Source organism: Hylobates moloch, unplaced genomic scaffold (genome assembly GCF_009828535.3).
Source record: "Hylobates moloch isolate HMO894 unplaced genomic scaffold, HMol_V3 SCAFFOLD_19, whole genome shotgun sequence".
Classification (NCBI taxonomy): Eukaryota; Metazoa; Chordata; class Mammalia; order Primates; family Hylobatidae; genus Hylobates; species Hylobates moloch.
Genome location: NW_026652294.1, coordinates 4,480,639 through 4,541,586, shown reverse-complemented (window position 1 = coordinate 4,541,586; position 60,948 = coordinate 4,480,639). Strand labels below are relative to the sequence as shown.

The 60,948-nt window shown below is 52.4% G+C and overlaps 1 protein-coding gene across 1 annotated transcript; it reads left to right on the top strand.

Annotated features, from left to right (window-relative positions):
- Nucleotides 1–365: 365 nt before the first annotated feature.
- On the top strand, nt 366–31,440 carry PPM1F (protein phosphatase, Mg2+/Mn2+ dependent 1F). The gene is given in 8 exon segments (XM_032139417.2): nt 366–446; nt 7,047–7,312; nt 13,498–13,658; nt 19,037–19,239; nt 19,682–19,870; nt 21,949–22,092; nt 27,563–27,656; nt 29,432–31,440. Coding segments are annotated over 7 exon segments (1,377 nt in total). The 5' UTR covers nt 366–446; nt 7,047–7,106; the 3' UTR covers nt 29,812–31,440.
- Nucleotides 31,441–60,948: the final 29,508 nt, after the last annotated feature.

The window sequence follows — 60,948 nt, the reverse complement described above, 5'->3', positions numbered from 1 at the left end:
TGGAAACAAATAACTCATAATGAGCCCGGGACTGTGCCTCCTTCCCCGACGGATGAGCCTGCCTAGGCAGTCTGGGTTTGCATCCCTGCTCTGTCACGTACCAGCTGCTGACGGCACAAGTTGCTTAATTTCTGGGCGCTGTGACCTAGGGATTGCTTTCTCCATCCAGCCTTCCACCCAAAGCTGCAGAAGAGAAGCAAGAGGCTGCTGACTGGGGCGGCTCCGGAGCCCAGGTGGAGCCGCAGTTCGCCTACCACTAAAGGGCCGCAGTCACGGTCCGCATAGCCGCCAGGGGGCAGCAGAGGTCCGGCCCGCGAGCCTGGAGGCCCGACTGCGCCTGCGCGGCGCCCGCGGCGGCCAGGGACGGGAAGTGGGCGGGGCCGACCGGCAGCAGCTTGCGGGACGCGGAGCCGCGAGGAGACAGCTGAGGCCCGCGGAGACCTGGGGTGAGGAGGCCGGGGGGGACGGGGTTAAAGGGCTGACGGGGCTGGGACGAGGGTTAGGCGAGCGCCCAAGGTGCACAGGGGTGAAATGGGACCGAGGAACCGGAGGGGTGGAATCAGAGGGCTGGGGAGGCAAGGAGGCCGAGACGAGACTCACATGGGTGCACCCAAAGGGTGCGGGGGTGCAATGCGGGGGGCCGAGGAGCAAGAGGGGCCGCTGCGGACATGAGGAACCCAAGGCTGGGAGTTGGGGGGCTGGGGAGCCAAGGGGACAGAACTGGGGGGCCGGCGGGGGTGTGGCCGAGCTGAGGGCCTCGTAGGAACCGAGGGCTATGAGGCAGAATGGGGTGCTGAGGGGGACGCGCCCCATTTTCCGAGATTTGGCCTCTCCCCACCCCCCAGGAGCCTCTGGGCCGGCACGTTGCCCCATATCCCCCCAGTCCCTGCACCTTCAGGGGCCCAGTCTGCCTGATGGCCCCCGGCTCCGCGGCCTCCTAAGCGTCTGTGAAGCGAGCGTCAGCTGCACAAGTGCTCGGGCTGCAGCTGCTTCAGCCACAGGTCTGTGAGCCAGAGCCTCAGGCGCAGAGGCCGGGCACACTGCCGCTGAGTTCGGTCAGGCAAGCCCCTGAACCTGTCTGTGCAACAGGAAGAACTGGCTCCGGCTGCAGGGATTTCAGCATAGGGCTTGACACACAGTGAGGCCCACTGCAAGGTGGCGGGGTCCTTCGAAGCCTTCCACTCTGCGGGACAGAGTCACACATGTCGTGGTGGCATTCCCCGGGACAAGTTCCCTGGGCCCAGCTGAGCTCTCACCACGGGGGATAGAAAGTGGGGCCGGCCAGCACTCTGAGGCCATCTCCAGTCTCTTCTGTTGTCAAATTTCACTCTTTTCCTCCTGCACGCGAGGTGGAAGTGCCAAAGGCACCGGGCATCCGGAGACCTTGATTGAGTTCGCTTTGCCCTTTCCACCTGTGGGAGACCTTAAATGGGTGCTTGCCCTCCTAGAACCTATTTCTTCATCTGCAGTGTAGCCTGACAGTATGTACTTCTCAGCGTAGTTGTGAGAGGTAAACAAAACGAATGCATTTCTGAAAGCCATGAACTTCTACACGAGTTCATTTGTGGAATTCCTTTAAGATACCGCCTGAAGGCCGGGCGCGGTGGCTCATACCTGTAATCCCAGCACTTTGGGAGGCCAAGGCAGGCATATCACCTGAGGCCAAGAGTTACAGATCAGCATGGCAAAACCCCATCTCTACTAAAAATACAAAAATTAGCCACGCGTGGTGGCAGGTGCCTGTAATCCTAGCTACTCAGGAGGCTGAGGCAGGAGAATTGCTTGAACCTGGGAGGCAAAGGTTGCAGTGAGCTGAGATCCCACTATTGCACTCCAGCCTGGGCAACAAGAGCGAAACTCCCTCTCAAAAAAAAAAAAAAAGGATACCACCTGAAGCCAACCGACCTTTAAGACCTGGCGCTGCTGCCCACTGCACCCTTCAGAGTGGTGTAGCTTCCTCAGCCCACGCCACCCGCCAGTCACTCTTCCCTCTGCCATCACTTACCACCTGCTGTACACAAAAGGGCCATTGTGGGCTCCCTGACTGCAGGGAGCTTACAGTCTATCAGGAAAGTCAGGCCTGTAGAAAGAAGTGGTGGTTGCACAGCAGTGTGACTGTGCTTAATGCCATGGAACTGTACACTTAGAAATGGTTAAAAGGATACATAGTATGTATATTTTACAACAATAAAAAAATTTATATATGTAGGAAAAAATCTAGGATTTACATCTAACTATTATCAGTAGTTATGAATAAAGAAATAAGAATCTCCTTTGGTAGAAAAAAAAGGTTGGCCAGGTGTGGTGTCTCATACCTGTAATTACAGCACGTTGGGAGGCTGAGGCGGGCAGATCACCTGAGGTCAGGAGTTCGAGACCAGCCTGGCCAACATGGTGAAACCCCATCTCTACTAAAAATACAAGAAAATTAGCCAGGCGTGGTTGTGGGTGCCTGTAATCCCAGCTACTAGGGAGGCTTAGGCAGGAGTATCACTTGAACCTGAGAGGCGGAGGTTGCAGTGAGCCGAGATTGCGCCACTGCACTCCAGCCTGGGTGATAGAGCAAGACTCTGTCTCAAAAAACAACAACAACAAAACAGTTAACATGAATGATGCTTTTGTTACACTATAGTGATGCAGTTTCCTTTTCTAAGGATTGCTGGTTTTTTTCCATTACCCTGGTTCTGCAGTTAAGCAAGACTCAAGTATTATTTCTATGTCCCCTAAAAAACTGCGGTTGTTAAACCCTGCATTTGTTAAGCTTAGGAGTCGAAACTAATGCACTAGAGGAAAATAAATATTTTAATTTAAAAAGAAAACTTTTTACAAGTCAGATGTGGGCAAAAGTGCCATAGAGACATGAAAGAGAGCATGCTGGATCCAAAGATGGGGAGATTTCAGCAAAGCCTGGAAGGATCCGACAGATCTCGGGAGGCAAAATGGAAGGAGGACACCACAAAACAAGGAGGGGAGGGGCTGCCCTAGGGTTGGGGGTACACAGAAATGGAAGGAGCCATGAGAGAGCCAAAGCCCAGAGTTGGTGTCCATGAGGGACAGGTCAGGGATAGAAGGAGTCAGAATGACTTCCCAGGTGTCATCACAGGGCCCACAGTTAGGTTCCCTAGCATGAACCCCACCCTGGGACTCTGGGCAAGTTCCTTAGCTCTTCTGCTACAGCCTGCCGTGTGAAGTGGGGATAACCACAAGAGGATGTTGGGAGGCTAAAAGCCATCCCAGGAAGAGTGCTCAGAGCAGAGGCAGATGGCAGCTGGCAGCACCGTCGGCCACACCCCTGCAGCTACCCCCAATGACTTCGCTTTGCCCTTTCCCACCTGTGTGGGACCTTAAAGGTTCTAGGAGGGTGAGCACCCATTTGGTGTGCAGAGGGGCCCTGATCCAGGAGGAACCAGCTACCAGTCACATTTGGTCAGACTGGTCCAGGCAGGCGGCGCTGGGCTGCAGGAGTCCAATGTCCCTCCCATGCCCACCCCAGGCTCTTGGTGATTTGCACAGGCTCATGCACACGTCCCTCTTATTCGGAGTTTTTCACTGGTGTGCCCTGCTCAGGAAAGCCCAGCACCAGGCTCCACCACCTCTGGTGCTCTCCCAGTCCTGCCTCCTCCCTGCGGCTTGCCACTGGCCTCCATGCCATTCCTGATGCTATCTCCTCCAGTTGATCCCTCAAAGAACCACAGCACTGTCCCCTGCCCCTCCAGGCACTCCCAGGGCTGCCTCTGGTTTCCCTTGGGTGAGGAATTTTTCCTTCCTGCCAGGTGCGCCATGGTGTACGTCAGATTCAGGAGCTTATTGCGAAAAGGAAGGAAATGATTCCTGTCCCTTTCGACTTCTGGGTTCCAGGGAGGGAAAGTTGTGTCCTGGTTTCTCTCCTCACCTCTTGCCTTAGGTTGGTGATGCAGAAACAAGGGTGCTTGGTCCCCAGCAAGTAAGATGGCCCTGGGCACCCTGCCTTTCTAACAAGAGCAGGCAGTTGGCACAGGTCCTGAGAGTAAGCCAGCCTGTCCCCTGTACAGATGCAGACAGAGCTTCACACACAGACATCATCACACCCCCCAGACCTCACTTAGTACACATGGCACAGACACCATTGAGGTGGCCACGGTGAATCAGGGTCTGCAGTGCAGACAGGAGGTGCCACCCTTCCTGAGGGAACAGGCCGATTGTGGGGAGGGGCTCCCAGCACAGGAAAGAGTACCTCAAGGTCAGGAGGGAAGAAGGAGGCACCTGCATCCCAAAATGTCCAGCAGACGTCACCAGCAAGTGGGGTGGAAGTGAAGGGTCTTGAATTCTGCCCTTGACAGTGGGGCTTTACACTGTGGGCAGGGGTTTCTCCAGGGGGGGCCCTCTGTGTGCTCTAGGGGGGAGCATGCTATCCTCTCACTTGGATCCTAATCATAAATTCACATCAGCACATTTTGTGGTGAGATGGTAGAGCCTCCAGATCACTTGGAATTGCAAGGGAGTGGGCGGGGGCCCCAGGCACTGGCAGTTGCTGGGGGCAGCTCTGCATGGTTCACATTCTCCCAGAAGCTCCAGGGGGCCAGGGCAGTCCCAGGCAGAAGAGGGGCCCTTGGCTGCTTTCACTGCTTGAGGGCAGCCAAGCTTGCTGGGAAATTCACGCCATCTTCGAATGCCTTACAGCTCTGCTGGGGCATGGCTGGCAGGCCGTGCCGCCTCCTCATTGACCTACTAGGGCTCCCAGCCTCTGCTCATTTCTCCAGCTCACAGTCTTCCCTTTGTGGTTTGAATGTCAGTGTCCCTCCTGCTCTCAGAGTGATTTTTCCTTATTTGTTTTATGTTCTTTTTTTTTTCTTTTTTGGTAGAGATGGGGGGTGGGGGGTGGCGGTCTCACTGCCCAGGCTGGTCTTGAACTCCCGGCCTCAAGCACTCCTCCTGCCTCACCCTCCCAAAGCGCTGAGATATAGACCTGAGCCACAGCACCTCGCCAGTTGTTTTATGTTCTTTATGCTTTTACCTGCTTGCCTTCTGTAGCCTGGGCTGCATTAAATTTACTCCTACTTGTGAGTAAATGTGAACCATAGCAATGAATTTAGTCTATCCCCAGAACCTTCAGTAGCAAGCACCCCTATCCCTACATTATTTGTACGTGTCTACTTAAAATAAATTACCTTTCGATTTTGCCTCTAAAAGAAGAGAAGGGTTTTGTGTTTTGTTAATTTACCACCCTTCACCCCTTGCATTCCAAATCCCTCATTGATCAGACATTTAACTTGGTGCTGGGACCTTTCCCTCTGCCCACCCCCATTCTCTTTTGTGTTTTTTATCTTTAGACTTCCAGAAGGCTTGTTCCAAGTTAGCAATTCCTGATAAGGACAGCCCTTTTGTGGGCTGTGAGCTCCCTGCATCTCTTACTTCCCACTCTCTTCATCCTGCACCTCAGGCCCCTGCCGCAGCCGCCCTTTTAGCAAAGTTTGTAGGCAGAGTCTGTGGCTATTCTAAGACTGATGATTCTAGAAGATTCTCCTTGCCTCCTTCATTCAGTTTTCAGAACCTGGAAGTCCTCAGGAAGGTGATGGGCTGTGAAACTGTTCCCCAAATTCTCCACCCTAGAACTTGGGGTGTTCCTCAGAGTCTCATGTCCGTTTGTCACCATAGAAGAACGCAGTTTTTCTCCCCGGCTTAGTAACTGTGTAGGATTTCTTTTTTATTTTTTTCTGGATCCAGTCTCATCCACTACTGCGTGGGACTCACTGGAGAAAGTTTCCCAGCCTGAGTGGTAGACAAAGCCCAAGGTGGAGTCCCCGCTGTGGGAGGGTCTGGAGGGGTCAGGCACCCGAGAGGAAGGGGGCAGGAGAGGGAAGGGTCCATGCTGAGCGGGTGCTGGCAGGGAGGCCCAGGTGTGGGGCCTGGAGGTGAATCCCCGGGGCGATGCAAAGAACAAGGAAGGGGGGCGCTGGAGAGCTGCTTGGGTATAGGCGAGGCAGGCAGGCTGGGGAGGCGACTGTGGAGATTCTGAGTTAGGAGAGAAGAGGAGCCAGAGCCACCCTGGGAGGAGGCTGTGAGGCACCATGTGCCTCTTTCCAGTGAGAGAGGAGCAGGTGAGGGAGTGAAGGCACAGGCTTCCCGATCCCTCTTTGGCCCTGTCTTCCTTCCTGACACCTCAGGCGAGGGAGTAACCCTCTCCAAACCTTGGGATTCTCATCTGTGAAATGGGGGCTTGTCCTGGCTCCTGGGGTGTTAGAGGCAACTCACAGGACTGGTCAGCTCTGGGCATTCCTAAGGACTTAGGGAGGAAGAGCCCACATGCCCCACAGTGGGGTCAGCGCCTGGAACTGTCCACAGTGCCCCTCTTCCAGCCAGGGCTTAGCAGGCCTGAGCTGTTCTAGACTCACAATTCCCTCCTCCTATTAGAGAGCACTGAATAGGCCCGATGGTGTCCCAGAGCACCTCCTGTCTGTCCCAGATTAACCCTCTGCTTCTCTCCTGGCCACCCCTTGGGTGGCCCCAGCAGCCTCTGAGGATCCCTTCCTGCTCCCACTCTGGCCTGTCTCCAAAACAGCCCTGGGCCAGCCTCCTGCATCTTGGCCCTTCTCTTTCCTCCCCTGAACGCCGCTAGAGCCCCAGCAGGTGGCCCTCCTGCCATCTGGTCACCACGTCCAGGCTCACAGATCTGGTGGCTTCACTCCCTCACCTCAGAGCCCTCCTGGCTGCTCGGGACCCATGATCAGGTTGAACCCCCTCACCTGCCTCAGTGCCTGGCCTCAGCATCCCTGTCCTGCTCGTCTCTGGCCACGCTGGCCACCCTCTGCCAGGAACAGTCTTCCTCCTCTGTCACTTCTTGACAACGTCCACCCAGCTGCTGTTCCTGGCACCATCTCCTGAGACCGGATCTCTGGATGCCCACAAGTCCCCACCTGGACTCAGGACAGTGGCCAGGGTTGTCCCTCCACTTACTAGTGGCCCTGAACCATGAGGCCATGCACCTGCCACATGGTGCTTGCAGGCGGGCACCTGCATTGCTGGTGCCGTGGCCCCCTGATTCTGCTGACTCTGACATTTCTCCCCAGGGTGAAGCCTGGAGACCCTCTTGTCCTGGCCCAGCTGCAGGCCCCCGGGATGCTCTGGGCATGTCCTCTGGAGCCCCACAGAAGAGCAGCCAAATGGCCAGTGGAGCTGAGGAGACCCCGGGCTTCCTGGACACGCTGCTGCAAGACTTCCCAGCCCCGCTGAACCCAGAGGACCCTCTGCCATGGAAGGCCCCGGGGATGGTGCTCAGCCAGGAGGAGGTGGAGGGCGAGCTGGCTGAGCTGGCCATGGGCTTTCTGGGTAGCAGGTAGGCCTGTGCACCCCCAAAGGGGACGGGGAGTAAGGGCACGGCACCAGGGCCGACCAGGGATGTGGCTGCTGTTCCCCCACATGTCCAGCCCCACACGGGGATCTGCAGCCCCAGATCCCTATGCAGTACCGTGTGGAACTCCCATGGCTGCTGTGGCAAAGCACCACACACTGGGCACTCAATGCAGCCGAAGCTCATTCTTTCACAGGGCCGGAGGCCAGAGTCCAAGATCAAGGTGGTGGCTGCGCCATGCTGTCTCAAAGGCTGCAGGGAAGAGTCTGCTCCAGGCCTTTCTGTTAGTGCCTGGCCTTGACTTCCTGGAGGTCCTTGGCTTGTAGACTCATTCCTCCTAGGTGGCCTTGCTGCACGCGGCATCTCCCCATGTGTGTGTCTGTGCCTTCACACCTCCCCATCCTGCCTGCTGTGTGTCTGTGGCTCCTCCTCTTGTAAGGACATGGGCATTTTGGACCAGGGGCTGCCCTCCTACAGTGTGACCTCATCTTTATTTATTTTTATTTTTGTGGAGAACAGGGTCTCACTATGTTGCCCAGGCTGGTCTCGAATTTCTGGGCTCCATGGATCCTCACGTTTTTGCCTCCCTAAATGCCAGGGTTACAGGCATGAGCCACTCCAGCCAATGTGACCTCATATGAACATAACTAATTACATTTGCAAAGACTTTAACTCCAAATAAGATCATATTCTGAGCCACAGGGGGCTGGGGCTTCAACATACCTTTTAGGGAACACAATGTAGTGCATAGCAGCTGATGAGCAGTACGTCCTGTTTCCGATCCGTGTGATGGACGAGGAGGCAGAGGTGGGTAGATGAAGAGGCTGATGTGAGGCCTTACAGTCAAGGAGGGGCGAGGCCACATGGCACCCCGGCCACCACGATCTGAGAGGTAGCTGGCACTGTCCCCCTTCCACAGGTGAGGAAGCTGAGGCACAGAGAGGTAGCACAACTAGCTTAGCAGATTTCAGGGAAGATAGAGAGTTGGGTGTCCACCAGCAGACAGTGCGTAGCTGTCTCCTAGGCTGACCTCAGAGGTCCCTTCCTCGGAAGACCCTTGCCCTCCCCTTCTTCATTTATTCATTCATTCTGGAAGTATTTGTCCCATGAAAGATGGTGAAGGACAAGGTCTCTTCTCGAACCCTCTCTGCTCAGATAGGGTCTTGGAGTCAGGCTGTCTGTGTGGCACAGGGGACAGCTCATGGAGGTGAGCGGGCTGGTGGGCCACGTGCTGTTTCTGTGAACCTAGTCCCTTGCTGAGGGGATGTGCCCATGGTCCCCAGTCCCAGTATCACCCAAATCCAGCATCACCTAAATCACCTGAAATATTACCTGAAGCCATGACAGGCCCTCAGCCATAGCTCCCTCTGACAGAGCCTCCATCCTCAGTGGCTACCTCAGTATCCCCCAACTGTGCACTTCCTTTGCCCCTTGCAGCAAATCAACTCTGTTCCTGACACCCACCAAGGACCTATTTCCTTGACTCCAGGCCCCAGCAGAGTCAGTGACTTGTGCTCTCCCTGTGCGGCATGGGCACAAATGTTGCTAAGTGTCAGCCACATGCAAGGGCCATACCACCCAGCATCCCCCACAGCTGCCTAGAGCTCAGGAGGAAATGTCCAGTGACCACGCTCCATGAGGTCATGGCATGTGCAAAGGGTGTTATTGGCTTGTTTTGAGGAAATATTTTAGAGATGTGGCACAAAGTGAATCAGCCCCCAGTGGTGGAGCAGAGTGGGCCCAGCAGGGGTGCTGCGCACGGGAGGTGAGGGAAGGCCTCACTTTCTGCCTTCTTGAGAGGAGCAGGTGGCACTCTGCAGGGAGCAGGGGAGTCCAGACCAGGGAGTTCTGCAGCCACTGGGTCTTCGTGGAGGTGGCATGGGGCCATCGCTGCCTTGAGGCGAAAAGCCAGGCCCAGGACAGAAGAGTTGGTGCACTTTGGCCCAAGCGTGAGGTGACCGGGCAAAGCCAAGCGCTGCCAGCCCCAAGCTGGGGATCAGATGGAAAAGCCATCCCGGGAAACAACAGAGCCCAAGGGTTTGCTGGGTCTGCATGGGGCACAGGTGCCGAAGACGGACAGGCCACAGCACCAGGGTGACGACATCAGCCTTCAGTTCCTGGGCAGGGGGAGAAGGGCGCAGAGCAGGGCCCCAGGGAAGGATCCAAGATGGGAGGGCCTGGAGGGCTGAGAAGTGAGTAGACAGTGCAGGTGACCTGCCAGGAGGGCCCCAAACCAAAGTTGGGGTCAGTGCTGGGGGCGCAGGGGAGGGCAATGGGTTTTGGTTTTGATGCGGGAGCAGCCAGACTTGTTGAGCGGCTGCTGTGTGGGCCACGTAGTGATGGGTGCGAGCAGGAGGGGCGCAGAGCTCCCGAGCCTCCTCAGCCCCCAGGAACCCACCTTACATGGTGGACTAAAATGGAGTATTTGAAGGTGTTGTGTGTTCCAGCCATCTTATTGGATTTATTTTTTAAGTTAGTTTTGTTCTTTTCTAGCATCATCTTTCACACGCAGGTGTGGAGGTGCATAGGTGTAGTCAGCACTTGGGGTCTGAGTCTCATACGTTGTCTACACTGAGCCTGGCTGTCCACACACACACGCACTCACATGTGCTCATACACAGTCACCAGTTCCACCTCCGAGCTCTGCTTCCCGTGTCCCAGCCTGAGGAGGGGCTCTTGGGCATGAAGGGCTTTGAGCATCTTGGTCCCTGAGCTCTTTCACAGACCATAAAAGGCATCCCTCTGGAGGCCATCCAGGAGTCAGAACATCCGGTCCACAGGGGGCTATTTACGCCTTGTCTCCCCTCTTGTTTGTAGCCTCCTGTCACATATTTGAGTCCCTGAGCAGTGCATACCATACACTAATGATTTGAGTGTGGTTTTCATCTCTGCCACTAGACTATAAACCCCTTATAACAGCCCCTGCCCCAAGGTCGGTGAGACGTGTTTCTCAGGCACCTGGGCCTTGCACACACCTTGGCTTGTCCCTGGAGCATCTTCTAGCCTTGTGTAGGAGCCTGCTCTGCAGGGACCAGAATCAGGGTGGATCTGCATGGTGCAGTGACTCAGGGCTGAGGGCCTCTAGGGTGTGTCCCAGGCCAGACCCTGGGATGAGGCGGGAGCTGTGTCCAGGAAGGGGACGATGGTGGCCCTTGGCCAGGCATTGTCTGGGTCCCCACAACCGGAAACTGCCTCGCTGCCCCAGCAGCAGTGGGGGGTGGGCAGGAAGCTGAGGCCTGGCCTCACTGGGACCAAGGGAAACAGGCATCCCTCCTCCCTGCTCTGCAAAAGGAAAACCCAGCAGTTGGCAAGAAACCCCCAAATGGCAGAGGAACTAATTTCTCATGTCTTGGCTGCCTGTTTTTCAAAGGCAGTTCCAGAGGCTTCTACCATGAGTCACACTTTCATTTAAAAAGATCAGGAATCCGCTGAGCATGGTGGCTCACGCCTGGAATCCCAGCTACTTGGGAGGCTGAGGCAGGAGAATCACTTGAACCCAAGAGGTGGAGGTTGTGGTGAGCTGAGATCACGCCATTGCACTCCAGCCTGGGCAACTAGAGCGAAACTCCATCTCAGAAAAAAAAAAAAAAACATTAGGAATCCATCCCAGTAGATTCCTCAGACCATCAGTAGATACCTTGGGTGCCCAGCCCTCATGGAACAAGACCTGTCAGCCTGTGCTATTGGAAGGTGCTCGCCTTCCAGTTAAAGCCGGGAGTGTCGGCCCAGTGCAGAATCACCTCGCCACCCCAGGCATTCTCCCCTGACCCCCACTCTCAGGGACAGGCACACAGGGGTGAATGTGTGTCACCCAGCTTCCAGGGCCCCTGCTGGGTGAGAAGGCAGATTCCAGGGGTCAAAATGCATGTTAAGAGGCCATAGGGCCACTGAGGGAGCAACCCCTTCTGCCCAGAAGAGCCAGGGATGGCTCAGAATTTTAGACACTCCTCCCCACTGCCCTCCTTCTCAGCCACAGATGGCTTCAGTGTTTCTTTCCCTGATCTGTCCTGTGGCTCTCTTCTGCCTTGCCTACCTGCTAAAGACGCTAACCCTCCTGTTGGTTTGCTTTCAGCCTGCTGTGACCTCCCTTTCTACCCACTATGCCTCCTTGACTGCTCAGCTCTGTTCTGTGACGTTGAAAGCAGTGACCCAGTCTCACTTCTTAAAACATTTCCTTCGTGGCACCCAGAAGGCCACCCCTGGGGTCATCCCCACTTTGCTAGCCATGCTCTGGCCCTGTGGGACTCAGCCCCCTATCCTCATTCATTCCGCAGCTCCATCTCCTGCCCAGACCATGTTCTTGCAGGCCCTCAGGCCTCTTGGCCTCCATGGAACACAAGTCGCTGTGGAAACAGAGCCCACTGCCCATCCCCTGCCTGACCCTGTTCCATCCCCATCAGGGTAATTAACTGTACCACGAGCCTTCTAGTTGCTCAGAACAGAAACTTCGACACTGTCCCTGCTCCTCCATTTATACTGCCCGACTGTCTGCTCCTGTTTGTCACCATGGCCCTGCCCAGCCCAGGTCTTGGACTCTCCTCTAGACAGTCATCCCCTCCTTGCCAGCCCACCCTCCACACCAGGGTCAGAGAGGCCTCAAAGCCCCATCTGATCATGCCATGTCCCTCTTCAAGCAGACCAAAGGCGGCCAGGTGCGGTGGCTCACGCCATTATCCCAGGGCTTTGGGAGGCTGAGATGGGAGGATCACTTGAGGGCAGGAGTTCAAGACCAGCCTGGACAACATAGTGAAACCCCACCTCTACAAAAAATTTACAAAATAGCTGGACATGGTGATGTCTGTAGCCCTAACTACTGCCTGTAGCCCTAACTACTCTGGAGTCTGAGGTGAGAGGATCTCTTGAGCCCAGGGGTTTGAGGCTGCAGCGAGCCATGATTGCACAGCTGCACTCCAGCCTGGGAGACAGATCAAGACCCTGTCTCTAAAAATAAAACACAGACCAATGGCAGTGCTTCCCTGTTAGCATAAAGCTTGGCCTGCCCTGTTCCCACTGCCCCTCACCCCGGCAGCCCCTATGGCCCCATCTGCCCAGGAACCTCATGGACCACACACAGCCACTTCCTCTGCTGAGCGTGCCCGTGGGTCCCACACCCCAGGATCAGCTTCCTGGAGCTGCTGTACAAATGACCACAGACCCAGTAGCTTAAACAACAGAAGTGTGCCTCATGGTGCTGGAGGCTGTCATCTGAGATCAGGATGTTGACAGAACTGGTTCCTTCTGGTGGTTTGTGGGCAACCCTTGGCATTCCCTGGCTTGTAGGCTCATCCCCCAGGTCTCTGCCTCATGTTCCCATGGCATTCTCCCTGTGTGTGTGTGTCTGTGTCCAAATTCCTCCCCCAGCCTTTTTTTTTTTTTTTTTTTTGAGACGGCATCTCGCTCTGTCGCCCAGTCTGGAGTGCAGTGGCACAATCTTGGCTCACTGAAACCTCCACCTCCTGGGTTCAAGCAATTCTTCTGCCTCAGCTTCCTAAGTAGCTGGAACTACAGGCATGTGCCACCACACCCGGCTAATTTTTGTATTTTTAGTAGAGATGAGGTTTTACCATGTTGGCCAGGCTGGTCTCAAACTCCTGACCTCATGATCTACCCACCTCAGCCTCCCAAAGTACTGGGATTACAGATGTGAGCCACCGGCCCAAATTCCCCCTTTTTTATAGAGACATCAGTCACTGGAGTAGGGGCGGGCCTGCTCCAGCATGACGTCATCTTAACTAATTCCACCTGTAATGACCCTGTTTCCAAATGAGCTCCATTCTGAGGTACTGGGGCTTAGGGCCTCAGTGTATGAATTTGGGGGGGACACAATTCAACCCAGAACACTCCCCACCCCCCGCGGTCCCCAGCTGGCATGGGTGATTCCTCTGCCCTCCTGTGGCCAGGAGCCGTCATCAGCATGGATGTCAGGCAGTTTACTTGCCCATCAACAGCCCCCTCCCCACTAGCCCCAGGCCCAGGTATGGTCCAGCTCCCCACCAGATGGTTGCGCGTCTGCCTCTGCTGTCGTGTGACCTTCCTGTCCCAGCTCCCTGAGGACAGGGGCCACCCTGCTGGCCATGACCCCTCAGCATGTGGGCTGACGGTCGGGGAAGGGGTGCTAGGTGTGGTCTCCTGCTGGGGGCTGCCCCTCACTTCCCCCTCCTCATCCCTAGGAAGGCCCCGCCACCACTTGCCGCTGTTCTGGCCCATGAAGCAGTTTCACAGCTACTACAGACAGACCTTTCCAAATTCAGGAAGTTGCCCAGTGAGGAGGAAGAGGAGGAGGAGGAGGAGCCCCAGCGAGGTGGAGGGTGGCGGTCACAGCCCTCCACAGGTCACATGGTTCCCAGTCAGCCCACGAGGCAGGGGTGGGTGGTGCAGATACCCTCCTGTGTCCTGTCTGACTAAAGTTCCAGAACAGCCCAGGAAATTAAAGATGCTTATCCCGTTTCACAGAGGATCTCACAGGTGATCGATCTCTGGTCATGCAGCCAGGTTCAGGTGCCCTCAGTGTTGTAACTCAGTTAACATGCGCCCAGGCAGGCGAAGTCAGGGTCGGCCAGGTGGCATACCAGCAGGTCTCGGGGCAGCAGCATGGTCCCCTCAACGCTTGGGCCCCCTGCCTCAGCTCCCCCAAGTCAGGATTCTGTTGGGTGGAGACGCTCTATGGTGTCCGTGAGCCCCATGGTTAGATGCTGGTGGAAGCTTGTCTGTCAGCCTGCTCCTGGGACAGCCATAAGCATAGTTTGGCCAGGGGAACCCATAAATGGAGAGGGCTGCAGAGCCATTGCACAGAGGATATAATCATTAAAAAGCAGGGCTTTTATTTCATGTGACTTTCTTTCATTCTCCTAGTAATTTCATTTTATTATATTTCGCCAAAGTGTTGGTTGATGTTGGAGCAGAAATACAGGGAGTAAGAATCGCAGGCTGCAGCAGGGGTGCCACAAGGGGGTAGCAACGTCCCACCCAGCTGAAAACTTGTCCCTGGACAGGCCATCAGGCAGCAGAGTCGCAGTGGATTTTCCCTTCCTTGCCATTTCCTGTCTTCCATTTCCTTTCCCTTCCTTTGCCATTTCCTTTCCTTTCCCTGTTGTTCTAAATTCGGCATTACTAGTGCATGCGTGCATCCGGGGAAAAGGAACAAGGTGGGAGAAGAGAGAGAAAGCGAATACCCGAGGCCGCCAAGCATCAGTCGGTGCCCGCGCTCTGCTCCTCGCTCTCATCCCCTGCCCTCCGCCCTGGCTCCCTGCCCGCATTCCCTGGGAGCGCAGCCTTGCCTTAGCCTGGGAGACAGCTGTCCACAGTGACAGGCGGCCATTGTTCTCCGCCGAGCCAGCAGGCTTCCGGCTGGCCTGTGGCAGCTGCTGCTTCTCCTCTGCGGCCCACCAAGGGGGCGCCGCCACCGCCCAGCCCCGCCCCACCTGATGGGTCTCTGTCCGTCCACGCGGGAGACAGCGCCACCTGCCGGTGAGAAGGAGCGTTGCCGCGCCGGCACCAGCCCAGTCCTACGCCCGCGGCTCCTGCAGGCCTGGGAAGGAGGGAGGGTGCAGCCAGAAGGAAGTCTCGCCTGCCCCTGCTTCTCTGTCAGAGCGCCTCGCATGCAGTCCTGCCTAGCGGCCTTGATCATGCTCTCCCTGTCACAGAAGTAGAATGTAGTCAAGTTTTTGGACTCCAAGCCATTCTTACAAAATTGTATCAGAGTGGGGATCGTATTGTAAGAATTGCCACTGAAGGGCAGCGAGTGGCTGAAACCTCTGTGTGGCTGCCAGTCAGCCCCTCCCCGGTGACTGGATCAGAGAAGAATCCAGAAGCGATTCCCGACGTTGCAGGGCTGCAGCCCTTGGCATGGGGAGTCCGTGGGCCGGGCAGCACTGCCTCAGCCGCTGGCCTTTGCCTGAGCAGAGTCTAGGCTAAGCGGCTGTTGGAAATACAGTAGCACCCGGGGCGAGACCGTGAGCCGCAGCGGCAGCCGGGGTCTCCCCCAGCCCGAGCTCAGGCCTGGTAAGCACCAGGAGCCCAGTTTCCAGAGGGTGAGGAGGAGCCCATGGCATTTAGGGGCAGTTTTCTGGGCACAATGGCCCGCAGACGAGAGGAAGAGGAGGCAGCGCTGCAAGGACTGGCAGGACGAGGGGGGTTTCCTGCGGTTTGCAGGGGATCCACTGGCCAAACTTGTATGGAGCTGCCTTCCCTGAGCTGGGCCTGCCCGAATGAGTTCTCAGGCCCCTCCTGCACCCACAGCGTTGCCAGTCCCCAGTTCTTGCCAAATGCTTGAATAGGCCCCTGTGTTGGCTATGGCAGCAGCAGCTGGCTCTGGGTGCCCCCACCCCTGCCTTGACGCATGGATTCCCAAGGACCTGTCTTTCTGTGACCTCCTGCGTGCATAAGCCCTGATGTTCATGGTTCTTCCTCGGTGGCCCCCTCTGGCCTCAGCCCTTCTCCTTTTCTTCCACAGCCTCCGCCTTTAGGCAGGAGCTCTTTCCTTCTCTCAGTTCCCCATGTTCTTTGGGTGTGGCCTGTGACACTCAACCCCTGCCCTCGGCTGACTGGCCCTGATTCACCATGCTTGCCACATGCACCTGGGCTGGCAGGAGTTCCAGGAGAGTTTGTGCATTGAAGTGACATGAATCCCTGAAGCCAGAGCCCCCATGGTTTCCTTTGGGCCTGTTACTGGTTGATCTTTTCTTGAGAAGCCAAGCTTAGGTAGGATTTGGGTATTTTTCCTTTTCAAATGAGTATTGTGGCTTATGTTATTTGTTGCTACCTAACAAATTGCCCCAAATGTAGTCACTTAAAACAACAGACATTTATTCTCCCAGTTTCTGTGGGTCTGGAATCTGGGAGCAGCTTAGCTGGTTCTGGTCCAGGGTCTCTCACCGGGTTGTGGTCACATGGTTGCTGGCTGGGCTGGAGGGCCTGCTTCCAAGGTGGTTCCGACACACGGCCATTGGCAAGAGGCCCTGGTCCCGTCCCATGTGGACTCTCCATGGCGCTGCTTGAGCATCCTCACAGCTCAGATTGAGCGATGAGAGGGAGGGAGGAAGAGAGTGAGAACACAAGGTGGGAGGCGCAGGGCCTCTTTGTTTCGTAGCCCCTGAAGCACACGCAGTCACTGCCACTCTCTTCATCAGAAGCAGCCAAGTCCCACACTCAGCGGTGGGAAGTGAGCTCCACCTCGCGAAAGGGAAAGTCAAAGAATTTGTGGACATGCTTTAAAGCCACTGTCACACGAGACTAACACTTGTAATGAAAAATTGGGGAAGTATTAAGAAAGTGGCCGGGCGCGGTGGCTCACGCTTGTAATCCCAGCACTTTGGGAGGCCGAGGCGGGCGGATCACGAGGTCAGAAGATCGAGACCACGGTGAAACCCCGTCTCTACTAAAAATACAAAAAAAATTAGCCAGGCGTGGTGGCGGGTGCCTGTAGTCCCAGCTACTCGGAGAGGCTGAGGCAGGAGAATGGCGTGAACCCGGGAGGCGGAGCTTGCAGTGAGCCGAGACTGCGCCACTGCACTCCAGCCTGGGTGACAGAGCGAGACTCCCTCTCAAAAAAAAAAAAAAGCGTACTTCAGGAAAAAGCTGTCCATGGAACTGCCATGTGCAGGCACACCCTGACACCTTGGTTGTGTGCTGTTCCTGCCTTTTTCTTCTGGCCCTGGTGGTTTTTCATGGACTTGTAGTTAAACTGCATGTGTAATTTTCCTCCGTTTTTCACTTAGTATCATGACATAAGCATTTTACATGCTTATAAACTCTATAAAAATCCATTTTTTAGTTTTCTGTTTTAAGAGACCAGGTCTCCCTCTGTCACCCAGACTGGAATTCAGTGGTGTAATCAGAGATTACTGTAACCTCGACCTCCTTGGCTCAAGGGATCCTCCTGCCCCAGCCTCTCAAATAGCTGGGATTACATATACCACCACACGCAGCTAATTTTTTTTTGGTTTGGTGTTGTTTGTTTGAGACAGAGTCTCGCTCTGTTGTCCAGGCTGGAGTGTAGTGGCGCAATCTTGGCTCACTGCAACCTCTGCCTCCTGGATTCAAGCACTTTTCCTGCCTCAGCCTCCCGAGTAGCTGGGACTACATGTGCATGCCAACACGCCCAGCTAATTTTTGTACTTTTAGTAGAGATGGGGTTTCACTTTGTTGGTCAGGGTGGTCTCAAACTCTGGACCTCAAGTGAGCTGCCTGCCTTTACCTCCCAAAGTGCTGGGACTACAGGCATGAGCCATCACGCCTAGCCTGTTTGTTTTTAAGAGACAAGGTCTCTTTATGTTATCCAGGCTGGTCCTGAACTCCTGACCTCAAGCAGTCCTCCCACCTCAGCCTCTCAAAGTGCTGGGATTACAGGCATGAGCCACTATGCCTGGGCTAGTTTTTTTTAATTAAGCTTTTTGTTTTGAGATAATCCTAGCTGCACATGCAGTTGTAATAAATAATACAAAGAGTTCCCTGTACACTTTACCCAGTTTCCTCCAATGGTAACATTTTGCAAAACTATAATAAAACGTCACCACCAGGATCCTAACATGGTCAAAATACAGAGCAGTTCCATCACCAGGATCCCTCCTGTCACCCTTTTAAGGCCACCCTTACACCCCCACCCCTAAGGACCCCATCCCTAACCACTGGCAACTACTAATCTTCTCAGCTTCTACCATTTTATCATTTCAAGAACACATATAAATGGAAGCATATGATGTGTAACTTTAGGGGACTGGTTTAATTCTCTGGAGATTAGCCCAGGTTGTTTGATGCGTCAGAAGTTCATTCTTTGCCATTGTTGAGTGGTATTCAAAGGTATGGGTCGACCACGGTTTGTTTAACCATTTCCATATTGAAGGACATCTAGGCTGACTCCAGATTTTGGCTGTTCCAGATAAAGCTGCTATGAACATTTGTGTTCAAGCTTTTATGTGAACAGTCTTCATTGTTCTGGGATAAGTCTGCAGGAGTGCCACGGTGGGGTCGTATGGGGGTTGCATGTTTGGTTATGAAAATCATATTTAGTAGCAGCTTAATTCTTCATCAAGAGACTAGATCTTTTTTTTTTTTTTGAGACAGAGTCTTGCTCTGTCGCCCAGGCTGGAGCACAATGGCACGATCTCGGCTCACTGCAACCTCCGCCTTCCAGGTTCAAGCAATTCTCCTGCCTCAGCCTCCCAAGTAGCTGGGATTACAGGCACCCGCCACCATGCCCGGCTAATTTGTGTATTTTTAGTAGAGACGGGGTTTCACCATGTTGGCTAGGCTGGTCTCGAACTCCTGACCTCAGGTGATCCGCCCACCTCGGCCTCCCAAAGTGCTGGAATTACAGGTGTAAGTCACCGTGCCCAGCCAAGACTAGATCATAATTTAAGTATCATTCCTTTGTCATTGGATATATAGTATTTCTATATATCCAATTATAAGTGATTCTGTACTTTGTCTTTAAAATTATTTTTGTGTTTCTGACGATTTCTTTAGGGTGGGTTCCCATGAGTAGAGTTGCTCCATGGTAGGATGGGAGACTTCAAGGGGCAAGTTGCCAAACTAGACATTTCAAATTCTGGTAACAGGCTGCCATGTGTGCGTTATTAAGTTGATGTGCTCACAATGCCCTGGGAGGTGATGGGGGCTTTGCAGGCCCATGTGGGAGCTGTCAGAGAGCCAGCGAGGCCTCAGCTGGTTTGGTTGGCACTTCCCTGACAATCCCTCCATTGTGCCCATCAGTGCTGGATGCCCAAAGCCTGGCACGGAGTTTCTTTAACCGCCTTTGGGAAGTCGCTGGCCAGTGGCAGAAGCAGGTGCCATTGGCTGCCCGGGCCTCACAGCGGCAGTGGCTGGTCTCCATCCACGCCATCCGGAACACTCGCCGCAAGATGGAGGACCGGCACGTGTCCCTCCCTTCCTTCAACCAGCTCTTCGGCTTGTCTGTGAGTGCTCCCGTCCAGACCCTGGGGACAGCTTCGGAGGACCGGGGCGAGGGTGGGGGCCCCCCAGGTACCGAGAAGAGCTGCCCGCCAAGGCTGAGACAGGAGAGACACCCGTCAGCCCCTGTGCTTGCCCAGCAAGAGACTAAGAAGGGCAACAGTGTGAGTCTGTTAGGGAGGCCTGGATGCCACGTTCCCCTGACTCCAGCACCGGGAGCCACCTGGGGCAGCCCCTCATTTTATGCTTGTAGCAACTCGTAACAGATGGTGAAACCGAGGCTCCTGTGAGCTGTCCTTTTCCAAACCTCCCAGCTTATAGGCACATAAGCCGGGCGAAGGCCATACTGATTCTCCCAGACTCTACCCCATCAGTGCCTGGCGCTACGCCCCCCCTGGGAGCACACTGGGTCCCGCGGGTCTGTGACTCCCACCGCATCCCCACCAGGGCCCCGTGGACCGCGCCTACTTTGCTGTGTTTGATGGTCACGGAGGCGTGGATGCTGCGAGGTACGCCGCTGTCCACGTGCACACCACCGCTGCCCGCCAGCCAGAGCTAACCACAGACCCTGCGGGAGCCCTCAGAGAAGCCTTCCGGCGCACCGACCAGATGTTTCTCAGGAAAGCCAAGCGAGAGGTGAGGACTGGCAGCTGGGCCTCAGGTGCAGTTTGGAGGCCAGTGGGAGTCCCGGCCTCTGCAGCGGGAAAAACGCCAAAGGGGCTGGTGGTGCCAGAAGGTCCTCACTAAACACTGCCAGTGGTCCTGCCATTTTTTCTAAAGGGGCTTGGTTCTCACTTGAATGGAAGCAACACAAAGCCTGCCCCGACCCAGCATGGTGGGCCTCTCAGCCACACAGACCTGCCTGGCGCAGAGGGTCTGCTGGCCTCGGGGAAGGCAGCTGTGGTCAAGCGTTCCTGGGATTTTGTTTTAATGAGATATGGCAAGGTGACAGACACAGACCAGGGCCTTAACAAAGAGTCTCCTACTCACAGTTCCTGAGAGGAGGGGCCACGCTTCACAGGGCCATGCATGGGAAGCACCGGGGTAGTCGGGGCGCAGAGAGAAGAGAGGGAAGCTGGGCCAGAGCCTTCTCTGCATCCTCCCCAGGTGTTTGCTCTCTCAAGGAATCAGCTGGCCTGGGAAGGGGCAGCCCCTCCAGGACCAGCAAGGCCCCAAGATGTCAAAGCATCATAAAGGGGGAAATATGTAAAACCTGATTAATCTACTGCCTGTCTCCCCTTCCTCCTCTAGGCAGGGTCTCAGCAGGCTACCGATGTCCTCTGGGAACACTCGTTCCTCGGGAGGTATAGCCACGTGTAGGGATGAGGCATTTGTTTCTGAAAGAAGAAAGAATGCAAATGCGTCGGGCCCCTCCTCTGTGAACTTAGCCACTCTGAACCTCACCAGCAGAATTTCACTAGGTCCTCCTTGTAGCCCTGTGAGGTGAATACTAATATTGTACCCATTTTAGACATTGGGAAACTGAGGCTCAGATTGCTTAAAAGACCTGCCCCAGTGAGAAGCCACCAGGGGAAAGGTGCACTTTCGTCACACGCTCTGAGCACAGACCTTCATGGAAATTAGCAGAGCCGGGCTTTGCATCTCAATAGAAAACCGTGCAATTTCTGCAGCTGCAAGGACCCCAGTGAAAAGCAGGCAAGTCTCCACTCCTGACCCCTCACCTCAGCCCCAGGAAGTGACAAAGGCCTCTGAGCTCAAGGCTGCCTCCCAGAGTAGAAAAGGGATTCTCTGAAGCAGGCATAACCACTTTATTGAGGCTGGGCACAGTGGCTCACGCCTGCAATCCCAGCACTTTGGGAGGCAGAGGCCGGTGGATCACTTCAGGTTAGGAATTCGAGACCAGCCTGGCCAACATGGTGAAACCTCGTCTCTACTAAAAATACAAAAATTGGCCAGATGCGGTGGCTCACGCCTGTAATCCCAGCACTTTGGGAGGCTGAGGTGAGCGGATCACTTGAGGTCAGGAGTTTGAGACCAGCCTGGCCAACATGGTGAAACCCTGCCTCTACTAAAAATTAAAAAAAAAAAAAAAAAATTAGCCAGGTGTGGTGGCACGCGCCTGTAGTCCCAGCTACTTGGGAGGCTGAGGCATGAGAATCACTTGAGCCCAGGAGATGGAGGTTGCAGTGAGCTGAGACTGTGCCACTGCACTCCAGCCTGGGTGACAGAGCAAGATTTTGCCTCTAAAAAGAAATAAATAGCCAGGCGCAGTGACTCATGCCTGTAATCCTAGCACTTCGGGAGGCCAAGGCAGGCAGATTGCCTGAGCTCAGGAGTTCAAGACCAGCCTGGGAAAGAAACATGGCAAAACCCCGTCTCTACTAAAAACACAAAAAATTAGCCGGGCGTGGTGCTGTACGCCTGTAATCTCAGCTACTTGGGAGGCTGAGGCAGGAGAATCGCTTGAACCCAGGAGGCGGAGGTTGCAGTGAGCCGAGATTGTGCCGTTGCACTCCAGCCTGGGTGACAGAGCAAGACTCTGTCTCAAAATAAATAAATAAATAAACATCTTTATTGAGATACAATTGACACGTAGTAAGTGGTGCATATTTGAAGTCCACAATTTGGCAAGTTTTGGCTTATACGCATATACACCTGTGGATTCCTCATCCCCGGAAGCTTCATCCTGCCCCGTGTCATCCTCTGCCCTTCCCTACCTCCTCTCAACTCTCATGGGCCCTCTCTCCCTGCAGCGGCTGCAGAGCGGCACCACAGGTGTGTGTGCGCTCATTGCAGGAGCGACCCTGCACGTCGCCTGGCTCGGGGACTCCCAGGTCATTTTGGTACAGCAGGGACAGGTGGTGAAGCTGATGGAGCCACACAGACCAGAACGGCAGGTAAGGGGATCCCTGCACCCAGGCCCAGGATATTCCCGGCCTCCATCATGCTGGGCCCACAGGGGAACCCCATCCAGCCTGGGAACTTCAGGAAGTATTAATCCTGGCACCTTTCAAGAGGGGGGGCTCCCTGCCTGATTTGAGTGGCCAGAGGATCCCAAGTGAGCCCTTCCTGAGAGCTCTGTGGGTCACAGCTATACGGAGCCCAGAGCTCCAGGGTAGAGCAGAGCCCTCTGCACTGACAGGCATCCCAGTGCAGTCAGCACGGCCCAGTGCAGACCAGAGCCCATCATACACACGGACAAGGAGGCCACAGGCTGTGGGTGAGGAGGGCCTCAAGGAGGTGATGCTGCCCCAGGGCTGGAGGGAACCTGGCTTGGGGCTGTACTGAGTAGAGGCTGCCTGGGACCCTGGCACTCAGGTCATCACCTGGACATGAGGATGACAGTCCCACTCAGACCTCTTCTCACAAGACTGTCTCATCCGTGTGTCTCCTGAGGTTGGATTGCAAGCATTTAGATATCATGGAATGACTGTTTATCCCTCAAACCCCACTTTTTCCCACGTACTGTTCTCCACCAGCTATGTTTGATTAACGATGCACATGGTGGATAATTCTACATCAGCACATACGAGCACCCATCCTTTCTTGGGGCTGCGGACATTGCATTCATTATGCAGTTCCTTGTGGGTGAGCATGAAGATCTTTTCAGTCTTTCGGTGCTAAAAATAATGCATCTGTACCTACTTTGTGCAGCATTAATTGCTCAGAGTCAAGTGTACCTATATCTGTAGGACACATCCCCAGAAGTGGGATGGCTAGGTTAGAACTGATGCACGTACAGTCTGAGTAGATTTGCCAAGCTGCCCACCTCAGGCCATGCCAGGCTGGGCTGGCACTACATGCCCAAGAAGGTCCATTTCTCCACAGTCCCACCAGCCTGCAGGATTCTTCCTGTCAGGTAGAAGGCTGTCTTGGGGCAATTGTTAAGTTTGCTTTTCTGTTACAGAGTGAGTTTGAGCATCTTTTCAAAAGCTGAAGATCATTTACACAGCCTTTCCTGCAAAGACTTTTTTTCCTTTGCCTGTTTTTCTTATCAGTTTATAGGTTCGTTGTATATGTGAAGGAGGTTGGTTCCTTGTCTGACGATTTGCAAATATTTTTCCATGCATCTTTTTTTTTTGTTTATGGGCTTTTGCCACATGGAAGTTTTGTGTTTTTCTGTAGTTGAGTGGTCTTTCTTTTTGTGGCTTCTGGGTTTGGAAAGCACAGTAGAGACCACCAGGACTTGATGATTGTAAGTCAGGGGCAGCTGCATTCCTTGGCCTTTCACTGCGGCTTAGGGTCTGGGATGGGCCTCCTGTATGTCCTCTCCCCATTGTACAGAGGAGAAAACTGAGGCTCAGTCACTTGCCCAGAGCACACTGCCGAAGTCACAGATAGTTTCTGCCACTCCCCTGACTCCATCACCGTGGGGGAATTTGGCACCTGCTCCCTAGTGGGCTCTCCTCCCCAGGATATTCAGTCAGATGAAATGTGGCCAAGTCAGGATTCGTGCTGGGCCCACCCCCACCTGCTGCCTGCACACCTGCAGGCTTAGCATTCAGCACCCCCTTAAAGCCCAGTGGGGACTTTGTTCAAACACTGCCTGGGCCCTGCAGTATGGCGCCGTGGCAGAGCATGGACAGATGGCCTTGCCTGGTCCTGGCTCTACCACTTCCAAGTCCATCACACAGGGGTCCCTAGAGGTTTGGGCTGAGGATTGAGTGTCCCAGTGCATGTGGAGTGCAGAGATCACAGCTTGCACAAGAGAAGCACACACAGGTATCTGTGTTCTTGACTGCAGCCTACATGGGCCAGGGAGTTCAGATCCAGTGCCCCCCACCTCCCCTTCTCTGCCGCCATGCTCTGTAGGCTTGGCCCCTCCTGCTGTGATCCTGATCACAGCCTTCCACCCTAGAGAATTAATCACAGATCCAGGCCAGGGTTCGCCCACAAAAACAAGCATCATGTCGGTTACAAGAGCAAGAAACTGGTGTCAACCTGGCGAGCTTCAACAGGGGTCCAGCAGTGGCCCAGAGCAGCTTCGAGGAGTACGTGGGGAGTGCATGGTGCTCTGCCTTGTTCTGCGGCTGTCTGAACAGTCTCCTGCCTCTGCACTCAGTTCAGCCTCCAAACACTGAGTGCCCACTCTGCACAGGATACTTTGTTGAGGCAGTGAGATAACACAGGACCCACTTCCTGCCTCTAAGTCTAATGGGGGAGCAGGAGGAGGGCAAGGACCTGGGCAGGATGTGGCAGAGAGATGAATGGAATGGAGCCACATCTCAGGCAGGTGCAATTCCTGCAGGCCAGGGGAGAGACCAGGAGGAAAGGGCAGGTTATGCCAGAATCAGGGCCAGGTGTGGAGGTGTGCCGCAAGTGATCCTCCCACCTCTCAAGCCTCAGGAGACAGGAGATGGCTTGAGCCCTAGAGGTCGAGGCTGCAGTGAGCTATGTTTATGACACTGCACTCCAGCCTTGGCAACAGAGTGAGACCCTGTCTCCAAAAAACAAAAACAAGCCCCAGAATCAGTGGGTAGAAGACTCGGGGCAGGGGAGAAGACCACTCACCTGCTGCTGCTTCAGCTGGAAAAGCTGGACTGCCCCAGGCTGGGAGAAACTCTGTAAGGACTCACTAGAAGCTTCTGAAGTGATCAGGCCACTGGAGGACAAGTCGAGGGCTGGGTCACAAAAGTGAGTCCAGGAGGGCAGTGAGAGTCACTCAAGGTCACAGTTCACGCTGGCACGCCTGGCAGGCAGCCTGGGAGAGATAGGAGTCCCGGCTCTGCGGGTGGAAATGTCACAGAGGGCCTTGGGCATCCAGGAGGATGGCAGTGCCATAGGCGACGCTGCTGCGGCCTGGCTGGGTGGAGCACTGGGCTCCTAGGAGGCAGGAAATGGCTTTTCACAGGAATCCACAGGCCACCAGCTCCAGCTTTGACCTGGGAAGCTGTTTCAGGGAGGTGGAGAGGATGAGGTTTGAGGAGCAGAGGGAAGAACTGCTGAGGGGGTGGGCACTGGGCAGTCAGGAGGGGAAGGCAGGAGATGGCTTGAGCCCTAGAGGTCGAGGCTGCAGTGAGCTATGTTCATGACACTGCACTCCAGCCTTGGCAACAGAGCAAGACCCTGTCTCCAAAAAAAAAAAAAAAAACCCAGGATCAGTGAGTAGGAGACTCGGGGGGAAGGGGACAAGACCCCTTAGCCTGGGAATATGTTAGTCCCGGACCAGACTGAGCCTGGCCAGTGTGTGACGGAGGTGGGAGCCACTGGAGGGGAGGAGGACCCAGGTGCAGGGCCAGGGTTACAGGGGCGAGCCCGGGGAGCCGGTGCAGCCTGTCCAGCACAGGGGGTGTGGCATGGCAGGAGAGGGCATCACAGGCTGCAGGGGAGCAGTGCGGCCCCTGTGCCCTCCTGCCCTTTGGCTCCACCCTGTCCCACAGCCATCCTTGGTGGTGGGGAGGGGCTTCAGGTAGGAAGGTTCTAAGCTCAGCCTGCATGGCCCCCTGTGGGGGAGAGCCACCTCCAGAGGGCATGGGAAGCAGATTGCCTTTCATCCTCCATCACCTGCCCACATGCCTGCCTCTAGGACATTGAGGGGCTGGAGTGGGCTGGGGTGTGTGGGCGACAGAAGCAGAGAAAGGCTCCTGATTCTCCCTGGAGCCTCCCACGCTCACAGCCCCTCCCCAGGGAACGCCTCTGAGGCACAGGGGAGGAGGCGCTGCTTCCTCTGCAGCTCCTCGCCGTCTGCAGGCGCCTTCACGCGTGTGTGTGGGCACATGTATGTGTGAACATTTGTGCGTATTGTGTGTGTGTCCACCTGCCTCTCCCCGTGCCCTTTCTCCTGCCCTCTTCTTGGCTCTCTCCTGCTCTTCCCTCCTTCCTGGTCCTCCTTGCCTTTCCCTTGCCCTGCTCAGACCCCAGAGGTGGCAGATCTTAGACCCAGAGAGAGCCTTGAGGTCCCTGTTCCTGCCCCCTTCATGGCTTGATTCTCCAGCTCAGCTGGGACAGGAGCACTCAGCCTACCAGGCACTGGTCCAGTTGCCACACAGGCTCATGGCTGCAGCGCCCAGGAAGGCCAGGACTCCTGCAAACCCATGTCATTCCCGCCACGATGCCCTCTGCAAGGGAGCCACACAAGGAGACCTGGTCCTTGGTGCAGGCGTCTGGAGAGGGCTCCCTCCCCCAGGCCTCCCACAGTGCATGTCCGTCTGCTCTGGGGAGGGAATTGGCTGATACCCCAATCTGTCTAGGGGACACCATCACCTGGGGCATCAGAGTTCTGATGCCCAGCTGGTGCTGTGCCTGGGGACTAGAAGGACTGGTGCTGCGTGGGGTCAGGAGGTTTACCTGATAAACCAGTAAGGGATGCCCTCTTTCCCCAGTAGACTTGGGAGGTGCCTCACTCCCAGGGTGCCTCCGTCACTCTGTCAGGGATGCTGCTGTGCAGCCTTCAGGCAGCAGGCTGTCATCGGGGCAGCCTCTCCTTTGGGCAGAGGCTGATAGGACCAAAGAGGTTTCTAGAGGACTTGTGGCTGGACCAAGCCTCTGTCCTGACCCTGGAGGAACCCAGGCCTGGGGTGTTGTGGTCCCCAGGTGAGTGGAGACTGTGCCTGGGCTGAGCTTGGGAAGAGGGGGGACAAGAACTAGGCCAGGCGCGGTGGCTCACACCTGTAATCCCAGCACTTTGGGAAGCCAAGGAAGGTGGATCAATCATGAGGTCAGGAGATCGAGACCAGTCTGGCCAACTTGTAGAAACCCCGTCTCCACTAAAAACACAAAGAAATTAGCTGGGCATGGTGGCACGCCCCTGTAGTCCCAGCTACTCGGGAGGCTGAGGCAGGAGAATCACCTGAACCCAGGAGGCAGAGGTTGCAGTGAGCCAAGATCGTGCCACTTCAGCCAGGCGACAGAGTGAGACTCTGTCTCAAAAAAAAAAAAACTGGGCGGGCACAGGCTGCCATCAGGGCCTCGCTCAGGCTTCCCTGCTGTGTGACCACTCATGTCGCATGCTCTATCTTGGCCCAGCAGCTTTCAGGGCAGAGATGGTGTCCCCGAGCTAGAGACAGGGAAGCAGAGGGATCTGTTGTCTGTGTCGGGCTCGCAAGCCTCGTGAGTGCCTCCCTGACCCAGAATGCTGCCCAGGGGCGCAGGCACCGCTAGGCGGCCTCAGATGGTCCGTTCATTTTACCATTCCTGCAACTAAAGGACTTGTGGGTTGTGTATAATTTCTTACTGTTTTTGATGAGTCTCGTTTGGGTGCATCTCTGAGCCTCCTGGCTTTGTTCCAGTGCTGTGACTTTGAACACTGCTGTCTTAGAACACTGCTGTCTTAGAAGCAGCTGTGTCTCTGCTCAGGTAGCAGCAGGGGGCTCCAGGCCACATCCCCCTCCCCCGGCCCTGCCCCCAACTCTGGCTGTGTTTCTGCAGGATGAGAAGGCACGCATTGAAGCATTGGGTGGCTTTGTGTCTCACATGGACTGCTGGAGAGTCAACGGGACCCTGGCCGTCTCCAGAGCCATCGGTGAGAGCCAAAGAGGCCGACCCAAGTGGGAGAAGGTCTCTCGGAAGCCCAGGCCTCTGGAGTGTGGCCCGCGGCTCACCAGGGGTTCAGGGAGGCAGTGCGACGGGCTGAGGGGGATTTGTCGTGCACTGGGGTGATATCCTCGTAGTGTAAAGGGAACAGGGCAGATTCAGAGACTGCAGCACCAGTGTCTGAGTGTAAGTTACACTGTATGTTATTATCTCACCTAAAACATCTCCTACAAATCTCATAGGAACCTGTGGCTCACTACCCTATGGCCTGGAAGTAGAGCTTCCAATATTCCAGAAATGAGGTTTATCCTCCTCCCGCATTCATGCTGACAATCCTTTTTTCTCTTTTGGGAAAAAAGTGGGTTCGCTGGGCACGGTGGCTCACGCCTGTAATCCCAGCACTTTGGGAGGCCAAGGCGGGCGGATCACCTGAGATCAGGAGTTCAAGACCAGCCTGGCCAACATGGTGAAACCCCTTCTCTACAAAAAAATACAAAGTTAGCCGGGTGTGGTGGCACGCGCCTGTAATCTCAATTACTTGGGAGGCTGAGGCAGGAGAAGCGCTTGAACCTGGAGGCGGAGGTTACAGTGAGCGGAGATCGTGCCACTGCACTCCAGCCTGGGAAACAGAGCCAGACTATGTCTCAAAAACAAAACAAAACAAAAGGCAGCCAGGCGCAGTGGCTCACTCCTGTAATCCCAGCACTTTGGGAGGCTGAGGCGGGTGGATCACCTGAGGTCAGGAGTTCGAGACCAGCCTGACCAACATGGTGAAACCCCATCTCTACTAAAAATACAAAAAAAATTAGCCAGGTGTGGTGGCGCCTGCCTGTAATCGCAGCTACTTGGGAGGCTGAGGCAGGAGAATCACTTGAACCCAGAAGGTGGAGGTTGCAGTGAGCCGAGATTGCACCATTGCACTCCAGCCTGGGAGACAAGAGCGAAACTCCATCTCAAAAATAAAAAAAGAAAAGTGGGTCCAGCCTGCATCTCATTGTCTCAGCATGCGGTCAGTGCCGGGTCTCAGGCTCTGGGCCCCGTGACCACACCTGCTCCTTCCTGGTACTTAAAAAGCCTCTCCCTCCCCAGCTGATTGCCAGGGATTTGGCACCTACCCCTCTGAAACATTCTGTCCTTTTTGGCAGATGTGGCACCTTCTTGACAGCCCCTCCTCAGTCTGTGTCTTTCCTTGTGTCTCTGGACACTCCAGGAAGTGAGGCCAGGATGGGACGGCTAGGGCAGAGAAAGAGGGAGCTCGGCCGGGTGTGGTGGCTCATGCCTGTAATCCCAGCACTTTGGGAGGCTGAAGTGGGCAGATCACAAGGTCAGGAGATCGAGACCATCCTGGCCAACATGGTGAAACCCCATCTCTACTAAAATACAAAAAAAAAAATTAGCGGGGCGTGGTGGCGCAAGCCTGTAATCCCAGCTACTTGGGAGGCTGAGGCAGGGGAATCGCTTGAACCTGGGAGGCAGAGGTTGCAGTGAGCTGAGATCGCGCCACCGCACTCCAGCCTGGTGACAGAGGAAGACTCCATCTCAAAAAAGAAAAAAAGGGGGAGCTCACAGGCCAAGGTCAGGGGTTTCCATTCCCAGGCAAGTGGGAAGTACTGGGCAGTTTGCATAAGGGAGCAACAGACCCCAGACCCCATGTGGGCAGGTTGGTCTCTGTCCCTGCAGGATGTGAGGTCTAGGCCTGGGTAGGTGGGGAGGAAGCTGTGGACACCTTGGTCCTCTGACCCGGGCTCTCCTCTGCCTGTCCAGGGGATGTCTTCCAGAAGCCCTACGTGTCTGGGGAGGCCGATGCAGCTTCCCGGGCGCTGACGGGCTCCGAGGACTACCTGCTGCTTGCCTGCGATGGCTTCTTTGACGTCGTACCCCACCAGGAAGTTGTTGGCCTCGTCCAGAGCCACCTGACCAGGCAGCAGGGCAGCGGGCTGCATGTCGCCGAGGAGCTGGTGGCTGCGGCCCGGGAGTGGGGCTCCCACGACAACATCACGGTCATGGTGGTCTTCCTCAGGGACCCCCAAGAGCTGCTGGAGGGTGGGAACCAGGGAGAAGGGGACCCCCAGGCAGAAGGGAGGAGGCGGGACTTGCCCTCCAGCCTTCCAGAACCTGAGACCTAGGCTCCACCAAGAAGCTAGGTGGTTTCCAGCCCCTGCCCTCCCCTTCCTCCCATCCTTATCCTTCTCTCCCTCAAGCCTCAGGACCCAACAGGTGGCAGGCAGTGAACAGGGTGCCCGCCCCACAGTGCTTTCCCCAGCACCCCAGAGCCACTCGGGACCACCCCGCAGCCCATCTTGGTGGCTGTGGAACTGCACTGGATGGCGGGCAGATGGTGAAAGGCAGCCTAGGAGACCTCACCAAAGAGAAGAGGGACTGGCTCTTGCTCCCAGCTCCCCATCGGGCCCGGGGTGGGACCAGAGGTCATAGGTGCCCAACGGCAGCCAAACCAAAGACACCGGTGTGCATGGGGCAGCACGGTCGTGCATGTGGGACCCTGGGGCGGACCTGGGAGCCAAACTCTTGAAGCACCCCCTGGGTCAGGCCCAGCAGTGGGGTGGCCAGCCCCGGTTTCCCATTGCTCCTCTCTGCGGCCGGGGCCAGGTGGGTTCATATTTACAGATATGCCCAGCCAGTCCTGGTCGGCCACACGGTGTCCCAAAGAGGAGAGCACAGCAGAGCCAGGGGTCTGTTCTGTAGCAGCCACCCCCCCTGCCCCCGCTCCAGGGCAGCCGTGATGTGCTTGGGCCCACCGGGGCCTTCCGGGCTGCTCTCTTCCCTGAGCCCGGAACCGGCGACACACATGTGTCTTTTGTTGGCATGTTTTTTTTTTTTTTTCCAGGGAGGTCTAATTCAGAAGCAGTATTCCAGGTTTTCTTTTTGTTTTATCAGTGCCAAGATGACCTGTTGTGTCATATAATTTAAGCAGAGCTTAGCATTTATTTTATTCTTTAGAAAACTTAAGTATTTACTTTTTTAAAGCTATTTTTCAAGGAACCTTTTTTTGCAGTATTATTGAATTTATTTTCTAAATCAGGATTGAAACAGGAACTTTTCCAGGTGGTGTTAAAAAGCCATTCAAGTGCCTTACACAGCTTTGAAGAAACTAGGACTGCAGTGGGCTCGGATAGGCCCATTGAGGTTTTTAGAAAAGCAGGATTTGTTTTGTTAGGGAGGCATGATTTTGGTGAGATCTTTCTGGAAGAGTTTTCCACCTCTTTGGGATGCTGAGCACCCCCAAGGTTCCCCCCTTCCCCCGCCGCCCAGGTGACTGGCAGGAGCTGCGACTGCCATGTAGTGGTGCCTGGGCCTGACAGCGGGACTCTGGGCATCCCGGGTGACCTTGGCCCGTCTGCCTGCATTCCTACCCCCTTGGGCCTGGCTGGATCCCAGGAAGAGGGACCTTGCTGCTGTGTGATTGGAATATTCCCAAATATCTTGTGAATTTGTAATCAAATTGGTCTCATTGGGAAAGACGCTTAATTAAGAGGCTCAGGCAAGCACAGAGGCAGCCCATGGGTCTCTGGCTCAGTCTGGAGGCAGTGGGGATGCTGCTGGGAGTCCATGGCACAGGCCACAGCCCCTCACCTTGCCGCGGTGGCTGGCAGCATGCCTGCCTTGCTCTGCCCCATGCCCTGAACAGGCATGAGAGCTCTACGTCCCCTAGTGCACCCTGAGAGGGGGCTCACAAGCGACCGATCCTGGGTGCCTCAGGGAGCTCACTGAGGGCATGCAAAGTTGAAAGTGGCAAGGCTGGGGGAGGGTGTCGGGTAGAGGGAAGAGGGCAGGGGGCTAGGGGAGGACTCAGAGGCCGTCTGCAGGGCCAAGCCGCAGGAAGGGCTGAGCAGGAGGTGGGCAGGGCTGCTCCAGGCAGGTCAGAGCAGGGCAGGGGGAGGAGAGGAGAAAGGGAGGAAGCTGGGCTGTGTGGTCCCCATGAAGGCATTCAGAGTCCACCTGCAGACAGCGGGAGCCCCAGGAAGGTCTGCATAGCTGTGCCCCAAGCACCTTGGCCTCCTCTCAGCTCGCCAAGGAGGCACCTAGAGCCGCCTTCCTGATGGGAGCCCTCTGTCCCACAGGGAGCAGGGAGCCAGCTTTGCCCAGCCTTACCCCTCATTCTCACAGCACAGATGAGGTTGAGACTATGCAGTCAATGCATTGCTTAAGGTCTCTTATTTACAAAAAAATACCTTAAACATAGTCACTGTCATTCAGACATTCAGAGAATGGTTGGCCACCAACAATGACCAAGTATTGCTTGGCTTAACTTGAAGGCCTGCTGTCTCCTTCTGGGGGTCAACAACCAGAGCCCCGGTGCCCTCTCAGCATAGGCCCAGTCAGACACAGGGACGCAGCTCCACCCTCACCACTAGCCCATCCTGCCTGTGGGCATAACCTTGACGAAGGGAGAGAATGATTGGCATCTGCTTTTCTCTTTTCTTTGCTAATCTGTTCCTGGCTGCCGAGAGTGGAGTTTCACCCTGTGGAGGTTTGGCTCATATCACCCGGTGGTCTGATTCATACCTAGCCTGAGGCTCCACCGGAAGATCTCGCAGCCTCAGTGTATGGGAAACCCTTTCCCCAGGCTTGTCCTAGCACTGCCGCTCCCCACCCCTGAGCCAGGACCCCACAGGATGGCCATGCCCCATGCCTGGCAGAGGTCTGGTGCCAGCACTGGGAGCTGCTCTGCCCTTGCCTTGGGGCCAAGGGAGCCCTCGTCCACCCCTGCACAGCAGCTGGGCACAGAGGAGCACTCTTCCATCTTGACCAGGACTGCACCGAGAAGCACTAGGTGTCTTCAGCCTCCTGGGCGACCTTCTCTTCCAGCCACAGTCCCATGAGGGCCCCTAGCCAGGGACACTGGTCTGTAAATCGTAATCCTTTCTTCAGCCCAGCTCTCCACTTGTTCCTTGTGTGAGCTGAGCAGGCAGTGCACCTCTGAGTGTCCCTTTTGTAAGGCCCCAGGGTTGCACTGAGTCTGCAGAGGCCTCGACCTCCTGGAACGCTGTGGGTGCAGGTGAGCAGGCATGTCCTGGGGAGATGCTGCCAGCACACAGGGGCCCTCCTGCCGCCAGCAGGGTGGGGTGGTTAAGTCTTATTAGTGTCTATTCTTAAAATTAAGTGGGCTGGAGAAGAATGGAGCTCCAGATGCCAGCACCGTATATGGAATACAAAAGCTGGGGAAGCAGGGCCTGCCTTACAGGTGTGGCTGACTCTGAGCCCAGGCCTGCAGGGGTGAAGGGCGGTCCCTCAGAATCCCAGAGGCAGCCCCAGCCTCAGAACCCAGGATAGGAAATGGGTGCGTTTAGTGGAGAAAGGGACAGGGTGCAGATGGCAGGGCCAGCATGCAGTCCCCTCCCTCTCCCCTCCTCTCCTGCCCGTGGTGGTGAGCCCAGCGTGGGCACCGGGCCACCTCAGCCGTGTTCCCAGGGCTGGGGGCACAGCTCTGGCCCTTCTTAGGCCTAGCCTCGTCCTAAGCTAAATGTAAGCCAGTTGGGCTATGTTAAAGGAAGCAGTGTTTTTGGTTCGATTCTGCCTCTGTAGCTCAAAGGGGGCAGCCCCCAGAGTCCTGTGCGTTCTGCCAAGGCTCCATAGCTTTGCCAAATGCACGGAGCTCTGCCATTGCGGTGCGGTGCAGGCCTCGCCGAGGGTTTGTCTGCGTTCATCTCGGTGGCTGCTCCTGCATGGGAGCTCTACTCCTGTGCAAGGGGGGCTTTGCTCCAGGACAGGATGACTGTCTTTCCTGTTCTTAGGGACAAGTCCCAAGATGCCAGAAAGGCAGTCTCCCAAGGACCCACCATGCAGAAGTGTCAATAAACCACGAGTTCTGAACTCTGTCGCCCGAGTCCTGCCTTCTTCCTGACTTCTGAGCATCTTGTCCCCTTTGTTGTCCAGGATGTGTTTGGAAGCTGCTTTAATATTGGGGACCATCTGCAAATCTTGCGAAGCGAACAAATTCTGGGGAGAGCCCTGGTGGCCTACACCCCCCTGGTCTAGCCAGCAACCTGATTTTCCTCCCTGAGGGGCTCTGAGCCCACCCCCACCAGCAGCAGGAAGGTGACAGGAAAGGGATTAAGCCCCTGGGACCTCACATGACACTGGGGAGCCACAGGAGCATTGAGGACCCCTCATTTTATCTAGGAGCCTGATGTGCCCCAGGCGGTTCCATCCTGAGGATGGAGACACTCTGACATGACGCTCTTGCGGCCCACACTTATACCCTCCTGGCACCTCCTGAGGCCAGGTGCGGTGGCGCACACCTGTAATCCCAGCACTTTGGGAGGCTGAGATGGGAGGATCTCTTGCACTCAGGAGTTTGAGACCAGCCTGGGCAACATAGGGAGACCCCCATCTCTGCAGATAATCAAAAAATTATCCCCAGTGTGATGGCACAAGCCTGTAGTCCCAGCTACTTAGGAGGCTGTGGCAGGAGGATCGCTTAAGTTTGAGGAGCTTAAGGCTGCAGTGAGCTAGGATTGCGCCACTGCACTCCATCCTGGGTGACAGAGCGAGACCCTGTCTCAAAAAAAGAACAAAGCATTGAGCCTTTCTTCTGCCCCCTGCTCCCGCCACCCTGCTCTGCCATCCTCGAAGCCTGCATGGCACTTGTCCCACATGGGAGCTCAGCTGTGGCCCAGAAGCGAGTCCACTGCAGGTTCACTGCTGGTGCTTCCCGAGGGGCAGAGTTACAGGGGTTTTTTTTCCTTCCCCCTTTAGGTTTTCTTCTAAATCCTAATTTTTTTTAGTACGGTGAACATGCTTTAAAAATGCTTTTGTGTAATCTGTCATGGGAATTTTAAGGAAAAAAAATAAAAATGCCTTAACAGAAGACCTGGAGAGATCCACCAGCAGCAGGGGCAGGCAGTGCTAAGCCGTGGGGTCCTGGTAGAGAACTAGGAATGGCGGTGGTGACTGCACTAGGTGGGGGAGCGAGGCTGAGGGGGTGGGGGGCAGCGCTTGGTAGTGAGCAAGCCTCACTGTTCCTGGTGGAAGGGACTGGCCCCTGATGGCTGCTTGGACAGATATCAGGAATTCGCCTCAGGACCACCACACCTGATGGACTTTAGGGAACCCCCCACAAGGCCCGCCCACCTGCCTCCCTTTGTGCTATACCTGTGGCCCCCAACCACAACCTCCAGTCCAGACCTCTGTAGCCTCACCCATCCAAGGACGGCTGGCAGCAAAATGCAGGGCCTTGGCCTGAGCACTGCTGCTGGCCTCTTAGCAGGCTGGAGGGCTGGTTCCCTCTGAAGCCCCAGGACAGCACGCACAGGCCCAGTCCCATGTGACTGCAGCTCCTAGCACACATGAAACTGCTCTTGGAGACGGCTTCAGAGCCTTCTCAGTGCCTTCAGGGGGTCAGTATTGAAGCAGCCAGTCATGGGACTCTGTGGACCAGTCCTTCAGCGCATGTTGGCCAAGTGTTTGCCACACTGCTGCAGGTGCTGGGAGAAGGGATGAGCCAGCCACCAATTCACCACCTAAGACAAAGAGGATTCGGCTTATCACACAGGGGTCAAGTGCCCCTAGGCCGCAAAGCTGCTAAGGGGTCCAAGCCTTGGAAAGTCGTCCTTCTCAGAGTCCCCAATTCTTCACTGCCTTTTGATCTTTGGTTCCTTTCTCAATCAAGAGAAAGCAAGGCAGCAGGGGCCGGGAGACTCGCCCTTGTGCTCCTGGCTGAGCTCAGGCTTAAAGGGCACACAAACATCAGAAATGCCTCCCCACAGACACTGCCCAGCCACGGCCAAAAGTGCTGCCCTGAACTTCTCCGTAGAATGAGGAGGCCCTCGTGCTTGTGGGTGCATGGGAGCAGCTGGCCCAGGGCTGCCTGAACCCAATGCCTTCCCCACTCCCGCTTTGCCTGCAGGCCTCCTCTCTCCTGTCTGTAGCCTTGTCTGTGCATTTTCTCCTGGTCCTTCCCAAGCCACCTGGGAGAGCTCTCAGTCCCCTCCCCCGGCTCCCAGCAGTGCCTGCTGCCCAGGGCTGCAGCCTCCAACTCTCCAGGACCAGCGCCAGAAAGGCAGCTTTTTTTTTGAGAGAGAAGTCTCATTCTGTCTCCAGGCTGGAGTGCAGTGGTGCGATCTTGGCTTACTACAACCTCCACCTCCCAGGTTCAAGCGATTCCCCTGCCTTAGCCTCCTGAGTAGCTGGGACTACGGGTGGACACCACCACGCCCAGCTAATTTTTGTGTAGAGATAGGGTTTCACCATGTTGGCCAGGATGGTCTTGATTTCTTGACCTTGTGATCCACCCACCTCAGCCTCCCAAAGTACTGGGATTATAGGCGTGAGCAACCGTGTGATGCTCACGGTTTATCTGTGTCCACTGTGTCACAGAGGGGGCATCCTTAGGGAAGCAGGGGAACTAGCCCCGGATGCAAGAGCTGGGACCCGGCCCTGGGTCGCCCACCACACCTACTCAACCATCCATGTCCTCCTCCCCCGACCCCTGCTCCTCTGAAGCTCCCAGCAGGATTTCCTTCCTAAGTATCTGCTGTCTTGACTGTTCTCTGGTGAACTGGCTTATATGTCTGAAACTCGTCTTCACAACCAGATGGTGGCTCAGCGCTCTCCGTCTGCCCCTCACTTTCACAGAGCTTGGATCCCGGAGAGCACCCTCTCTCAGGACCGCTGGGTAGGGGTGGGGGAGGCCCAAGGGACTGAGGGTGCACAGGCAGGCAGACGGGCTGGAGCTGCCTGGCACCTACAGGGGGTTCACCCATGGGAGCAGGCCACAGTGTGGCAAGTGGGGGTGGGGGTGGAGGTGAAAGGGGTGTGAGCCAACCCCTCAGTCAGGAGGGGGACAAACCTGGAGCTAAGTCCAGCACAGACAGCTGAGGCCACAGAGTCTGCCTGGGGAAGGGGTGGGGAGCTGGGGGGTCAGGACTGGGCCTCACACCCACCAAGTGGGGGCTTCAGCTGGTGGAAGGGAGCCCAAAACCAAGGTCCCCCAGGCAAGAGGTGACGTGAGTCAGAGCCAGGGAAACAGGCAAGAATCCTGGCTGGGGCCGGGCACGGTGGCTCACGCTTGTAATCCCAGCACTTTGGGAGGCCGAGGCGGGCGGATCACGAGGTCAGGAGATCGAGACCACGGTGAAACCCCGTCTCTACTAAAAATACAAAAAATTAGCTGGGCGTGGTGGCGGGCGCCTGTAGTCCCAGCTACTCGGAGAGGCTGAGGCAGGAGAATGGCGTGAACCCGGGAGGCGGAGCTTGCAGTGAGCCGAGATCGCGCCACTGCACTCCAGCCTGGGCGACAGAGCGAGACTCCGGCTCAAAAAAAAAAAAAAAAAAAAGAATCCTGGCTGGGAGGGCTGATGACTGGCCTGCCCCAGATTTCCCTCAGAAGGTCCCCGGATCCCAGCTGCCTTCTGGTCCTACAGATCCCTCCTGTTCTCACCTGGTCTTGAGAACAGGTGGCTGGTCTTGGGCGCAGCCAGGCTCTGAACCAGTTGAAGAAAGGACCTCAGCTGGGGGGCTCCATACACAAAGCTGTCTTGGATCTGCTTCCTGGGACTTGGACATCGGCGTTCTGGACATCTAGGCCTCCCACAGCCAAGAAGTGGGCACAAGCCCTCGAGAGCCAGCCCTGAGGATTTGTCCTACCCCCATAGAGGGTCCTGGCCAAGTGTGTTAGCTCCAGGAGCAGCACAGGGGGCCGTGGTGGCACCAAAGCCCCATCACAGGCAGGCCTCTCCTTGGACCACTGTCCTAGGCAGTCACTCTGGCCATAGTCGGGGGACCTCTTCCTCACTCACTGCCCAGCCCCAGGAGGCTCAAAGGCCCGCCTCTGGGGCCCACTCCCTCCCTACCATCTCGAGGCCTGATCCCAACAATGTGGCAGAATTTTCCGAACAGCTTATCATGGTCTGTTTTCTTTCAGTAAGTGAAAGATTTTCACACTAAGAAAAGTTTGTAGGCAGACATTTAGAAAAAAATAGTGGAAGTTTCTTACACCTTATGTGTCTATAAGGACACAGATATCCAGCCCTGAGAATCCTAGATGAACAGTTCATCAGGTGCTGTTTTATTTCAGTAAATGGAAGACAAAAATCTTCTTCCTTTTTTTTTTTTGAAACAGAGTCTCGCTCTGTCACCCAGACTGGAGTGCAGTGGCGCGGTCTCAGCTCACTGCAACCTTTGCCTCCCAGGTAAAAGCAATTCTCTCGCCTCAGCCTCCCGAGTAGCTGGGACTACAGGCGTGGACCACCATACCTGGCTAATTTTTTGTACTTTAGTAGAGATGGGGTTTCACCATGTTGCTTAAGCTGGTCTCAAACTCCTGAGCTCAGGCAATCCGCCAACCTTGGCCTCCCAAAGTGCTGGGGTTACAGGCGTGAGCCACCACGCCTGGCTTTCTTTCATTTTTAAAACACAAAGTCTTTGACATCAACATCTTGAGAATTGATGTCACAGATCAGCTCCAAAGCCTAACAGTGAAACAGACCCACCAGCCAACATCAAAACAACTTTGCCCATAATAAGATCCTTCTAGACTTCGCCCTGGGCCACCCCCACCACTCGCCCTCTAACCAGTATCCTAAATGTTAGAATCATCCTCATAGATTTACCACTATGTCTGTATCCCTACACGTTGCTCTATAGTTTTGCTTGTCTTTTAACTTTCTGAAAATGACATTTTACTATCTGCTTTCTTATACTTCATGTTTGTGTCACTTAGCATATGTTTCTTGAATTCATCCATGCTGTGTGGGTTTCTGGCTCTTTGCAGAAACAGAGCTGCCATAAACATTCTTGTCAGGTCTCCTGGTTTCCATGCACAGGAGTTTCTCTAGGGTACACACCAAGAAGTGAAAATGCTGGGCAGAGCAGGCTATGCAATTTGTAAATTAAAATTAAATTAATTGCATTAAAATTAAATTAATTAAACTTTACATTCTTATTCTAATTTTTCCTTTTTTGTTGTTGTTGGTTTTTTTGTTTGTTTGTTTTTTCGAGATGGTGTCTCACTCTGTCTCCCAGGCTGGAGTGCGATGGCACGTTCTCAGTTTACTGCAACCTCTGCTTCCTGGATTCAAGAGATCCTCTTGCTTCAGCCTCCCAAGTAGCTGGGATTACAGGTGCCTGCCACCATGCCCCACTAATTTCTCTGTTTTTAGTAGAGATGGCATTTTACCACGTTGGCCAGGCTGGTCTCAAACTCCTGATCTCAAGTGATCCATCTGCCTCAGCCTCCCAAAGTGCTGGGATTATAGGCATGAGCCACTGCACCTGGTCTTTTGTTTGTTTTTTGTTTGTTTTACAAGTGGGATCTCACTCTCTTGCCCAGGTTGGAGTCCAGTTGGCTCACTGGAGCCTCGACCTCCTGAGTTCAATCTGTCCTCCCACCTAAGCCGCCCAAGTAACTGGGACTACAGGTGCACACCACTTTGCATGGCTGATTTTTTTACTTTTTTGTAGAGATGAGGTTTCACCATGTTGCCCAAGATAGTCTTGAACTCCTGGCCTCAAGTGATCCACCTGCCTCAGCCTCCCAAAGTGTTGGGATTACAGGCATGAGAGCCACTGCACCTGGCCTAAACATTTTTAAAATGTATTTATTTATTTATTTTGAGACATAGTCTTGCTCTCTTACTCAGGCTAGAGTGCAATGGTGCCATCTCAGCTACGCCTCCCAGGTTCAAGCGATTCTCCTGCCTCAGCCTCCCGAGTAGCTGGGATTACAGGCGCCCACCACCATACCTTGATAATTTTTTGTATTTTTAGTAGAGACGGGGTTTCACTATGTTGGCCAGGCTGGTCTTGAACTCCTGACCTCGTGATCTACCCGCCTAGGCCTCCCAAAGTGCTGGGATTACAGGCATGAGCCACCGCAACTGGCCCACCCGGGCCAATTTTAAATTTAAATGTTTAGGCTGGGCGCAGTGGCTCACTGATATGTATATCTATGTATATATGTATGTATATGTATATATATGTGTATATATATGTATATGTATATATATGTGTATATATATACATGTATATATGTGTATATATATACGTGTATATATGTGTGTGTATATATATATATATATGAGCTCACTGGGCATGATGGCTCACGTCTATAATCCTAGCACTTTGGGAAGCCGAGGAAGGTGGATTGCCTGAGCTGAGGAGTTCAAAACCAGCCTGGGCAACACGGTGAAACCCCATCTCTTCTAAAATACAAAAAATTAGCCGGGCGTGGCAGCGTGCGCCTGTAGTCCCAGCTACACAGGAGGCTGAGGCAGGAGAGTTGCTTGAACCCAGGAGGCAGAGGTTGCAGTGAGCCGAGATCATGCCACTGCACTCCCATCTGGGTGACAGAGCAAGACTCCGTCTCCAAAAAAAAAAAGAGTTCCTTGCTAAAATATCAGGGATTTCTGTACAGCAGCAGCATTGCATTAAATCAGGTCCAGGCCCCATGGAAACACACAGGTGTGCAGCCACAAGGCCAGTCTGCACTGAGTCTTCATGCCCACCTGTCTAGGTCGTGCATCAGCTTGTACCCAATGTCAGTGCTCACAGCATTTCTATTGTTTCTCGTCCTCACCACCTCGTTTCTCATCCTCACCACCACTTGGGACCATCCAACTTGTGAATTTTTGTCAGTGTAATGAATGTAAAATAGCATCGTGCTGTGATTTCAATTTGCACTTCCTTGGTTACCCAAGAGGGTGAGCAGTTGGTGAGTGTGTTGACTGTGGTGGCTTCTTCTTTTTCTTTTTAAGTAATGATGAGGTCTTATTTGTTACTCAGGCTGGCCTCAAACTCCTGAGCTCAAGCAATCCTCTCACCTTGGACTCCAAAGTACTGGGATTACAGGCGTGAGCCACCACACCCAGCTGACTTTTTTTTTTTTTTTCTTCCTTGAGATGGAGTCTTGCTCTTTTGCCCAGGCTGGAGTGCAGTGGTAAGATCTTGGCTCACTGCAAACTCTGCCTCCCGAGGTGAAGTGATTCTCCTGCCTCGGCCTCCCAAGCAGCTGGGATTGCAGGTGCCTACCACCTCACCTGGCTAGTTTTTGTATTTTTAATAGAGACAGGGTTTCACCATGTTGGCCAGGCTGGTCTTAAACTCCTGACCTCAAGTGATCTTCCTGTCTTGGCCTCCCAAAGTGCTGGGATTACAGGTGTGAGCTGCCACACCTGGCCTTTTTAAAAAATTTTATATTTTTATTATTTTTAAATAGAGACTGGGTTTCGCCCTGTTGTCTAGACTGGTCTTAAACCCCCGGAGTCAAGCAAACCACCTGCCTCAGCCTGACTTTTTTTTTTTTTTGAGACGGAGTCTTGCTTTGTCACCCAGGCTGGAGTGCAGTGGTTCGATCTCGGCTCACTGCAACCCCTGCCTCCCATGTTCACGCCATTCTCCTGCCTCAGCCTCCCAAGTAGCTAGAATTACAGGCACATGCCACCACGCCCGGGTAATTGTTTGTATTTTTAGTAGAGACGGGGTTTCACCGTGTTAGCCAAGATGGTCTTGATCTCCTGACCTCGTGATCCGCCCGCCTCGGCCTCCTGAAGTGCTGGGATCACAGGTGTGGGCCACCATGACTGGCCCTGATTTTATTTTTTAAGACTAGAGAACAGAGTTGTCTCTAGGTCTGTTCTTGCCCCTAAAAAACCACATGGGTATGGGTGGGTCACCCTCCTCCAGGGACCTCATTTTTCTCATCTGAACAATAGAGATATACCGTTTTCTTTCTCTCTCTGTCTCTTTCTTTCTTTGTCTTTTTTTGAGACACAGTCTCAAACTTAATCTTAAGTTATCTGTCACCCAGGCTGGAGTGCAGTGGCTCGATCATGGTTCACTGCAGCCTCGACCTTCTGGGCTTAGGTTGAAGTGATCCTCCCACCTCAACCTCCCAGGTAGCTGAGAGTACAGGCACACACCACCACACCCAGCTAATTTTTTGTATTTTTTTTAATAGATGCGGGGTTTTGCCATGTTGCCCAGGCTGGTCTCAAATTCCTGGTGAAATCGCCTTTACAAAATTATGACTGAGACAGTGAGAGAGATCTAACTTAACCGACTCCCTCTTGCTTCTAACCTCCAAGCTGTCCTTGATCATTCCCGGGTGTAGGCTGAACTAACTTTGGGAGAAAGTTTATAGTTTATAGTTTAAACAAAGATGGTAAAGACAGTAATAGCCCTTTCCCAAAGCAGACCCCCTTCTTGCTTGGGGACTAGATTACCTTTGTAGGACTCACATTAACCACAGATTAGAAATTATGGTTTAGGAGTCATGCAGCTGGAGATTACAAGATTCTGACTGTCCCTAAACTGCTCCTAAAATCAGTGCTTGAGCTATTTTGCAGACCGTGCACTTGATGAATCAGCTGGTACCACCCAGATCAATAAACTGGCTAATCTGATGTTGGGGACCCCACCCAGGAACTGACTCAGCACAAGAAGACAGCTTCGGCCGGGTGCGGTGGCTCACGCCTGTAATCCCAGCACTTTGGGAGGCCAAGGTGGGCGGATCACGAGGTCAGGAGATCGAGACCATCCTGGCTAACACGGTGAAACCCCGTCTCTACTAAAACCACAAAAAATTAGCCGGGCGAGGTGGTGGGCACCTATAGTCCCAGCTACGCTGGAGGCTGAGGCAGGAGAATGGCGTGAACCCCAGGGGGTGGAGCCTGCAGTGAGCTGAGATCGTGCCACTGCACTCCAGCCTGGGCAACAGCAAGACTCCGTCTCAAAAAAAAAAAAGACAGCTTCGACTCCCTGTGATTTCATCTCTGACCAATCAGCACTCCGGGCCCATTGGCTTCCCCCCACCCACCAAGTTATCCTTAAAAACTCTGCTCCCTGAATGCTCAGGGAGACTGATTTGAGTCATAATAAAACTCCGGTCTCCCACCCAGCAGGCTCTGCCTGAATTACTCTTTCTCTATTGCAATTCCCGTCTTGATGATTCGGCTCTGTCTAGGCAGTGGGCAAGGTGAACCCCTTGGATGGTTACCCAAGGCGATCCTCCTGCCTTAGTCTTTTTTTATTTATTTCTTTATGTACCTGTTTACCAATGGATTATAACCTCTTCAGGTCAGGGGCCATGTTCTCATCATCTTTGGTATCTTTAGCACAGGGCCGGGTCCCAGAGATGATGTCCACATGACTCTGTTGTATCTATTGAATGAAGCATGTAATTCACCAAGTTGATCTGTCAGTATCAACAAAGGCAGAATGGGGAGGAAGTTCCCGTGTGGAAGGCAGGGCAGGCAGAGGGGCAGAAAGGAAAGACCTGGCTCAAAGCTCAGCTCTGCCAACTTCGGCAACCTTGGGCAAGGGACCTTCCCCTTAACTGCAGGTGGAGATGCTGACATCGAATAGATGCAGACGTGCTGGCTGTTCTTTCCACTTGTCGATGAAAAGAGTTGAACTCTGCAAAATATTTGAAGAGATTTATTGTGAGCCAAATATGAGTGACCTTGGCCCGTGACACAGCCCTCAGGAGGTTCTGAGAACATGTGCCCAAGGTGGTCGGGGCGCAGCTTGGCTTCATACATTTTAGAGAGGCATGAGATATCAATCAAATACATTTAAGAAATACATTGGTTTGGTCCAGAAAGGTGAGACAACTCAAAGGTGCGGGGGCGGGGGGGGGCACTTCCAGGCAATAGGCGAATTAAAAAATTTTCTGGTTGACAATTGGTTGAGTTTGTCTAAAAACCTGGGATTCATAGAAAGGGAATGTTCAGGTTAAGATAAAGATTGTGGAGACCAAAGTTCTTTTGAAGTCTTATAGTGTCTGCCCTTAGAGACAATAAATGACAAATGTTTCCTATTCAGATCTTAGTTAATCTCTTTTTTTATTTTTTTTTATTTTTTGATATGAAGTCTCACTGTTGTCCCCCAGGCTGGAGTGCAGTGGCACGATCTCGGCTCACTGCAACCTCTGCCTCCCCTGTTCAAGCGATTCTCCTGCCTCAGCCTCCCGAGTAGCTGGGATTACAGGTGCGTACCACCATGCCCGGCTAATTTTTTTGTATTTTAAGTAGAGACGGGGTTTCACCATGTTGGCCAGGCTAGTCTCAAACTCCTGACCTCAGGTGATCCACCCGCCTCAGCCTCCCAAAGTGTTGGGATTACAGGCGTGAGCCACCACGTCCAGCTTCAGATCTTAGTTCTTAGTTAATCTCTTTAGGATTGGGAGGGTCTGGAAGAAAAAGATCTAGCTATATTAATAGAGTTTTTTGTTGTTGTTTGTTTGTTTGTTTGTTTGTTTTTGAGAAAGAATTTCGCTCTTGTTCCCCAGGTTGGAGTGCAATGGTGCGATCTCGGCTCACTGCAACCTCTACCTCCTGGGTTCAAGCGATTCTCCTGCCTCAGCCTCCCGAGTAGCTGGGATTACAGGCATGCGCCACCATGACTGTCTAATTTTTGTATTTTTGGTAGAGATGGGGTTTCACCATGTTGGTCAGGCAGGTCTGGAATTCCCGACCTCAGGTGATCCACTCGCCTCGGCCTCCCAAAGTGCTGGGATTACAGGTGTGAGCCACCACGCCGGACAGAGATTCTTTACAGAGGCAAATTTTCTACCACAAAGAACAGCTTTGCAGGGCCATTTCAAAATATGGCAAAGAAACATGTTTTGGGGTAAAATATTTTTATTTTCTTCCTTGTCTCGTAATCCTATGCCAGAGTCAGGCTAGAAATAAGTCATGATACAATAGGGTTAAATAAAACCCCTCTGATGAGAATTTACGGTTTGTAGGGCTTGGCTCCCCAGACCCCTTAGACAGGAATTTGGGCAAGATAAAAAATCAGAGTTTAGTCCTCACACTTAACCTCTGAAGTTCTCAGGTGCATTGCACAGGCCCAACCTTGGGGGGTCACACCTCTCTCTGAGCCCCAGGTCTTTTCTCTGTCAACAAGGCAGGGCAACTCCCAATAAATCCCCACCAATGGGCCACAGAGCTGCCTGGTGGGAGGGTCACAGGAAGAAAAGGTAAATCCCACCAAGCTAGAGCTCTGGCTGAGATGGTCCACATATTCTTCCCTACTTTTTTTCTTTTTTTAACTAAGATACAATTTACACGACATCGTATTTCAAGGTTGAGCATCTGAGACCTGTGTGTGATAAGCTCGGGGACACGAACATGACAAATGATTAGAAATTGCAATGTTCCTTCCCTTTTTCCTAACTCACCAGTGCCCTAACACGGCATTGCTGAGATACTTGATACTTCAACTGTGCTGCTGAGTGACCCTCATAAAGCAAGAGCCAGGGGTTGCCAGCCCCAGTGACGTTCGGTGGGCGAGGACCACATCTCCAGCTGCCTCCTGGACAATGTCCCTTGAAAATCACATGGATCCGGGCGCGGTGGCTCACGCTTGTAATCCCAGCACTTTGGGAGGCCGAGGCGGGCGGATCACGGGGTCAGGAGATCGAGACCACGGTGAAACCCCGTCTCTACCAAAAATACAAAAAATTAGCCGGGCGTGGTGGCGGGCGCCTGTAGTCCCAGCTACTCGGAGAGGCTGAGGCAGGAGAATGGCGTGAACCCGGGAGGCGGAGGTTGCAGTGAGCCGAGATCGCGCCACTGCACTCCAGCCTGGGCGACAGAGCAAGACTCCGTCTCAAAAAAAAAAAAAAAGAAAATCACATGGATAAGGCCAGGTGTGGTGGCTCACCGCCCATAATCTCAGCACTTTGGGAGGCCAAGGCAGGAGCATCACGTGAGCCCAGGAGGCTGAGGCTGCAGTAAACTATGATTACAAGACCGTGACTCAAAACAAAACAAAAAGCATTATAGAAGTATTTGAGGGCCAGTTGCGGAGGCTCATGCCTGTAATCCCAGGTGGTGATTATATAATCACAGGTGGATCATCTGAGGTCAGGAGTTTGAGACCAGCCTGGCCAACATGGTGAAACCCCATCTTTACCAACAAATACAAAAATTAGCTGGACGTGGTGGCATACGCCTGTAGTCCCAGCCGCTGGGGAGGCTGAGGTGGGAGAAATACTTGAACCTGGGAGGCGGAGGTTACAGTGAGCCAAAATCGCACCACTGCATTTCAGCCTGGGCGACAGAGCGAGGCCCTGTCTCAATAAATAAATAAATAAAGTAAGCATTTGTGCATATTCTTTTTTTTTTTTTGAGACAGGATCTCTGTTTCCCAGGCTGCAATGCAGCACCCACTTAGCTCAGTGCAGCCTCCAAATCGTAGGCACAAGCAATAGGGGCATTCTTGGGTGCACAGGGAAGAAGTCTGGTTGGCTCTTGGAGGTGGCATGGAGAGGGTGGCTGAGGGCGTTCATGCTGTGCTTTATGTGCCTTACTTTATGTGCTTTATGTGCATTACTGAATTTGTAAAAATGAGCATGAAATGTTTTTGTAGTTAAAAAAATTGTAAAGTAGAAAGAAAAGAAACCTTCTTGGAAACCAGATGGAGACAATGAGCTGAGGAAGAGGCTGAGAGCTACTTGCCACAGCGAGGCCAGGAGAGCAGCAGTCAGGGCAGAATAAGTGGGGACAGAGTGGAGGGCTGGGTTGCTAAGTGTTTAAGACCCTCCTCGCCCAGCACGGTGGCTCAAACCTGTAATCCCAGCACTTTGGAAGGCCGAGGTGGGCGGATCACCTGAGGTCAGGAGTTCAAGACCAGCCTGGCCAACATGGCAAAACCCTGTCTCTACTAAAAAATACAAAAATTAGCGGCCGGGCGCTGTGGCTCATGCCTGTAATCCTAGCACCTTGGGAGGCCAAGGCAGGCAGATCACAAGGTCAGGAGATCGAGACCATCCTGGCTAACACGGTGAAACCCCGTCTCTACTAAAAGTACAAAAAATTAGCCAGGCGTGGTGGCGGGCGCCTGTAGTCCCAGCTACTCGGGAGGCTGAGGCAGGAGAATGGTGTGAACCTGGGAAATGGAGCTTGCAGTGAGCCTAGATGGCACCACTGCCCTCCAGCCTGGGGGACAGAGTGAGACTCTGTCTCAAAAAAAAAAAAATTAACCTGGCATGGTGGCAGCCACCTGTAATCCCAGCTACTAGGGAGGCTAAGGCAGGGAGATTGCTTGAACCCAGGAGGTGGAGGTTGCAGTGAGCCGAGATTGCACCATTTTACTTCAGCCTGGGTGAGACAGCAAGACACTGTCTCAAAAAAAAAAAAAAAAAAAAGGACCCTCTTCCTCCACATTTCTCTCCTCTCTTCCTCCACATTTCTCTCCTCTCTTCCTCCACATTTCTCTCCTCTCTTCCTCCCCCTTCCCTTTCCTCGGAGATGGCAACATGGCTGGAAGCCGAGGAGGCAGCTGGTGTGGATAAAAAATCAAGCAAATATATTGAGGATAATGGGAGCCAGGTTTCTCACTGCTGGAGATGAGAATTACAAATATGGAAAGAGGAAAGGCTGAAAAGAGTCCTGAGGCATTGGAGAGGTCAGTGTGGACTCTTCATATGTGTGTATATGAAGATGTGGGAGCCAGCCTGAAGGGGCTCCCATTGACCAAGTCTGGGACAATTGGAGCATCCAAATAAAAATGACCAGATGGCCAGGTGCAGTGGCTCACACCTGTGCTCCCAATACTTTGGGAGGCCAAGACAGGAGGATCGCTTGAGCCAGGAGTTCAAGACCAGCCTGGGCAACATAGGGAGATCCTGTCTCTACAAGAAATACTTTTTTAAAAATTAGACGGGTGTGGTGGCATGTGCTTGTAGTCCCAGTCACTCAGGAGGCTGAGAAACGAAAATCACCTGAGCCTAGGAGATAGAGGTTGCAATAGAGCAAGACGCTGTCTCAAAAAACAAAAAGAGAGAGAAAGACTACAAACTACTGTATAATATAGGCGTCCATGAGTCTGTGCTCATTGAAGAGAAGGGAAGGCTCTTCCTTACAGGACGGTGCCAACCCATGAATGGAGAGGGGTGATGAAAATAGAGAAAGCACAACTTGGTAAGTATCATTCTGATAGGCTGATTCAAGCAGGAGGATTACAGACCTAGGGAGGCTAAGGCTGGTGGGTGGAGAGTGGATGAGGTACAGAATATTGCAAAATATGGCTGGGCGCAGTGGCTCAGGCCTGTAATCTCAGCACTTTGGGAGGCCAAGGTGGGCGAATCACTTGAGGTTAGGAGTTCGAGATCAGTCTGGCCAACACGGTAAAACACCATCTCTACTAAAAACACAAAAATTAGCCAGGTGTGGTGGCAGTTGCCTGTAATCCCAGCTACTTGGTAGGCTGAGGCAGGAGAATCGCTTGAACCCGGAAGGCAGAGGTTGCAGTGAGCCGAGATCGCGCCACTGCACTCCAGCCTGGGTGACAAGAGCAAGACTCCGTCTCAAAAAAGAAAAGGAAAAAAAAAATCTCCCAGCCGGGCGCGGTGGCTCACGCCTGTAATCCCAGCACTTTGGGAGGCTGAGATGGGTTGATCACGAGGGCAGGAGATGGAGACCATCCTGGCCAACATGGTGAAACCCCATCTCTACTAAAAATACAAAAATTAGCTGGGCATGGTGGTACATGCCTGTAATCCCAGCTACTCAGGAGGCTGAGGCAAGAGAATCGCTTGAACCAGGGAGTTGGAGGTTGTGGTGAGCCGAGATCGCGCCACTGTACTCCAGCCTAGCAACAGAGTGAGACTCCGTCTCAAAAAAAAAAAAAAAAAATCTCCCACCACACACAGGTCCCAGGTTGCAGTGGGCTGAGATTGCACCATTGCACTCCAGCCTGGGTAACAAGAGCGAAACTCCACCTCAAAGTCTTGTTCTGTCACCCAGGCTGGTGTGCAGTGGTGGGATCACAGCTCCCTGCAACCTCTGCCTCCCAGGGTCAAGCAATCCACCTCCCACCTCAGCACCCTGTGTAGCTGGGACTATAGGCATGGGCCACCACACTTGGCTAATTTTTTTTTTTTTTTGGAGACGAGGTTTCACCGTGTTGCCCAGACTAGTCTCAAACTCCTGGGGTCAAGCAGTCTGCCCACCTTGGCCTCCCAAAGTGCTGGCGTTACACCATGCCTGGCCTGCATTTACCTTTTAAATCATATGAGAAAAAGAGAGAGGTTACAAACCAAACCAAAAGTACAGTAATATTGGCATTTATTTATTTATTTAGAGACAGAGTCTCGCTCTGTCGCCCAGCCTGGAGTGCAGTGGCGCAATCTCTGCTCACTACAAGCTCTGCCTCCCGGGTTCACGCCATTCTCCTGCCTCAGCCTCCCGAGTAGCTGGGACTACAGGCACCTGCCACGACGCCTGGCTACTTTTTTTGTATTTTTAGTAGAGACGGGGTTTTACCACGTTAGACAGGATGGTCTCGATCTCCTGACCTCGTGATCCGCCTCGGCCTCCCAAAGTGCTGGGATTACAGGCGTGAGCCACCGTGCCCGGCCAATATTGGCATTTGTATTTGCATATGAAATTAACTTTACTAGTGTCCTTTTTTTCTTATGTCTTCAAGTAACTATTTAGCATCTTTTTATTTATATTTATGTATTTATTTATTTGGAGACAGAGTCTCACTCTGTCCCCCAGGTTGGAGTGCAGTGGCGTGATCTCGGCTCACTGCAACCTCCAGCCCCCAGGTTCAAGTGATTCTCCTGCCTCAGCCTCCCAAGTAGCTGGGACTACAGGCATGCACTACCACGCCTGGCTACTTTTCGTATTTTTAGTAAGAGATGGGGTTTCACCATGTTGGCCAGGCTAGTCTCAAACTCCTGACCCCAGATCATCCACCCATCTCGGCCTCCCAAAGTGCTGGGATTAAAGGTGTGAGCCACTGCACCTGACCATCTTTTTATTTATTTTTATTTCTTTTCTTTTTTCTTTTTCTTTTTTTTTTTTTTTTTTTTTGAGACAGAGTCTCGCTGTCACCCAGGCTGGAGTGCAGTGGCACGATGCACGATCTTGGCTCACTACAAGCTCCGCCTCATGGGTTCACGCCATTCTCCTGCTTCAGCCTCCCAAGTAGCTGGGACTACAGGCACTCGCCATCACGCCCGGCTAATTTTTTGTATTTTTTTAGTAGAGATGGGGTTTCACCGTGTTGGCCAGGATGGTCTCCATCTCTTGACCTTGTGATCTGCCTCGGCCTCCCAAAGTGCTGGGATTACAAGCGTGAGCCACCGCACCCAGCAGTTATTTTTTATTTATTATTTATTTTTTTTTTTTGAGACAGAGTCTAGCTCTGTCTCCCAGGTTGTAGTGCAGTGGCACAATCTTGGCTCACTGCAACCTCCACCTCCGGGGTTCAAGCGATTCTCTTGCCTCAGCCTCCTGAGTAGTGGGATTATTACAGGCGCATGCCACCACACCTGGCTAATTTTTGTATTTTTTTTTAGTAGAGACAGGGTTTTGCCGTGTTGGCCAGGCTGGTCTTGAACTTCTAACCTCAAGTGATCCACCTGCCTCAGCCTCCCAAAGTGCTGAGATTACAGGTGTGAGCCACCACGCCAGGCCTAGCATCTTTTTATTTTAGCACAAAGAACTACCATTAGCATTTCTTGTAGGGCAGGTCTACTGGTAATAAATCCCCTCAACTTCTGTTTATCTTGAAATATCTTAATTTCTCCCTCATTCCTTAAAAATAATTGTGCTGGGGCCGGGTGCAGTGGCTCACTCCTATAATCCCAGCACTTTGGGAGGCTGAGGCAGGTAGATCGCAAGGTCAGGAGATCAAGACCATCCTGGCTAACACGGTGAAACCCCATCTCTACCAAAAATACAAAAAATTAGCCAGGCCTGGTGGTGGGCGCCTATAGTCCCAGCTACTTGGGAGGCTGAGGCAGGAGAATGGAGGAAACCCAGGAGGCGGAGCTTGCAGTGAGCCGATTGCGCCACTGCACTCCACCCTGGGTGACAGAGCAAGATTCCATCTCAAAAAAAAATAATTCTGCTGGAAATCGAATTATTGGTTGACATTTTTTTTTCAGGACTTTATGCCATTCCCTGCTTTCTGGCCTCCATGCCTTCTAACAAGAAATCAGCTGTTCGTTTTATTGAGGATCACTTGTACATGATGAGTTGCTTCTCTCTTGCTGCTTTCAAAATTCTCTCTTTGGCCTTCAGTTTCCACAATTTGAACATAATGTTTCAGTGTGGATTTCTCTTGAGATAGCCTGCTTGAAAATCTTTGTGCTTCTTGGGTGTGTATCTTCATGTCTGTCATCAAATTATGGAAGTTGTTAGCCATTATTTCCCCAAAATATTTTTTCTGCCCCTTTTTCTCTGTCTCTCCTCCTCCTGGGATGCTTATAAAGCATACGTTTACCCATTTAATGATGTCCCACCGTTCCCTAGGCCTATTTAGTCTTTTTAATTCTTTTTTCTTTCTGTTCCTCTGATTAGATAATTTCAAATGTCTTTACATTCACTGTTTCTTTCTTCTGCCTGCTCAAATCTGCTGTTAAATCTCTCCAGTGAGTTTTTCACTTCAGTTTTTACACTTTTCATTTCACAATTTCTGTTTGGTTACTTTTGCTAATTTCTATCTCTTTATTGATATTCTCATTTTGTTCAATTTTTTTTACTTTGGTTCTTTTCCATGTCTTCCTTTAGCTCACTGAACATACTAAAGACCATTGGTTTAATGTATTTCACTAATAATTTTGATGTCTAGGCTTTCTCAGGGATGGTTTCCATCAAATTATTTTTTTCCTTTCAATGGGCCATACTTTCATATTTCTTTGTATATTCTGTAGTTCTTGGTTTTTTTTTGTTTGTTTGTTTGTTTTTTTGAGAAGGAGTCTCGCTCTGTTGCCCAGGCTGGAGTGCAATGGTGTGATCTCTGCTCACTGCGAGCTCCACCCCCCCGGTTCACGCCATTCTCCTGCCTCAGCCTCCCAAGTAGCTGGGACTACAGGCGCCCGCCACCACGCCCGGCTAATTTTTTTGTATTTTTAGTAGAGATGAGGTTTCACAGTGTTAGCCAGAATGGTCTCGATCTCCTGACCTCGTGATCTGCCCGTCTTGGCCTCCCAAAGTGCTGAGATTACAGGCATGACCACCACACCTGGCCTATTCTGTAGTTTTTTTTACTGTGAACTGGACATTCTGAGCCTTATGTTATGGTAGTTCTGCAGTCTTAATTCTCTCAGTCCTCAGGAATTGCTGGGTTTTGCTTGTTGATGGCTGGAACCATCCTTTTGTGACTTTTCTAAGCTATTTGTGTAAAGCAAGTATTCCTTGTGTGTTTTCACTGAAATTTTTCTTCCATTGTCTCTGGGGTCAGCCAGTGACCTGATGAGAGATTTCTTTCAATGTCTGGCTCTCAAGAGGGAAAAAGTACCTGGGTCCTGTTTCTTTAAATCCCCTCATGTTTGGTAAGTTGCTTCAGCCTGTGGATATAGAAACAATGGCCAACTTCTGTTCTGGCCTCTCAGCAATCAAAAACAACAATCAATAATCAGAACCCACAACTCTGACTTTTGGAAGACAAGGTCCTTATTGCTCACCCCGGGTCCAGCAAGCTGCACCAGGAATGGGGAACTGCAGTCCCCACAGCTGCCTGTCATGGGGATGGGGGATAAGAGATGGCAGCCCCTGCTATGTGAAAAAGTAAAATCAAAATTTACTTGCCTCTGCCGGGCGCGGTGGCTCAGGCCTGTAATCCCAGCACTTTGGGAGGCTGTGGTGGGCGGATCATGAGGTCAAGAGATCGAGACCATCCTGGCTAACATGGTGAAACCCCATCTCTACTAAAAACACAAAAAAATTAGCCGGGCGTGATGGCGGGCACCTGTAGTCCCAGCTACTTGGGAGGCTGAGGCAGAAGAATGGCATGAACCTGGGAGGCGGAGCTTGCAGTAAGCCGAAATCGCACCACTGCACTCTAGCCTGGGCCACAAAGCGAGACTCCTGTCTCAAAACAAAACAAAACAAAACAAAACAAAACAAAACAAAAAACTTGGCCGGGTGCAGTGGCTCAGGCCTGCAATCCCAGCACTTTGGGAGGCTGAGGTGGGTGGATCATGAGGTCAGGAGTTGGAGACCAGCCTGGCCAACGTGGTGAAGTCCCGTCTCTACTAAAAATACAAAAATTAACTGGGCATGGTGGCAGTTGCTTGTAATCCCAGGAGGCTGAGGCAGGAGAATCACTTGAACCTGGGAGGTGGAGGTTGCAGTGAGCCGAGATTGTGCGATTGCACTCGAGCTTGGATGACAAGAGCGAAACTCCGTCTCAAAACAACAACAACAAAAAAAAAAACTTGCCAAACTGTTTTTCAGAGTGATGGTATATTTTATATTCCTCACTTATGGCATTGTCAATATTTTTTATTTTAGATATTCTAGTAGGTGTGTGTAGTGGTATCTCCTATGTTTTCTTTCTTTCTTTCTTTCTTTTTTTGAGACAAGGTCTCACTCCATCACCCAGGCTGGAGTGCAGTGGCACAATCATGGCTCACTGTAGCCTTGACCTCCTGGGTTCAAAGGAATCCTCCCCCCTCAGTCTGTTGAATAGCTGGGACTACAGGTGTACACCACCATGCCTGGCTACTTTTTGTATATTTTGTAGAAATGAGGTCTCACTGTGTTCCCCAGGCTGGTCTTAAACTCCTGGACTCAAGCAATCCTCCAATCTTGGCCTCCCAGAGTTCTAGGATTACAGGCATGTGCCACCATGCCCAGTCTATGTCTTAGTATGAAAGTTTTACAGTTTTACATTTTACGTATAGGTCCCTGATCCATTTTGAGTTAAATTTTGCATAAGATGTGAGGCTTTAAATTGAGGATCATTTTTCTGCCTATGGAGATCCAATTGTTCCAATACTATATGTTGAAAAGACTGGTCCATTGAATTGCCTTTGCAGCTTTGTAAAAGAAATCAATGGACAGAAGATGATATCAGGGAACATGGTAGAGTAGGGATCTATGGGAATCTTTCTGCCCATGGAAACAATAATTAGAGGGGCAGAAACTGCCTGAAGTAACTATTAGGTTGGTGCGAAAGTAATTGCGGTTTTTGCATTACCGCAATTACATTTCCACCTACCTACATTTTGGAATTCTGTGATGTAGTAGAATACTTGCATCAACCAGGAGAAAGTTTGATGAACAGGCAGGTAATTTTTTTTTTTTTTTTTTGAGACAGAGTCTCACTCTGTGACCCAGGCTGGAGTGCAATGGTGTGATCTCTGCTCACTGCAACCTCTGCCTCCGGGGTTCAAGCAATTATCCTGCCTCAGCAAACCCAAGTAGATGGGATTACAGGCACCCGCCACTATGCCTGGCTAATTTTTTGTATTTTTAGTAGAGACGGGTTTCACCATGTTGGTCAGGCTGGTCTCGAACTCCTGACCTCATGTGATCCACCCACCTCAGCCTCCCAAAGTGCTGGGATTACAGGCATGAGCCACCGTGCCTGGCCTGTCTTAGTCACCATGCCTGGCTAATTTTTGTAGTTTTAGTAGAGACGGGGTTTTTCACCACGTTGGCCAGGTTGGTCTTGAACTCTTGGCTTCAAGTGATCTGCCTGCCTGAGCCTCCCAAAGTGGTGGGATTACAGGGGTTAGCCACTGCGTCGGCGAGGCGGGTAAATTTTTTTTTTTTTTTTTTGAGACAGAGTTTCGCTCTGTTGCCAGGCTGGAGTGCAATGGTGCAATCTTGGCTCACTGCAACCTCCGCCTCCTGGGTTCAAGCAATTCTTCTGCCTCAGCCTCCCAAGTAGCTGAGACTACAGGTGTGCACCACTACGCCTGGCTAATTTTTATATTTTTAATAGAGACGGGTTTCACCATGTTGGCCAGGATGGTCTCGATCTCTTGACCTCGTGATCCACCTTCCTTGGCCTCCCAAAGTGCTGGGATTTCAGGCGTGAGCCACTGCGCCCAGCCTTTATTTATTTATTTATTTATTTATTTCAATAAAGTTACCATATCATCCAGCAATCCCACTCCTGAGTGTTTACTCTAGAGAAATGAAACTTATGATCATTTAAAAACCTATACATAGCCGGGCGCGGTGGCTCACGCTTGTAATCCTAGCACTTTGGGAGGCCAAGGCGGGCGGACCACAAGGTCAGGAGATCGAGACCACGGTGAAACCCCGTCTCTACTAAAAATACAAAAAATTAGCCGGGCGTGGTGGCGGGCGCCTGTAGTCCTAGCTACCCGGAGAGGCTGAGGCAGGAGAATGGCGTGAACCCGGGAGGCAGAGCTTGCAGTGAGCCGAGATTGTGCCACTGCACTCCAGCCTGGGCGACAGAGCGAGACTCTGTCTCAAAAAAAAAAAAAAAAAAAAACCTATACATAAATGTTTAGAGCAGCTCTATTCATAACCGCCCCAAACTGGAAAACAACCAATGTCCTTCCATTGCTGAATGGATTCACAAATTGTATGGCCCGGCGTGGTGGTCCATGCCTGTAATCCCAGCACTTTGGGAGGCCGAGGCGGGCAGATCACGAGGTCAGGAGATCAAGACCATCCTGGCCAACATGGTGAAACCCCGTCTCTACTAAAAAATACAAAAATTAGCTGGATGTGGTGGCACACACCTGTAGTCCCAGCTACTCGGGAGGCTGAGGCAAGGGAACTGCTTGAACCTGGGAGGTGGAGGTTGCAGAGCCGAGATCGTGCCACTGCACTCCAGCCTGGGTGACAGAGTGAGACTCTGTCTCAAAAAAAGAAAAAAGAAAGAAAAAGAAAGAAAAAAGAAAGAAAGAAAAAAGAAAAGGAGTAGTGCTCTTAAAGAGGAGACACAAGAGAGATCAGCTGTCTCTTGACCATGTGAGTATATGTGAAAGGGCAGTTGTCTGCAAGCCAGGAAGTGGGCTCTTAAGAGATACCAGATCATCCAGTGCCTTGATCTTGTACTTCCCAGCCTCCAGAACCATGAGAAATCAATGCTTGCTGTCTCAGCCACTAGTGTATAGTATTTTGCGACAGCAGCCCAAACTAAGACACTTTATAATTCCACATATATATATTATTACATTCTTGAAAAGACAAAACTATAGTGATAGCAAACAGACCAATGGGTTGGTTGCTAGGGTTTCAGGGTAGGGGAGAATATGACTATAAAGGGACAACACAAGGGAGTTTTTTCGGTGGGGGATGGTGATGAAGTCTTGTATAGCTTTATTGTAGGGATAGTTACTAACTCTATACATGTGTTAAGACTCAGAACTTAATCCCAGCACTTTGGGAGGCCAAGGCAAGGCAGGTGGATCGCTTGAGCTCAGGAGTTTGAGGTCAGCCTGGGCAACATGGTGAAATCCGGTCTCTACAAAAAAATACAAAAATTAGCCAGACATGGTGTTACGTGCCTGTAGTCCTAGCTACTAGGGAGGCTGAGGTGGGAGAATCCCTTGAGCCTAGGAGGTCAAGGCTGAAGTGAGCGATGATCACGCCACTGCACTCCAGCCTGGGCAACAGAGTGAGACTATGCCTCAAAAAAAAAAAACACAAACCAAAAACCAAAAGACTAATAGAACTACTACTATGTACATTTTAAAAGTCAGTTTTACTGTAAGTTAATTCATTTTTTTAAATTAAAAACAGTTCTCGGCTGGGCACGGTGGCTCACGCCTGTAATCCCAATGCTTCGGAGGCTGAGGCAGGCGGATCACCTGAGGTCAGGAGTTCGAGAACAGCCTGGCCAACATGGTGAAACCCTGACTCTACTAAAAGTACAAAAATTAGCCAGACATGGTGGCAGGCGCCTGTAATCCCAGCTACTCGGGAGGCTGAGGCAGGATAATTGCTTGAACCCAGGAGGCAGAGGTTGCAGTGAGCCGAGATCACGCCATTGCACTCCAGCCTGGGTGACAGTGCAGGACTCCGTCTCAAAAAAAAAAAAAACTAGAAAATATTATAAGTAGAAATGGTGATTAGGTAGGGTGGGCATGCGACCTGGCGTGCCAGTGAAGTATGACGGGAAGACTGCTGCTGCTGGGGGGCTTCTTACTCCGGTGGAGGCTCCCAGAAGGACTGTCCCTTTCTGCCTTTGAATAGTGTGGTGCCATGTGTTGTCTGGATCCACTACAGCCACCTCCCTGCTTGCTTGAGGATAATGCCAACACAGGGAGGAGGGCAGTGCCTCAAAAAGAGCAGAGAAGAGGAGTCAGAGCCCTACCTGTGTTAGATGAGAAAGCATGTGCCTTTACTGTTTGTACCAACTGGGTTTGGCCAGAACCAAAGTTATGTCCTAGTTGAGCACCTAGGACAGAATATTGAAGGAGGTGCTCACTCTCGGATGCTGATGCTACACTTGCCAACCCTGAGAGTGAGCATCTCCTTAAATGTACACCCCAGGTGCCTCACTCAGCTCACCCTGGTCCTGTCCGTGTTTGACTTAGGGCTTTTTGGACTTACAGCTGAAAGATTCTAACTGGTAAGGGGAGGACACACTAGAATTTAAGGAACGGGCAGATAAGAGGAACCCAGAAAAGGAGATAAAAGGCAGCTGCTCTTATTTGGGCCAAAGCAATGTTATATAATATCAATGCCAGGGGCCACCCCAGCCTAATATTAAAGGAATTGTCTTCCAAGTTTGTAGTAGTAGTTGTATTATTTTCATGATTTTCCAAAGAGTGTTACTGCATCTCTCTTTTTTTTTCCCTCTCTCTCTCTCTCCCTCCCTCCCCTCCCTCTCTTTCTCTCTTTTGAGATGGAGTCTTGCTCTGTCACCCAGGCTGGAGTGCAGTGGCACAATCTCGGCTCACTGCACGCTCCGCCTCCTGGGTTCATGCCATTCTCCTGCCTCAGCCTCCCAAGTAGCTGGGACTACAGGTACCTGCCACCACGCCTGGCTAATGTTTTTGTATTTTAAGTAGAGACAAGGTTTCACCATATTAGCCAGGATGGTCTTGATGTCCTGACCTTGTGATCCGCTCACCTCGGCCTCCCAAAGTGCTGTGGTTACTGGCGTGAGCCACCATGCCTGGTCTCTCTCTTTTCTTTTTTTTCTTTTCTCTTCTCTTCTCCTCTTTGCTTTTTTCTCTTTCTTCTTCTTCTTTTTTTTTTTTTTAAAGTCTTGCTCTGTTGCCCAGGCTGGAGTGCAGTGGCATGATCTCAGCTCACTGCAACCTCTGCCTCCTGGGTTCAGGCGATTCTCCCTGCCTCAGCCTCCCAAGTAGCTGGGATTACAGGTGCCCGCCACCACGCCCAGCTAATTTTTTGTATTTTTAGTAGGGACGGGGTTTCACCATGTTGGCCAGTCTAGTCTCGAACTCCTGACCTCAGGTGATCTGCCTGCCTCTGCCTCCCAAAGTGCTGGGATTACAGGTGTGAACCACTGTGCCCAGCATTTTTTTTTTCTTTTCTTTTCTTTTCTTTTTATGAGACAGGGTCTCGGCTGGGAACAGTGACTCACACCTATAATCCCAGTACTTTGGGAGACCAAGGCAGGATTGCTTGAGCCAAGGAGTTTGAGACCAGCCTGGGCAACATAGCAAGACCTTGTCTCTACAAACAATAAAAAAATGAGCTGGGCATGGTGGCACACACCTGTAGTCCCAGCTACTTGGGAGACTGAGGTAGGAGGATGGCTTGAGCCCAGGAGGTTGAGGCTGCAGTGAGCCTCAATCATAGCTCACTGTAACTTGGAACTCCCAGGCTCCAGAGATCCTCCACCCTCAGCCTCCCGAGCAGCTGGGACTACAGGCATGCACCACCACACTCAGCTAATTTTTTTTAATTTTTTCTTTTTTTTTTCTTATTGAGATAGTGTCTCTCTCTGTTGCCAGGCTGGAGTGCAGTGGCATGATCTCAGCTCACTGCAACCTCCGCCTCCTGGCTTCAAGCAATTCTCCTGCCTCAGCCTCCCGAATAGCTGGGACTACAGGCACCCGCCACTACGCCCAGCTAATTTTTGTATTTAGAGTAGAGACGGGGTTTCGCCATGTTGGCCAGGATGGTCTCAATCTCTTGACCTCGTGATCCGCCCACCACAGCCTCCCAAAGTGCTGGGATTACAGGCATGAGTCACCGTGCCCAGCCTATTGTTTGAATTTTTTTAGAGACAGGGTCTCACTATGTTGCCCAGGCTGGTCTCAAACTCCTGGCCTCAGGCAATCTTCCCACCTCTGCTTCCTAAAGTGCTGAGATTGCAGGTGTTAGCCATCATGCTCCTGGCCTGTTACTGTATTATTTCCTTTCTGGTTGAAACCTTTTTTTTTTTTTTTTTTTGAGAGACAGAGTCTCACTCGCCCAAGATGGAATGCAACGGCCCAATCTCGGCTCACTGCAACCTTTGCCTCCTGGGCTCAAGTGATTCTGCTGCCTCAGCCTTCCAAGTAGCTGGGATTACAGGCACCTGCCACCATGCCTGGCTAATTTTTGTATTTTTAGTAGAGATGGGGTTTCACCATGTTGGCCAGGCTGGTCTTGAACTGCTGACCTCAAGTGATCCACCTGCCTCAGCCTCCCAAAGTGCTGGGATTATAGGTGTTAGCCACTGCGCCTGGCTTCCAGACTGAAACCTTTTTTTTTTTTTTTTTTTAAATGGAGTCTCACTCTTGTCGCCCAGGCTGGAGTGCAATGACGCAATTTTGGCTCACTGCAACCTCTGCCTCACAGGTTCCAGTGATTCTCCTCGCTCAGCCTCCCAAGTAGCTGGGATTACAGGCATGCACCACCATGCCCAGCTAATTTTTGTATTTTTAGTAGAGACAGGGTTTTACCATGTTGGCCAGGCTGGTCTCGAACTCCTGACTGCAGTTGATCCACCCTCCTCAGCCTCCCAAAGTGCTGGGATTACAGGTGTAAGCCACTGCGTCCGGCCATCTGACTGAAATCTTAGTAGAATGTCTGCTAATGTTCTAATAAAGCACTTAGTAGGATGTTTGTTAATTTTAAACTTTGTATGATTGTTCATTTGTTAAACTGTGCTGTGATCAGAGGATTTGACCTCAACAATTTTTGCTTATTTGGATTTATTAAAAAATTTTGTGGGCCGGGTGTGGTAGCTCATGCCTGTAATCCCAGCACTTTGGGAGGCCGAGGTGGGCAGATCACCTGAGGGCTGGAGTTCGAGACCAGCCTGGCAAACATGGTGAAATCCAGTCTCTACTAAAAATACAAAACTTAGCCAGGCATGACAGCAGGCGCCTGTGATCACAGCTACTTGGGAGGCTGAGGCAGGAGAATTGCTTGAACCAGGGAGGTGGAGGTTGCAGTGAGCTGAGACCGTGCCACTGCACTCCAGCCTGGGTGACAGAGCAAAACTACATCTCAAAAAAAAAAAAAAAAAAATCAAATCTTATGGTCCAGTAAAGGATAAATTGTTGTAAATGTTCCAGAGATACTGGGAGTGGTGGTGATGTATTTTATGTAGGTGGAGGACACAGTGTAAATTTTTATACCTTACTAATTCTGCTGTTTAGCTCATCTTTATTTTTGTTTATACGTCACAGTCTGATAATGGTATATCATAATATTTTATTATAATTATAGTTCACTGCAGCCTCAAACTCCTGAGCTCAAGCCATCCTTCCATGTCAGTCTCCCAAGTAGATAGGACTGCAGATGCATGCCACCACACGTGGCTAATTTTTAAAACTTTTTTTTTTAGAGAGGGGCTTTGCTACATTGCCCAGGATGATCTGTAACTCCTGGCCTCAAGAAATCTTCCTGCTTTGGCCTCCCAAAGCATTGGGATTACAGGTGTGAGTCTCTGAGCCCAGCCTATAACTGTGTTTCTATTAGTTATGTTCCTATAGACTTTTTTTTTTTTTAAGAGACAAGATCTTGCTATGTTGCCCAGGCTGGAATGCAGTGCGTATTCACAAGCATGATCATATGGCACTACAGCTTCAAACTTCTAGTCTTAATAGTCTTAAGTGATCCTCCAGCCTCTGTCTCCTGAGTAGCTGGGACGATAGGTATGTGCCACCACACCTGGCTCTGCTTCTTGTTTTGTGTTGTTATGTTATCTGGTGCCTTTAGTTTCACAATGCCTTTTTTTTTTTTGGAGACAGGATTTTGCTCTGTTGGCCAGGCTGGAGTGCAGTGACGTGACCATAGCTTACCGCAGCCTGTAACTCCTGAGCTTAAGGGATTCTCCTGCCTCAGCCTCCTGGGTAGCTGGAACTACAAGTGTGTACCACCACACTCAGTTAATTTTTTAATTTTTATTTTTGTAGAGACAGAGTCTTGCTATGTTGACCTGGCTGGTCATGAACTCCTGGCCTCAAGTAATCCTCCCACCTCAGCCTCTCAAAGCACTGGGATTACAGGTGTGAGCCACCATGCCCAGTAACAAAGCCTTTTTAAATTATATATATTATTAATATATATATACTACTATATATATATATACATGTACATACTATATATATATACACACACATAAATAGGCATATCTTTTTAAACAACAGTATATATTCAGTTTGCTTTTTGATGTGATCTGAA